Source organism: Spea bombifrons, chromosome 3 (assembly GCF_027358695.1).
Source record: "Spea bombifrons isolate aSpeBom1 chromosome 3, aSpeBom1.2.pri, whole genome shotgun sequence".
Lineage (NCBI taxonomy): Eukaryota > Metazoa > Chordata > Amphibia > Anura > Pelobatidae > Spea > Spea bombifrons.
The window spans coordinates 43,511,841-43,583,929 of record NC_071089.1 but is presented as its reverse complement, the minus strand read 5'-3'; the positions used below and the strand labels follow the sequence as shown (position 1 = coordinate 43,583,929).

General features: G+C 43.5%; 1 long non-coding RNA gene across 1 annotated transcript; it reads right to left on the bottom strand.

The window, feature by feature from the left end:
* Window positions 1-53,880: 53,880 nt before the first annotated feature.
* On the bottom strand, window positions 53,881-54,160 carry LOC128484487 (uncharacterized). Its single transcript, XR_008351159.1, has 2 exons — window positions 54,005-54,160; window positions 53,881-53,958 (listed from the first exon to the last, which is right to left on the bottom strand). It is a non-coding gene; the product is annotated as an uncharacterized LOC128484487 (long non-coding RNA).
* Window positions 54,161-72,089: the final 17,929 nt, after the last annotated feature.

Below are 72,089 nucleotides of genomic sequence, written 5' to 3'. Positions count from 1 at the left end.
TGCACTTAAGTCTTTACCTACAGATGAAGAAGGCATAGATCTGCTCCAAAGGACACAAGGTATGCTCTCTGAGGCTAATCTTAGACTACACAAGATTGCCTCAAATAGTGTTGCCGTCATGAAAGCCTTTCAACTTGACGATCATGCCACAGGGTTCAAAGACCTAAACCTAAACCAGACAAGCTTCCAAAGTGGGAGTCCTGGAAACAATCTCTACATGTCTTAGATGGAATCCATATACCACGCTGCTACACTTCAGCTGCTCTTACTACAAGTAAGAGAAAAGAGCTTCACATCTTCTCAGATGCGTCTACTGAGGCCATAGCAGCTGTTGCCTACCTCAAGGTCCTGAATTCCTGCTGGATCATCCAGAAGAAACCACAGCTGATGTCTTCAGTATTCCAGAACCTGACAAAGATCCAGAGATTTGTCCGGAAGTTAAAACCCTCGTCACCCGAACTAAACAAAGACTCGTCTTGGACTGTCAGTGCTTTGGACATTTTTCCAAGTGGATAAGGCTTGTACAAACCATTGCAAGCTTCTTTCTGCAAGGGACATTGCTGAAGGTGAAAGTTGCAAGACAAGGGACTGTAAAGACTTTCATCAGACCTATCACGGAACTTATTTTGCTTTTGCCCTTTGGAGAATGAACTTGCTTGCGTATGCTGCTGAATCCTACCTGTGACTTCAAGAAGGAAGAGTCTTGAACTTTATTGTTACAACTTGAAGTCTTACATTATAGTTGTTGCATTGTCTGCATGTTCTCCTTTATGTTTTCCAGGTTTTCAAGATATCAAAGCAAATTGCACTGTTGTTTATTTGCAATTGTATAACTACCGTTATGGTGTAAATAGTGACATTTACATTGCCAGACGGGGAGTATGCTGTTACACAGTTAATATTCTCATTATTGTAGATGGGAATTACATAGTTTATTCTTTAATCCATTTACTATGGACTTCTCTATGGTTACTTATTTGCCATCTTCTGGCCCCTTTTGATAATGCACTTATCACACATTTCCTTTGTATGTAAACCACACCCCTGCTCTCTAGTAATGCACTTCCTGTATCATGGCTGCCACATGTAACAGGGACACATGTATTCTGCATGCTAAGCTAGGAAAGCATCATCTTTTGACCGCATAATACTGAAATCCATTCATTCTGCTGTATTCAGTTGTTTGTTGTACAGAATAAACCAGCTCTTGGATGAAAACCGGTATTGGTGAGTTCAGCTATCTGACAAGGATTGTCCGCAGTGGTTATATCTGCTTATTCAGGCCAGGCATAGAGGTCTTACAAGGGATAGATCGCTATCACAACAATCGGAGTCAGAATATAATGTATATTTATTGATGTAAAATAAACTTATTTAAAAAAAAAAAAAGTTTAATATTATGAGCAAGTGCTATAATTTTAGCACTTGCTCATAATATTAAACTTTATTTATTTATTTATTTTTTTATAAGTTTATTATATATCTTCCCCAAGATCCTCACATGGAAAGAGTTAAAATAAAAGCATTTCAAATACCCAAGGGGTATCTACTGAATGGTTTAAGGGGGTAAATTGGAGTGGCCAGTTTCAAAGATAGGGTAAATTCACACCTGAAGTACAATTTCTGTGAAACAAAATAAAACACAAATTTTGACAAAGGCTGGTGGTAAATTCAGTGCATGGAAAGGGTTAAAATACTGCCATTTAAAATATCCTGGAGTGTCTAGTTTTCAAAGATGGCCCAATTAGGACATGAGGGCAGTAGAACCAGATGTCAAAGTTCCAAGTTAAAAAATGCGCACTTCCCAAATGTGGCATTTTATCTCCCAAACAACTCAACAAACCCATTGATGAGGGGTATCACTGTACTCGGGAGATGTTGCTGAACACATATTGGGGTGTTGTTTGACAGTGACATATACCAGAAGCTGTATTAGAGGTGCACTGCAATGATATATTATCATATGACTTCTGCTTTCTATTCTGTATTATGCTAGGTTTCTTGAGTGTTTTCATTTAAGCTGTACAGTATTCAATTATTATCACTTTAAAATCTGTTCGGTAAGTGTTGCGGCAATGTTTAGTGTCAGCACATATACATCTTCTTCACCACCCAGCCTATCGTGTGCTAGGTATATACGTACCAACACATCATGTTCCATCATTTCGTCCAAGCCTCTTATACATTAGATTAGGTTTGGGCGAGCGCGGTTAGGGTCATGACCCGTCACGTCTATGGGTCCGTACGCGCTGAGGAATCATTGTTAATTGGCTGGTAACCAGTCTTCTTGCCCGCAATACATATGTCATACGTACAATATACGCAACACTCTTACTCATTAATTTTGACTACTTAGGTCAGCTAGGCCTGAGGATTGTTACTAGCCTGTTCTGGCACGTCTGGCACGTCTTTTCAGACTCGTGTGTCTTGATTTTGTTATTAAACGATCTATTAAACCCCGGATGTATCATCTCGGCATACCACTCCCTTGCTCGTACACTTCCCCCTTAGGTAGCAGCTCAAATCATTCATTGTTGTTCATTAACACCGTCAGTTGTCAGTCTCGGTGTCACCACTTGTCCTGTTTAGGTGTTCTTTCATGTTTTCATTGCACAGACCCCCCTTGTTTGTCTTTGTAAGCACATGTTCATCTGTTTTCTCCAGATACCATGTCTCACGTATCTGACAATCAAAAACTGAGCTCCATTCCCGCAACCCCTGCCAGAGGTCCGAACAGGGCAGCACTCAGTCCTTAAGGGCCTGGGCTATACCCAAGCTAGTGGCAGAATTGCAGAAGCGTGGGATAGCTTACCCAGCTACAGCTAGGAAGGCTGAAGTATTCAGATTGTTGTTCCCTACTAGTGCACAAGCCGCGTCTTCAGAGCAAGTGTCCCTTCAGTCCGTTAATACATCTCTGATTCAGATCCATAAAGTTCTCAACTCCGTCTCCACATCCTTGCTGCAGCTTCAGCAACGTACAGACTCTTTGGAGAGACTAAATGCCGGCAGTCCACTACAGTCTGTCACGGTTTTCCAAGTTAGTCCCTGCCAGCAGCCTCCGGCTACTCTGCCTTTAGGTACTGGGCCCCTCCCCCTTACGATCACCCCAGCTCATTTTGTGTCCACTAATATTAGGAAAGATGTGTTGGAAGGGAGAGACGTTAACTTGGCTTCCCTTTTGATTGCCACGCATGATGTTGCCGACAATAAGTCTTCTGCTTGTGGGGAGGTATCGGTGGTTCTCAAAGCTAAGGATCATAGGCTGAATAGGAAACTCTCTATTCCGGAGTTCGTTCTGGCTTTCAGTCTGTTTAGAGATATTGTCTGCTCCATACACCCTAATAGAAGAGCAGAGCTTGATCTATATTTGTAAAATGGTGTGGATCTGGGCCACAAGTATGGGGGTTCTCTTCATTGGTTCTCTTCATTTTACGATTATCACCGTTCATTTTCAGCCAAGGTAGCAGCTGCTCTCTCCCAGTTTCGGTTCACTACCAATTGGGCCAATTTAGAAATTGGAGCTGGTTTGTAACCACTATTCATGGGATTCAAGTATTTTCTAACTGTCAGTCTTCGGCTCATACTACCAACTGGTGTCCTAGGGGAGTGGCTTATGTTCCGCCATCTTCTTCTGCAACACCTTAGGTGGATAAATTGGGCAGGCCCATTCGCTATCTAGGGAAGGCCCAGATCTGCAATAACTTTAATCTCACAGCCTGCAATTACGGGCAGTGTCATTTGCTACACGTCTGCTTCAACTGTTATAGGGCACACCCTAAATCAACCTGTATTCTTAAACCAGCACGTAACTGACTAAACCGGATCAATGTCAACCAGTTAGCCAGGTATCTAGAACGTCACCCATCTCAGTAGCTTAAATTATTCCTACTTTCACTGGTTTCACTGCATGCTTTCATACGTGTCTGATCACCTTCCCCAGTTCACTTTCGAAGGGCACAATCTGCTGTCGGCAGGTCACCTCTGAACTGCTTCACTCCGAACTGGAGAAAGGGCTCATCATGGGGCCACTCACCGACCCCCTCTTTCTTACTTGGAGGGTCAACCCATTGGCCCAGGTCAAGGCAAATTTTCTAATAAATTCCAGTTGATTTATGACTTGCCTGCGCCTCATTCTTCCCATGTTTCTAGTCTTAATTCCTTGATTCTATCAGAAGAGTTTTCATTGAAATCTGAATATGACTTTCGCCTAATAGAATCGCCAGAGCATGCACCTCAGGACCTTGGGAAACTCACTTCAGTCTTCCACGACATTAACATCCCTTTAGCCTCCCATAAGGTTGAAGGGCCAGACACGATTATCACTTTCCTGGGGGTCACCCTGAACACATCCCGCATGCAGGCTAGCCTCCCTCAAGACAAGTTAGACCGTAACAGGCAAACTATCCATAACCTAGTTAAGTCATCAGCTTGTTCAAGGACTGAGCTGCAATCCTGGCAGCGACACCATTGAAGTTTAGGATCGTTGATCGCCTTTCTAAACTCTTTTAAAACGGGCGTCCATCGCCCATGTAGATCGCTTTCTAAGCTTGTTTTAATGAAATGACATGTAAGGCCCCTGCAGGGCCGCCGCCGCTCACCGCTACACGCTCCGCTTCATGAATATTTATGAGGCAGACTGCCTCTTGGATTCCGCTGCGTCGCTATGGCGATGGAAGACGCGGTTACACGCCAGACGTCTAGGAACTATTTAAAGCTCCCTTACAGCTATGCCGGTGCTCAGTTGTACTGTGGCTCCCTATGTGGATGTTCCTGCTTCTTGCTACCTCTGAGCCTATCCGTGTTCCTGATTTTTTCCGTGATTTTTGGTACCCCAGCTTGCTAAACGGCTATTGTAACTTCTGGTATCCTGACCCCTGCTTGCTAAACGGCTATCGTGACTTCTGGTATCCTGACCGCGGCTTGCTAAACAGCTATTGTGACTTCTGGTATCCTGACCCCGGCTTGCTAAACGGCTATTGTGACTTCTGGTATCCTGACCCCGGCTTGCTAAACGGCTATCGTTACTTCTGGTGTGCTGACCCCGGCTTGTTCTCGACCACCCGTGAACAACTGAGCCTCACCATGGAATCCGCAGGAATAACCGATGCGCTCTCCACATTTACGGGGTAGATCGCTGCATTAACCCGTTCAGTCCAGGAACTGCAAACCAGCCACCAACATTTGCAGTACCAATTACACGAACTCCAGACTAATCTGCCTTCTCCTGGGGTACCATCTTCTGGAACCGTTACACTACCACCAATGGAAGGGGCTTCTGCTCCTGAACCCAAGGTCCCCCTACCAGAACGGTTCTCTGGGGACAAATCCCGCTACCGTGCCTTCATGACTTCAACCAAGAACCTATGCCACAGACCACGTCTAGGTACGAACTGTTATCTCTCTGCTCACGGGTGAACCCCAGATTTAGGCCCACCATTTATTACATAGCAATAACACCAGTGTGAATTCATGGGCCGAATTTAGTCATGCCATGGACACATTATTTGATGACCCTCTCCGTGCCACCTCAGCTCAGACTGCCATACGCACCCTACGGCTAGGCAGGAGGCCTATATGCTATACGCAGATCGCCATCGATCCAATCCACCTAAATATCGCTGCGGTGAGAAGGTCTGGTTGTCTACCAGTAATATATGCCTGCCAGTGCCATCAAAAAAACTTGGACCTAAATTAATTTGTCCCTACAGCATCACAAAAATCATTAACCCAGTGACGGTCCGGTTCAAATTACCAGTCGAATTCATTCTGTTTTTCACGTTTCCCTGCTAAAACCATGGGTGGTAAACCCCTTCTCGAATCGAGAACCTCCTCCACCTGCTCCAGGTGTCATCAATTGGGTGGAAGAATATGTGGTGCAAAAGATTGTCGATTCCAAAATCCACCGAGGTCACCTAGAATACCTTATCCGATGGAAGGGTTATAGCCCAGAGGAAAGATCATGGGAACCCGCAGATCAAATGCATGCTCCTGTATGTTATCGGACATTCCATAAACTTCATCCTCTCAAACCAATTCTTCAACACCCCCTGAAGTCGCGTGTTACAGGGGGGTCCTGTAAGGCACTTACCTCGGGGACACAGCAGACGTCCTCCTCTCCTCCCCTGCAGGGCCGCCACCACCGCTCACCGCTACACACATGCGGCCGCTTCATGAATATTTATGAGGAGAAGCGCCTCTTGGATTCCGCTGCGTCACTATGGCGACGGAAGACGCTCCAGACGTCTAGGAACGCCCTCCCGGGCTATTTAAAGCTCCCTTACAGCTATGCCGGTGTTCGGTTGTACTGTGGCTCCCTATGTGGATGTTCCTGCTTCTTGCTACCTCTGAGCCTATCCGTTCTCCTGATTTTCTCCGTGATTTTTGGTATCCTGACCCCGGCTTGCTAAACGGCTATTGTGACTTCTGGTATCCTGACCCCAGCTTGCTAAACGGCTATCGTTACTTCTGGTATCCTGACCCCGAGTTGTTCTTGACCACCCGTGCTTACGGTTACACCGCTAGAGTCCCTGTTACCAACTCCAGGCCTCCCAGTGCGTGTTCCGTGTTGAGCAAGTGTGTTCAATTCCTGCAGTTCGGATTCCTTCCAGTAAGACATACTACAAACCTCACATGATGTGTCAGGCACGTCATTGGTCTTTGAGTGACCGTATTTGTGTGACATGTCTGATCTGTCAATGGACGTTAAGGGGTTAATAAATATACGTATTGTATTTGTAGGTTTTTTTTATAATTGGCCCTCCTTACTTTGGTCCCTGCCCCCCCCCATGTGCCCTCCTAAATATGAAAGCTTGAGAGGCCACTGCGTTAATGGTACAGCTTTAAAAACATTTTAATCAATCGTATGCTTCCAATTTGGCATCAGTTTCGGGAAGGCACTTTCCTGTTCCAGCATGACTGTGTCCCTGTGAGCAAAACAAAGTCCATAAATACATATTTGGATGAGTTTGGTGTGGAGGAACTCGAGTGGCCCTCACACAACCCTGACAATTTCTTGCAGTGTCTGAAATAAAATGTATTAAAAATAAAAATTATTCATTGTATTCTTCAATGTATTGTTGCAATTATGCAACCTAAAACTCTGATCATAAAGCTAGTATGATAATAGTTATTTATCAATAATTTGATTTGATGTTAATCATTTTATATAGTTTTATATGTGTTATATATTTAATTACTCCTTTACATACTAAATGGAGTAGAATGTAAAATGAATTAATGAGGTTATAAATAATGTTATAAACGGGTCTGTATTTTATGAATCTTTCTGTAGTTATTGAATAACATTGACTGTATGAATATATATATATATATATATATATATATATACAGTGTTATGCCATCAGTAACCAATAACTATTGAGTGTAAAGTCAGAGTCCACACTCCTTGTTTTCTGCAATCAACAACATTTATTGAGAGGCTAAACAAACTAACAGTACACATACAAATTGCTATAAGTTAGTATATGCTGTTACCAAACTATCTATTCTTTGATTGAATGGAAATAACAAAGAAACAGCAGGATGAGCCTGTAAACGTGTGATACAATTACCACTCCCTTGTGATCATCTCCACACAGATTCAGAGAGAGAGAGTTAGCAGGACTTTATAAACACAATAAGTCCAAGTTCTGCTGGACACTCCCCTGGTAACCTATCTTCTCCCTTAGAGATCAAGGTGATAGAAAAGGGAAAGGACATTGCACTGGGGGAGGGAGTGGAAGGTGACCAAAGGCCTTAACTGATTTGCCATGTGCTCTGCAGAGAAGAGTCTCCATTAATGTTTGAGACCTTAAGGTCTTGTATAGAGAGGCTGTGCCCTTTGGATCTCTGCATCAGAAAACTTATCCATTTCACTTCATTGGCATACAGTTGTCTGTCAGTCATGCCTTCCTTTTTACAAATAACATAATATATAACATGGAATAATTTTATTAAAAGAAAATGATAAAATATTGTTTTTCCTTATTGATTAGCACCTTGTGTAATCAACAAGTGATTTAATCACAATTTAATGGTGTTTGCGATGAACATTATATCATAATAAAATAAATGTGAAAATTGAGTAGGTGACCTCTTCAGAAAGACTGCAGAAATGAACAGATTTAAAATTATGCAACTCAACACTTGACCTATTTTGCTGATTTATTTAAATGGGTTTATGTAAAATAACTGCAAATTATCATATTTTATTTGTGTACTTGAAGGGCGAATGTGAAAGCATCCATAATAAAATTGAAATCAAATGTTATTTTGAGAGGAAATAAGGTTTGATGTGTTCATATTTTCATTACCGTGTTTACATCTTACACTGAATCTGGAAAAAAAAAAGTGTTCCGCCACCAGGTAAAATATAATACTTATTTAGTACTGGACCAGTCTCCTAAATAACATTAAATCACAAATTGCCCAAATTAATTTAAACTAATCATGAAAGTAATTAAGAATCAATTCTGTAAAAATGTATTTATATACCATAACAGTTTTTATTTAGTATTTTTTCAATCATTTTTAAAATACAGTTGTGAAGCATAATACAGTAATTTGTTTGTATTGATCTGTCTCCCTCTTTTTGCTTATATCTACACTAAATGACCAAATGTATGTGAACACCCCTTAGTAACTTTAAATGTTACCCTATCATATGCTACCTTTGCCACATGTCACTTTTGTGAAAAATCTGCCCCACTAGATCAACCCAAGATCAGTAGAAGAATCTAGGAGTAACAACAGCTAAACCATGAAGCAGTAGACCATGCAAACTCACAGAGCAGGGCCACTGAGTGTTGAAGCATGTAGCTCATAAACATTGCCCGTGATTTTCGGCTTGCTTGCAGCTGCTCAAACAATGGTCCTAAAATGATTTGGATACGTTTTTTGGTTCAGTTTTAGCCTATTCATTTCTGGGCAACAATTTTTATTCCTTGACCATTCAGTGTGGTCCAAAATTTGGGGGATTTTTAAATTTGGGAACACAATTTGTTGCCTGGTGACCACATTCACTCACTCTCTCACACTCTCTATCTCATGTTAAATGTCTTCCTACCTTCTCTGCCAACCACTTACGCATCTTCTCCGTCTTCTATGTTTTATCGTCTTCTACCTTTATCCCCATCTATGCAGACATAATCCGACGTGAACATCCATCAAAATGGCGGCACTTGTGGTGACATCCACTCCCCTTTACTCTAATCAGGGGAGATGATGTCACTGAAAGAGGTTTTGCCATAACTTGAACTCGGGGCAATATGGCAACACATCCAGTGACGTCTCCAATATGGTGCCCTTACTTGAACCCAGGGCAGTATGGCTGCACTTGCGCCATATTTACAATATTAGGGCTTTTCGCTTGATATAAAGATTATTATTTACAGTTCCTAGGCTAGCCACAATGAATGGATGATCTCAGTTGAAAAGTTTTTTTCAAAATATTTGTTATCATTATATTTTTTTTTCCAACGCTAAACCAACACTTAGCTTCCCTTCATAGATTGATGCCAGATGAGCCCCATGCAAGCAAACAATAGAGTCACCCTCACAGACCTTTAAAATCCTGGTGCCAAGGCTGCTGCTAACTCTTATAGGGTTAACCCCATATTAACCCTTGCTAGAAAACCGCATATAGGGTTAATGTACGGTTAAGTTTAAGAATAGTAGTAGTGCACTGGTTTGGTTAAAGATCTATTATTAATAAATAATAATATCTATTATTATCTAAAAATAAAGGCGTACTGTATATTTCCAGTGAACAGTGGTTGGCCGACATGATAGTAGCTGCTGTGCAACCCATGAGAGTGCAGGCCACACACTCTTATTTTCATCCCAGTAGCTAAGAGGATCAACGTCAGGTGCAGCAGGAACTTCACAGAGACAAAGTTTGACCATTTCAGCAGCACTACTCTGCTTTCTGCTGCTAGCTCTTTTAGATGGTCCAACTATACTCTAAGGTGCCTCTTCCCAAAACGCAGCTGCTCCATTCAGCTGTGTTGTGCTGCTTGCAGCACTGCTGCTGATGCCGGTGCTAGGAGTAGCAGACAACATCATCTCTCCCTCCTCTGTGTCAGAACCCGACCGGTCGGTCCTCTGCCGCGTCCACACCCGCCCCTTTTTCGCTCCTTCAGGAAGGAGGGGGCCGCGCGCGCACCCGATGACGTCATCTGCCTGGGAACATTTAAAACTCCATCTTCGCTACTGCTCGTTGCTTGATGTATTTTTGGCTGCAGTTTCGTGAGTTCTTATATTATGATTTCTTGGCTTGTTTAACGGATTTTGCTACTTCTCTGGAAACCCTGACCACGGCTTGTTAACGGACTTTGCTACTTTTCTGGTGCCCCTGACCTCGGCTTGTTTCCTGTTTTTCTGGCACAATTGCCTAAACGGTGCTTCCTGAATTTCGGCTGCTTCTAGTCAGTCTGCCTGTTCCTACATACCGGACTCCCCTTATACTCGGACAGCATTCCCTTTTTTACGCTGCCAGTCACGCACCTTTTGAACCAATTGCTCCTGGTAGCTACAAAGAACATTGAATTTAATTGCTAGCTTTCCCTTAATCCTTGGATCACAAAGGCACGCTAGCATCATTTCTGAACTTTCTTCCATGCGTTTGCGAAGGCATACTTTTAGCAGATCCTTCAGCTTCCTGACTATGGCTGCTACGTCAGGATGTAGAGTGCCACCTTGAACAGCCTCACGGTTTTCAAGGAACACATCCATCTTGCTGCTTAGATGGGAGAACACTGGGATTACTTGGGCCAGGCTGGCAGTGTTTAATTTTCTGTGTACATTTTCTGTGGCATCCCTGAATGGTTTAAGGACTGCCACTAACTGGGCGATCACTGTCCAGTCCTCCCTATTCAATGGAGATGTAATCCCAATATTGTGCTCTGAGGCAAGATTATGGATTGCTCTCTGCTGCTCCAAAATCCTCTCCAGCATCTTTAAAGTGACGTTCCACCACCTTCTGACATCTTCTACGAGAAGATCTGCCCTGTCTTGCTCTTCCCTCAAAAGTTGGCTAGCCTTAACACTGTGGTGGAAGTGCCCAGAAATCTTTCTGCAGCATGACAGAACTACTGCTGCTAAATTACTTCCTCCTTCTGACATTGCTGCCTTGACTATAAGATGGATGATGTGGGCTGCACAGCACACACCAACAATATGACCATCTTTTTAACAACAGTGGTTGTTCTTCTTATTGGCACAGTTACAGTTCTGGTGGTGGCACTGTGCCAGTGCAAATAGGAGTACTGGCCATAGAAATAGTAATGGGACTGCTATTTTTTTTTTATTCTACCAGATTTGGTAGGTTTTGCTGTAGGTGGTTATATGGATAGTAGCGGAGAAGATGGAGGCTCAAGGGAAAAGTGTGCACTAGTCATTCATACACTGCTCCCTGAGGAATCTAATTGCTGACCACTCATCTCCTCTATTCTCTCCTCCACTTCCTCTGGCTCATAGTCAAGTTCTTCATTAGCCATATCAAATGGAATTCATGCTAAGCTGGAGCTAAGACTGATATCATGACTACTACTAGTAGTAGTACTAGCAGGAAGCACAGAGCCTAACTCTGCACTTGGCCTCTCAGTCTCACCCTCCTCTGGTACCTTGCTAGATGGAGTTCCACTATGTGTAGCCCTTACTTTAACTGTCTTTATAAAAATATTGTAAGGACTTGGTGGCTTGCTAGAGGTGGTGCTAGGAGGAAATGGTGTGGCAGTACCGGTGGGAACACCAAGCGCAGCAGTAGTGGTGGTAGAGGTGGTGGTCTTGGGAGGCGGATTTTTTACAAAAACCTCCGTGAGAAACAATGAGATCCCTTTGGATTGGGAACACCACTCTCAGCCTTGCTGGTAAATTTGCTCTGTTTGGTACCTTGCATGCTGCTCGTGGATGAAGAAGATGCTGCTGGGGGCAAAAGGCACTTCTTTTTACTCACTTGGCTAGTAGTAGTACTAGTTGTGCTACCCTTTAACTTTAAACGTGCTTCTGGTGCTTTAGGCTTTCCGTAAAAAACCATAGAGCTGGTACTTGATTACATAGATCCTTCAAGCAATGATTCCCCAAATGATAACTGAGAGCTCTACTTGTCCGACTAGACTGATGCAAAGGCTGCATCGTAGAAGAACTGGTGGTGGCGGTGGTGGTAGATGGAGCCTGTCCCTCCCTCATTTTCTTAGTCACAAAAAGAGGATCCATTTCAAATTTAATGTTGTGTGTGTAGTGTTTAAAACTAGGGGGACAGGGAAATAGCTTTATAAAGAAAAATAGGATTTAAAAAAAAAATTGAAACACAAATAAATTTGAGATTTGAGTTTCTCTTCAGTGCTACTACTGAAAAACGATGCACAACTGCACTGTGATGTTGTGTGCAGTCTGCCAAAGTGCTCAAGTTATTTAAAAATTGGTTAACTAAATGGTATTATTAACTCAAGTTTAACTATAATACACTAACTAGTAAAACAGCTAGCAGTATTTTATTTTTATTTTGTTAGAATATTCTTTGTCTTGAATATGTAAACTTCTCCAGTGACCCAACAGCAATAAAGACCACAGCTATAAAGTCTTCTTAAGCAGGTTTATTCTATAACAAAGTATCAATATACATACAGTAGTGGTTGCTGGAAATGGTGGTAACAGCTACTGTAGGCTCAGTATTCTTGGTGAGATGAAGGTGAAAGAGCGTAGCAAGAGACCTTGCCTTGTAACCATGCCTAATTATATCCCTTTACATTTGGTTAGGGTATATGTTAAGGAATCCTGTTGGAGCAGTCATAGGATACACTGACATTCCACAGAAGACCCTCTAAGCTACTTCACCTAATTGATAACATGTGTTCCTAGCACTCAAGTTGCATTCAGGCCTAAAATGTGCAGAACAAAATAAAAGTATAAAAATTATTTCTTACGTATTTGCAATTTACATGGGCCTAAGAGCCTACTACTATGCTAAAGCTATATTTCCTTCCTATTCTAAGTCTACCTCTAGGCAGGGGCAGACGCTCTCAAGCCCACTAAGCTAAAGGGAGGTTATATCAATATATTATATTATTAATTAATATTATTAACCCCTTCAGGACCTGCGTTTGCATACTGCGTCTTCCCTTGAAGACCGCAGTTTTTTAAAAAATATTTTAATTCTGTGCTCGTGATTCGATTCAAAGCGATCACGTGTACGGAATTGAGGGGGAGTGGCTGCTACGGATCGTTGGGGACACCCAGCGGTCAGTAGCAGCCGCCCCTCGTGATCCCAGCGTTCATAGTGACGCTGGATCGCGCATCATCGATGACGTACCTGGTACGTCCCGGTCTGCCGGTGACCTTTGACCAGGAAGTACCAGGTACGTCCCGGTCTTGAAAACACACATCACTTATGTGGCTGCACTCACTAGCCCAACAACTTCACTTCACTGATGAAGTGAGCAAAAAAATTAAATTAAAATTAATAAAATTATTAATTGATAATATTAAAAAGAAAAATGTTCTTTGTCTCTTGTTGTTGCTAACACAGAGCACAATCTAAAGCTCTGCAGCACCAGTACTAGTAAGATTAACTTAACTTTAAAATTAAACTGTATTAACTAAATTATTAACTAAGTAAGTAATTAATTATTAGGGATTTCATATATTAATATAATTAATAATAAAATTAATTATCAACTTCTAGGTTAAGCTTAAGGGTTGTCGTGGACTGGTTAATCTTTATATGGGATAAATTAACTCTTCTACCTGACAGAATGTCTCAAGCAAAATAAGCTAATATAATATAGCTAATTTAGCTAGCTAAAATGAATTATAATAATATTATTATTAAATTTTAATGATTTTACATTACACACTAGTAGTCGTCTATACTAGTAGACTATCTGAGAATATTATTATTATATATTACATTATAGTAGTAGTACTATTAAATTTATAAATTATATTATTTAATTAATAATTCTAACAGTTCAGCTTAGATAACTAAATAATTGACTGACTGACTGTCCTGAAATTACAACATCTAGTTAAAAAAAAATAAAAAATAAATCTAAGGGAAGACAGGGCAGGCAGTAGGCACTGCCAGCCCAGGGCAAGGGCACCCCAGTGCCAGTGAGGCACTGTGAGCAGCAAACTGTCAGCTCAACAGCACTACACAATTGACCCAGAAGCACTGAAAAAAAAAATACTTCAGTAAGAGTACACTGTGAGAAATGGCATGCTGAGGATTACTAGTCTGACACAGAACAGTCTCTCTCTGTAACGCTCGGATGCAGCACAGCAGTGTTGCAAAAGCAATCACAGTGAAAATGAATAGATCACATGCAAGCTCTGCTCTTATAAAGGCGGGTTCTGATTTCAAAAAAAGCAGCACAGACATTGGACGAGCCCTCAGCATGATGTCACAAGAGCGACATCATCACTCTGGCATATAGGGGGCACTCTGCCTCCAGAAAAGCCTTATGCCCCCCTATATGCCACTCTGCCTCTCTGATATGCCTTATACCCTCCAATATGCCACTCTGTCCCGTGATATGCCTTTTAACCCCCTATTTGCCACTCTGCCTCCAGAAATGCCTTATACCCCCTGTATGCCACTCTGCCTCCAGAAATGCCTTATACCCTATATGCCACTCTGGCAATGAGAGAGGGACATGGAAGCGATCTGTAGAGAAGGTAGAATGAGTGTGAGAGAAAGTAAATGAAAGTGTGTGAATGAGAGTATGAGAGAGTATGAAAGAGCATGAGGGTGAGTATCAATGAATTTTGTTTCCAAATGTAAAAGCCCTCAGATTTTCATCTGAACTGAAAGGGCCTGGATCCTCCTTTCTGCCAGCACGATTCTCAAAGACAGCCTCCAATGCTGATGGAACACCAGTCTGACATGACCTTCTGGTGCTCAGTCATAGAAGTCCCGGGTAGCAACAGACCTCCACCAGCTGTTCACACTTGACACCAGGGCCAGACTGGCCCACTGGGAAACCCCACTTAGGGGTTTACTCACTTTTGTTGCCAATGAGTTAATTTTAAGGGAACAGCAAATTTACACTGTTATACCGGCTGTACACTCACTACTTTACATTTTTTCAGTGTTGTCACATTAAGAGATATAATAAAATATTCACAAAAATGTGAGGGATGTACTCACTTTTGTGATATACTGTATATATTTATATATATAATTGCTAACAGCAATCACACTCCTATCATGATAGGAATGTGATTACAGCCTCCCTATGCCATGCTATCCCCACTTACACATCGATGCTATCACACACACACTCATTCACAAACATTTATTCATGCATACTTGCTCATACACCCTCCCCCACCCCCTTACCTGAACTGCAGATCTCTCACTCGCAGACTTCTGCAGGGTCCCAGCTTCTTCCCTCTGCAACTTCTCTTGTCCCGCCCTCAGGGGTAGGAGGAACGGAGCAGAGTCATGTGACACGGTACAAGAGACGCTGCTCCAACGCACAGGTAAGCAGCCTGGCCCCTGCGGATGATTATTTTCGGCCATTTTTGTTTTATTTTGACATTTTGCCGATATATCGGTGCATCGCTACTTACAGCCACACGACGGCTGCTTTAAACTTCGCGGCCGGGCGGCCACTTTAAAGATTTGACGTCGAAGGGGGTGGGCTCATCGGAGGAGAGCAGGAAAAAAAAAATGTAAGTAAAAAAATAGGCATTATAGGAAAGCAGACTCATATTTAAGGAAGGGGGTGGCTATGGGAGAGTCTGTGGCTGGTGTGTGTCTAGGTGTCGGTGTGGCAGAGCCTGTGGCAGAGCCTGTGGCTGGTGTGTGTCTGGGTGTCGGTGTGGCAGAGTCTGTCCTGCTGTGTGTTTGTCCGAGTATCTGTGTGGCAGAGCCTGTCCTGGTGTGTGTGTTTGGGTGTCGGTGAGGCAGAGCCTGTCCTGGTGTGTTTTTGGTCATCTGTTTCCTGGCACTTTACTTACTGTAGGAATAAATTGAACTATTAAATTTTTACTTATCCAGAGATAAAACACTGTCATGAATTTGTAGTCACTTCAGATGACAAAACCTTCTAGGGCCAGAAATCAGTGTGTAACGTTCACCCTTCGCTGTATGGACTTGGTTAAACTTTTTTCCAGCCACTAGTGGCCGCCCTTGCCATTCAGAACCACTCAGACTAATTATCAGGTCCAGCTGCAGTTGCTTACCTGATCAAGTCAGCCTTTATAAACCTGCCCAGCCCTGCAGTCTGGGCCTTGACATTGACATTTGAGGACTACCTGCTTTGTTCCTGCTTTGTTCCTGCTTTGTTCCTGCTTTGTTCCTGCTTTGTTCCTGCTTTGTTCCTGCTTTGTTCCTGCTTTGTTCCTGCTTTGTTCCTGCTTTGTTCCTGCTTTGTTCCTGCTTTGTTCCTGCTTTGTTTCCTGATTTGTTCCTGCTTTGGTTCCTGATCTGTTCCTGCTTTGTCTCCTGCCGTGTTCCTGAGTTGCGGCCAGCGCCCCACTAAGTGGACTCCCAAGTTGAGTACCCTGCAAGTGGGCAACCTGCCGTGTGCCCTGCAAGTGGGCAACCTGCCGTGTTCCTGAGTTGCGGCCAGCGCCCCACTAAGTGGACTCCCAAGTCGAGTACCCTGCAAGTGGGCAACCTGCCGTGTGCCCTGCAAGTGGACAACCTGCCGTGTGCCCTGGAAGAGGGCTTCTAGCCGTGCCGTGTGCCCTAGAAGAGGGCTTCTAGTCGTGTGCCCTGCAAGAGGGCTTCTAGCCGTGCCGTGTGCCCTGGAAGAGGGCTTCTAGTCGTGTGCCCTGCAAGAGGGCTTCTAGTCGTGCCGTGTGCCCAGCAAGTGGGCTTCCTGCCGTGTGTGCCCCATCCCGTGGGCTTCCTGTCGTGTGTGCCCCATCCCGTGGGCTTCCTGCCGTGTGTGCCCCATCCAGTGGGCTTCCTGCCGTGTGTGCCCCATCCCGTGGGCTTCCTGCCGTGTGTGCCCCATCCCGTGGGCTTCCTGCCGTGTGTGCCCCATCCCGTGGGCTTCCTGCCGTGTGTGCCCCATCCCGGGGACTTCCTGCCGTGTGTGCCCCATCCCGGGGACTTCCTGCCGTGTGTGCCCCATCCCGAGGGCTCCCTGCCGTGTGTGCCCCATGCCGAGGGCTCCCTGCCGTGTGTGCCCCATACAGCGGGCTTGCAGCCAAGAGACTTTCCTTGTTGCTATATTGTTGTACCATATGCAATACAACTCTTAATCCTGAACTTCTGTCTGTGGTTTACGCCTGTCTGTAACAACCCCAGGCCATCATGCATCGTGGGGTACAGACAGAGCCCCTCGTATCCCCTGCACCTGGGCTCCTTATCTACCTGTGTCCTCGGTTCGTGACACAGTGAGAGGAAAAGTAAAGATTTTGTGTTATTTACTCTGTTTCAATCTGCATATTTTATTGAAAAGGATCAGTGGCACTAAATTGTGGCTTTAGGGGTATCATGACTTTTTTAGTGTACTCCCAATCCCATCACATAATATTCTATCTCATACATCTGCCAAGCTCTGATGTCAGGGGCGGGCTGGGCAGGGGGGCAATTGCCCCCCAGGCCGCCCGAAATCTAATCTAAACGGCCGCTGGATGCTGATGCCGCCGGCCGGCGCTACGTTAATACTTTTTTAAAAAATTTAATATGGCAAGCCGGATCGGCTATTAAATGGAAAAAAAAAAAGAATTAAAGTAGCGCTGGCCGGCCGCATCAGCACCCAGCGGCCGTATGCGATGGCCGCCAAGTGATGGGAGCAGCGTGAGGGGTGAAAGCTCCGCCCCCTCGCACGGACCTTTCACCCCTCACGCTGCTCCCATCACTATGCGGCCATCAGATTGCTGGAAATCGAAACGGCCGCTGGGTGCTGATGCTGCCGGCCGGAGCTACTTTAATGCTTTTTTTTTTTCATTTAATAGCCGATCCGGCTTGCCATATTAATTTTTTTAAAAAAAAGTATTAAAGTAGCTCCGGCCAGCGGCATCAGCACCCAACGGCCGTTTACATCAGTTTTCCAGCAATCTGATGGCCGCATAGTGATTGGAGCAGTGTGAGGGGTGAAAGCTCCGCCCCCCCCTCGTACTCAGACTGCTGGAGCACCGGATGTCGAGTCACTGACATCCTGTATACATAGAAAACAGTCTGTTGCTAACAGGGGATGGAGGTCTAGACGAACCCCCCCAAATGTGGAAGTAGAAGGTTAGTAAACCAATTTATTTTTGTACAAGCTATTTAATATTTTTTTTGTATTCATTAAAAACAAAAAAATAGGTATGTGTGTGTGTATGTAAGTGTGTCCCCAGTGTCACTTCTGTCCCCAGGCAGCCCCCCCATGTCATTACTGTCCCCATTCAGCTCCCCAGTGTCGCATCTGTCCCCAATCAGACCCTCCCAGTGTCACCTCTGTCCCCTTTCGACCCCCCCATGTCATTGCTGTCCCCATTCAGCTCCCCAGTGTCACCTCTGTTCCCAATCAGCCCATCCCAGTGTCATCTCTGTCCCCAATCAGACCCTCCCAGTGTCACCTCTGTCCCTCTTCAGCCCCTGTGTCATTGCTGTCCCCATTCAGCTCTTCAGTGTCAGCTCTGTCCCCAATCAGCCCACTTTAAGGTATGATCCTGGTAGGGTACTCATATTAGCCTTTACAATTTTCCTGCTGCTGTGTACTATACTTCCTATAATCCAGTATCATGGGGGGCATTTAACTGGCTGAGTATCAGGGGGACATTAGGTTTTGCTTTTTTTTACCATCCTTTGTTGCTATTAAATTTACTTATGTTGAACCACATTTGAATCATATTTGTATTTTTATAATGAATACGCGTTCAGGAAAAGATGGGCATGTATGGTGGGCTGATTCGTGGCACAACGGGCCACTTCACTTGACTTGCCCCCCAGGCCTTAGGCTGCCAGCCCTCCCCTGTCTGATGTCATCTTTATTCAGCACACATGGATGCAGAGGATTTAAGATTCTGTCCATTCCCAGGTGCTTATTTGGGCTTTTAACACTTTTGGTTCCTGGGATTTAAATAATAATGTGGTATTTTGTTTTCATAAAGGAACAATTTAATATAGTTTTAAAAAGAATGATTTATAGCTATTTGGATGGTAAATAGTGCGGGTCAGATAGGCATGTGTAAGGGGTGTGGCGTGTGGGTACAAGAGCTCTACCACGCGATACAATACATGGGTCTGGTGTCCAAATATTTCCAGAGCTGCTTTTCATTACCAGTCCGGCCCTGCTTGACACCAAGGAGTCTGGAACACAAGGGACAAGTTCAGGGATGCATCGGTAAGTCGAGGGGGCATATAAGGAGTATAAGGCATATCAGGGGGGCAGATTGGCAAGTAAGGTGAATAAGGCATATCTAGGGGGCAGAGTGGCATATCAGGAAGGCAGTGTGGCATTTAAGGGGTACAAGGCATATCAGGGGGATGTAATAAAATGTATAGGGCCAATACAAACTTCAAATAATTGGAACACATATAAATGTATGTGCGTCAAAAATAGGCAGAGTCACTTAGATGCAAACAAAGGTGAAACATTTAATACGAACAAAAATAGACGAAGAATATAAAAAGTAGATAACAAAAATACGAAACAAGTCTTACAAAACCTTGGAGAGGAATTTAGTTCATGACATCTGTCCTATGCATTCCTGAGGATGGAGGGAGGGAGTGTTGGGACGTGAAGAGTCCGTGGATGGCAAGTACATCTTCTCTCGACCTCTCTTCCCATGCCTCCCCATGTCTTACAAAAGCCTAGCTTATATGTGGATTGGATAGTGATGTCAGTGTATTGGTCTTCACCTAATTGGGTAAACATGCTCACTAAGATCTTTACCCTATTTTAGGTGGTCACTGTACGTATATTGTAATGCCCTTTTAGAGTTACAACTATACCATGCATTAGCAAGTTACTATCCTATCTATAGAATGCCTGTTCAGCAAATCCTTCATTCTATATTTAAGGTCAAGGAAACCTTGAAGCTTATTATTGAAACCTATTAATATATCTTAATAATCCTTTCTTTATGAACAATGATTACATATCTTTGACTATTTCCTATACCAATAATTATGTATGGTCCATTTCTTAATTGAGGTTAGAAAATGTATTAGAATCTTTTACAGGGGATAGAGTGGCATATAAGGGGGTAATAGGCAAGTCAGGGAGGCAGAGTGGCATATAGGGGGTATTAGGCATATGTGGCACAGCAAGCCGTGGGGCAGATGTGCATAACTGGGGGGAAGGTTCGCAAATAAAAAAAAAAAAAAATTTAACCCCTTAAGGACAATAGGGGTTATTACTCGTAGTATATTGTGGGACAATGGCTATTTTAACATTTTTCAGTGTTGCTGTTTAGCTGTGATTTTCTTCTTTCTCATTTTGTGCTCCCACACATATTATATATTGTTTTTTTTTCAGGACAAACATGGCTTTCTTTAGATACCATTAATTTTATCATATCATCTAATTTACTATAAAAAAATGATAACATATGGGGATTTTTTGTTAAAAAATTACTTTTTCTCACTTTTTAAACAAAAAACTTTTACTCATCTGCAAAAACGAATGAAAAAACCTGCTAAATAGATTCTACTATTTGTCCTGAGTTTAGAAATACCCAATGTTTTTATGTTTTTTTGCTTTTTTTTTTACAGGTAGCGTTTTGCTATTTCAAAACCTTTTTTTCCAAATCTGGTAATTCTTACCCCCCCATGTGCCATTTCGGGTATCTTTGAAGCCGGCCAATGCAATTTACCCCATCAAATCATATATTTTTAAAAACTAGACACCCCAAGGTATTTGAAATGCTGGTATTTTAACCCTTTCCATGCACTAATTTTACCACCAGCCTTTGTGAAACTTTATGGTAGTACATTTTTTTTGTATTTTTTTCACACATGTTGTACTTCAGGTATAAATTTATCGCTCCTGGTATATGTCCGTGTCAAACAACACCCCAATATGTGTTCAGTAACATCTCCTGAGCTCAGTGATACCCCCCATGCATGGGTTTGTAGGGTTATTTGGGAGGTAAAAGGCCGCCTTTGTGAGGTGTGTATTTTTTTGCCATTTAGACATCTGATCCTACTGCCCCCATGTCCCATATTTGGGACATCTTTGAACCCGGTCAATTCAATTTACCCAATCCACTCATGCATTTTTTAATACGAGACACCCTATGGGCATTTGTAATGCCAATATTTTAACTCTTTCCATGCTGGAATTTTTGTAAATTAATTATTAATTAATTATTAATTTATTTATTTTTTTGGTGACAGTGGGGATTTTTACATGTTACCATATTATTTTTATTATTTTTTTTGAAACATTTTTTAACAATTTTTTTTTAAAAAAATTATTTTTTTATTTTTACTAATCACTCATTAGTGAGCTGGGCTCCATTGACCTTGCATGGTTGGATGCAGTACCGGCATTCAACCTGCAGGAGGAGCTCGAGAGTTCTCAAGAGTGTCTGGATAGACCCTCTGAACTCATATCTATTGTTGATGCCATCCTGTGAATGACGGCTTTGCTCCAATTGCCAGTCTTCAGCTCACACCACCAACTGGTGTCCTACAGCTGCTCTGGCAGCTTCTACCAGCTTGGATAGGGGAGGGGCGCAGCTTCACCCATCCTCTTCAGCGACACCACAGATGGATAAGTTGGGCAGGCCCATTCGTTATTTAGGGAAGGCTCAGATTTGCAATAATTTTAACCTTGCAGTATGCAATTATGCGCAGTGTCGGTTGCTTCACGTGTGTTAAAACTGCATGTGCTATTAAGCAGCAGCACAGGTGACTGAGCTGGCTTAATGTGGACCAATTAACTACATATCTGCAGGGTCACCCATCTCAGCAGCTACGGGCTTTTTTAATCACGTGTTTCACTTCAGGTTTTCATACGGGTCTTATCGCCCTTCCCCAGTCCTCGTTTGAAGGGCATAATCTCCTCTCAGCATGTCATGTCAGAGTTGCTTCACACAGAATTAGATAAAGGGTTCATTATAGGGCCTTTCAAGGAGCCTCCCTTTCATGTTTGGAGAATTAACCCCATTGGCCTTGTTCAAGGTAAATTCTCCAATAAATGCTGCTTGATTTATGACTTGTCGGCGCCTCATTCTTCCTATGTCCCCAGTATTAATTCATTGATTCCTTTCGAGGAGTTTTCTTTAAAATACTCATCGGTTGACATGGCCATTCAAAGTATTTTGCATGCAGGTAGGGGTGCTTGGCTGTCTAAAGCAGACATCTGCGATGCGTTCAAACTTCTCCCTATTTTACCCACGCTATGGCAGTGGCATGGAATCAAGTGGGTGGGGCAATATTTTTTTGCAATCAAACTTACATTTAGGCTTTTCGATTCCTTCACACAATCTCCTAATTGGATTCTGACAAATCAGGTTCACTGTCATAAGGTCACCCACTATCTGGATGACTTTCTTTTGATCAAGCCTGCTGAGCATCCGCCCCAGGACGTCCACAGACTCAGGTCCGTGTTTCAGGATATTAATATCCCGTTAGCCTCTCATAAGGTGGAGGGAACAGATAGGATAATTACGTTCCTAGGGATTACGTTGGACACATCCCGCATGTTAGCTAGTCTCCCGCTTGACAAATTGGACTGTATTAGGCAGACGATCCATGGCCTAGTCTTCTCAGCTGCCTGTTCCAGGAAAGAATTCCAATCATTGCTGGGCAAGCTTAATTTTGCCATGATAATTATTCCTCAAGGCAGGTCCTTCCTCTCCAGGCTTTTGTCTTTAGCGCACGTTGATAGCTCTATCATTACTTTAGATGTAGCAGCACAGGCAGCTCTTGTTATGTGGGATGTATTTTTACGTAACTGGAACGGTGTGTCTTTGTTCATCCTTCAGCCGTCCCATGATTCGCCTCATGTCCTTTCTGATGCCGCAGCCTCACGTGGCTTTCCGGCTATCTTTGGTAATCATTGGATGGCAGGCCCTTGGATTTCAGAGATTCTTCAGATACATGCTTTCTCTGACACTTCGGCTCTGTTCGAAGTATACCCTATAGTCGGCGCTGCTTTAGTATGGGGTCATTTATGGTCAGGTAGAGCGGTCATTTTTCATACAGGCAATCAGGCCACGGTGCTTATCCTCAATAAAGGTTGGTCATGTCTTTTTTGCATAGGCTTGTGTGGTTATCTCTGCATCATAATTTTCATTTCCTGGGCTAATTTCTGTATGTTCTTTTCACAGAATCCAGCAGCAGACCCCTTACCCAAGCCTGCACCGCACTTCTCCCAGCTCACTATGGATTGAAAGTGCATATGGACAATGCCTTTGCCCTTATCGACAGCTCCCTGTCCCATAATACTAGAAAGGCTTATACCATGGCCTGGAATACATTTGCTAGATTCCAGGATTTATATCCCAGCCATATAGACGGGGAGATGATGGCACCATTAACATTGAGGGAGATAGATGGGGGAATCTTAGCATTGGAGGGAAGATGAGGTGTTCAGTTTTGGAGAGGTTGAGTTTCAAGAAACATTCAGACATCCAGGTCGAGACAGATGCATGGCAGTTAGTTACACGATCTAAGACAGAAGGAGAGAGATCAGGGGAGGATAGATAGATCTGGGTGTCATCAGCGTACAGGTGGTTTTGAAAGCCAAAGGATGAGATCAGTTTGCCAAGGGAGGAAGTGTAGAGAGAGAACAGAAGGGGCCTTGGGGTACCCCAACTGAGAGAGGGAGGGGAAGTGTTACTGGAGACAGAGACACTGAAGGTACGATCAGAGAGGTAGGAAGTGAGCCACGAGAGAGCAATATCATGGAGGCCAAGATCATAAAGCATTTGAAGGAGAAGAGGGTGGTCCACAGTGTCAAAAGCAGCAGAAAGGTCCACTAGGATTAGCATGGAATAGTGGCCCTTGGATTGAGCAGTGAGTAAGTCATTAGTAACTTTAGCTCATTGAATAAACTAAGACTAAACTCTGAATTTCTGTTCAAAGAACAGGTACAACTGCTAGTAGAATGTATATTATATAAAATAGATTTGATTATAAAATAGATTATATCACATATTTTGCAGTAAATAATGCTAAGAATTGTATGAAATGTTTCACAGCTAACATCAGCATTGAAATTGTAAAGAAAATCATAAAATCATAGATTTCGATGGTAGAATAGAGCCAATCAGTCCATGTAGCCTTCTATTTTTTCCTGATTTATGGACTTAAACCTTAATGAGTCCTTCGTCCTGTCTTGGAGTCAGAATAACATTATGCCCATACCATATATGCTTACATTTCCTCACTGCATTAGCTTCTACTGCTTCCTCTACCACAAGTAATAAGTATTACTGTTGCTCACTAAATAAATACATATAATACCCACTAGCTTTATTATATAACATATACTTAGAGATAATAAAAAGCCATTTTATTGTTCAAAATTACATGCAGTATGGGAGCATGTGCAATGTGGAAATACAGAAATGTCAGAACTCCAAATATCTGGGAACACATTGACCTTAGAAACATAATTGTTCCAGTATCGGATTCAAGCTTAGCTATTGGAATAATTGTTTTGTTTAAGCTGAAAAGAGGAAGAAAAAAGGTTCATGATTTATTGATCTGTTGTTCTTTCTAGTTTGAAGTTGATCGTGTGACACCAACTGTATAAGCAGAGATTGATTTTATTGCTTAATGCGAGGAAAGAAAAAGGAATAAAATCACTTTGGAAGCCCAACATGATTTCTTGTAATTGCCTGTTTTTAAGTGTTGTTAGTGCAATATTTTTATTTTTACAATGTGTAAGTTGCTACTAAAATACTAAAACCTAAATCAACAAAATGTATATTCACAGTTCTTACATGTGTAACCAAAGTATGATAGCCTATTTTATTTGTATTTACAAATATAAAACTGATTTCACTGTAAAAATAGAGATATGTTTGATGGCAGGATTTAGATACGGTATATCACAAAAGTGAGTACACCCCTCACATTTTTGTAAATATTTTATTATATCTTTTCATGTGACAACAGTGAAGAAATGACACTTTGCTACAATGTAAAGTAGTGAGTGTACACCCTGTATAACAGTGTAAATTTTGCTGCCCCCTCAAAATAACTCAACACACAGCTATTAATGTCTAAACCTTGGCAACAAAAGATAGTACACCCCAAATTGGGCCCAAAGTGTCAATATTTTGTATGGTCACCATTATTTTCCAGCACTGCCTTAACCCTCTTGGGCACGGAGTTCACCAGAGCTTCACAGGTTGCCACTGGAGTCCTTTTCCACTCCTCCATGACGACATCACGGAGCTGGTGGATGTTAGAGACCTTGCACTCCCCCACCTTCTGTTTGAGGATGCCCCACAAATGCTCAATAGGGTTCAGGTCTGGAGACATGCTTGGCCAGTCCATCACCTTTACTCTCAGCTTCTTTAATGAAGAAAACAAAAGACTGGAGTTCAACGTGTAAATTCAAATAAATGATAATAATACTCCCCAATGTTAGCAGCTGCCGACAACACTCTTTCTTGAAGTGTTTTAAACAGACATTTTTAAGCTTCTTTAGCAAGGCAGTGGTCGTCTTGGAGGTGTGTTTGGGGTCGTTATCATGTTGGAAAACTGCCCTGTGGCCCAGTCTCCGATGGGGGGGATCATGCTCTGCTTCAGTATGTCACAGTATATGTTGGCATTCATGGTTCCCTCATTTACTTGGGCCCCACTCCATGCTCGCTAGCATGCAATCACTCCCTCCACACCACAAAAAAAGGTATAGATCAAATAAACTACACATAAAACAGCACTTGCATGTATAGATCAACTGAATATACAAACCTTCTATTTGTATCAACACATTAACACACAAACCCAGCTTTGCATTTATAGATCAATTGAAATTCACATGTGAACTCAGCACTGAAGGCATAGAATCAGACATACAAATCCTGTATTTGCAGGTATACAATAATAATGTATGGAAACATAAAACATAGTATAGATCAACAGAACACACAAGCCCAGCATTGCAGGTATAGATCAATTGGAATTCACATAAAAACTCAGGCATAGATCGCAGGTTGCACAACCCAAAGCCAGCCCTGGCATCCACACTGCCCACATAGAACCAGGCCAGCACCCAGGTAACATACATAGGACTTGCCATCTTTGTCCCCAAACAGCCCAGCATGAGTCAACTTTGTCCCCAAACAGCCCGTCCTATGCCATCTTTGTCCCATAAACACCCTGCCTGAGCCATCTTGGTCCCCAATGCGCAAACATCCTGCTTGTGCCATCTTTGCCTTTCCACAAATCAATTATAAATCTATGATACACACAAACACTTTTACAGTCACTCACTAATTCACACTTTCATTCACATAATTCATTCGCACAATCATTTATTCTCACACTCATTCACACAAATCATTTACACATATCGATTAATGCATTCTCACCAATTCATTAATTATCTCCCTCATTCAGACAATTCATGCACATATTAATTCATACTCTCCCCCATGCAGACAATTCATTTGTCAGCATTCCAGTGGAACTCACCTTGGTTCCTACAGTTCATGGCTTCCTCCTGCTTCATGCCTGCCTGCATTTTTGTTCCTGTATACTGCTCCTTATACATCCCTTTAGGGGGCATGGCCTAAGCAAGCTTTAAAAGGCTGCACTGAATGTTACTCAGTCCTCAGTCATTTTGATCCTTAGTGAGCGCCTGACTGGATTGTTTTTACGGACTTTGCCTTATTATCTTCTGCCTGCATGATAAAGATCCTTGGATTGTCATCCTTGTATAAACCTGCAGATCCTGCATAGTAGACTTCTCATCTGAACCTGACATTATCCATGCATTCATTTATGCTCTCACTCATTCAGACATTTCATCCACACATTAATTCACACTCACGCTAATTCAGACAATTCATCCACGGACTAATACATTCTCTCACTCATTCTCACTCTTTATTTTTTTCAATATTATTACTACCCTTATCTACCCCTCTCATCCTTTCTCACTATATACCCCCTCTCCCCCTCTTTCTCACTATCTCCCCCTCTCCCTCCTTTCTCACTATATACCCCCTCTCCTCCCCTTCTCATTATCTACCCTCTCCCCCTTTGTAGTTCACTTACCTTCCAGCAGTCCTGTAGTGGGAGCTAATGCCCTATTGAGGTCACATGGCCTTATAGGGAGGGTATTTAAGGTTACCTGTGAAAAACATTTGTATGTCTCACCTTGATAAGGGCATTTGTTAATGCCAAAACCGGTCGGTGTTTTCAGAAATAAAGAAAAAACAGCTTTGACAGATTATCCTGGCTGATGTTTCTACCTTTTCTTCATTCATGATTGATGGTGATACATTTGTATCCAGTGAGTACCTGCTCCTCTGTTTCCCCTGTCTCTCTCATCGAGAGCTTTTTTGCAATAACGGAAATGAGACAGAGATGCTAGACTTAGTTTAGAGACTTTCATTTTGAGAATGCATTCATCTTTTAGACAAGTGTAAGATTCCATAGAGGTGTACTTTAAAAAAATGCTAAAGCAGCAAGGATATCAGTGCAAAAATTCAAAGGAGTAGCACCTGTTTGAAATGTATAAATAAGTATGAATACTTGTTATTAGGTAAACCTACTTGCCTATAAAATTGCCATTTACTGTGAAGGAAAGTACTGTGTTCTGCAATAAAAGAAGTTACTAGATACCAAAAACAAGATAAGAAGACCAGTAGATATCAACATAGATATCTATGTTGGAAAAAAAATTGGAAAAAAAACCTGTCAGCTTAAGTAAATGGGGCACCAAAGTAGTAATGAAAATAGTGGAAAAATAAAGTAGAATGTGAAGAGGGTGATAGGAGGGGAATACAGAGTATGTGAAAAAGCTCTGCCAGCAACAGTTACAAATAAGCAAACTAACCGATTGGGTAAAAATGTCCACTACAAATGAGTTGATGTCATGTTGGGTCCTAGCAAGCTCATTCTGAAAGCAAACAGCATTCAGAAGCTTGTGCTTAAGAAGCTTAGTACGAGCAGCTAAAGAAAATACAAATATACTGTCATTTTTCAGAAGTACAAGAGTATTAGGTTTTAGAACTTACATGTATCTTTGACATTCTTAAAAGGAAAAGGTTTCAGATGTTATAATGGGCAACAAGGAGTAGAGCATTACTAACCATGTGGGGTTCAGCAATTGGTGAGCAGCAAGCATCATCATCATTGTAAGTGTCCAGCAGGCTTTGTCTATCTTCACCATCATAACAGACATAATACATTCATACGAAAACAGAAAAGCAATGGCAGAAAATATTGATGGGGAATGTTGGAGAATATGAAGGTTTTAGTTTGGGAACTTCATAAAACAAATTCATCATTGTTAAGAAAAAGGAGAAAGTATAGATAAATACAGTAGGGTACCAGTGATAGATTACATCAGGGACATTTTTTTAAATTTCAGTGGTGATTAAATCAGGGGTTTATTAAACTTAAACTTTGGAATTATGAAAACAAAGTGGTAGAATAAAAAATCAATATAAAAGGGGTGAATGTGAAGGTGGGGACTGAGTATACTCACTGCTGCAGAAACTGCAGGATAAATGATTTCAATTCATCACTGCACAAGAAACTTTCCTGAGAAGAGGCAGATATAAAAATATGATGTAAAATCATTAAGCAACACCATAAACATACCAACTGTACAGACAGACAAACCCACCCTCCATGGAGGCAGTTGTAGGGCGCTGTAAGTGTGTGAGTATCCCATGAAGAAAGAGATGAGACTGTGTTAAAAAGCTGGATTTAAAAACAAAGAAAATATATAAAGAACATGAAGTATTTAAAGACATATAACATATGCACCCTAAGAACAAAATAAAACAGAAATCTACATAGCTCCTAAATTGCATAATCAAGGCTAATATATACAGAAGACTCACCAGTTGAATTAGTCCTGGAAAGTGTTTGCGCACGGCTCTGTCATCCAGGATGAGTGAGCGCAACAGAATAGAAAAAAAAACATACAACGTTAGTTCCATCAAACTGCAATCCCCAGTGACTAAGAACCCTCTTCTCCACCACATGAATGTAAAAACGTGGTCGTGGAGGTGGGAATGCTGCCTTTGTTTTAGCTGCCAGACTTATACAAGGATTACCATGCAGGAGAGAAGAGCAGGGGAACAGATTTATATTATTAACCGAGAATAAAATCTTCTTCAAATGCAGCATGATTTAAGCCATAAAACATAATAATATTTAAAATGTTTCATTTTAAAAATGTTTTAAAATTTCACCCAATCAATTATAGAGTGGATCATAATGTCTTACCACAGTGGCAGGATATTATGTGTTTTACATGATATTGTCATGTAAAACATGTTTATATGTATATTATATTCAATATATTTATTGATTATATTATATTTATTTATTGTATTTATTATATTTATTGGATTCTAATATTATTATTATTCTTCTTCTTTATTTCTAAAGCGTCGACAGATTCCGCAGCACTGAACAAGGTGAAAAGGTTACAGATAATGACAGGTCCAATACAACAATTGACATACAGATACAAGAGGAATGAGGGGCCCTGTTCCCACAGGAACTTACAATCTAGGTGGATAAAGGGGTAAGAAACAAGAGGTGAGGACTGCATGGTAGTCAATTACGTTAACGTGGGGTGAGATAAGGGTTGTAAGTGGGTGAGAGGGAAGTTTTGAGTAGTAGGCTTCCTTGAAGAGAAAAGTTTTTAGTGAGCGTTTGAAGGAGGGTAGAGTTGGTGAGAGTTGGACAGCACGGGGAAGAGAGTTCCAGAGGGTTGGTGCTGCGCAAGAGAAGTCCTGTAGGCGGCCGTGGGAGGAGGTGATAAGTGAAGATGCGAGGAGCAGGTCATTGTTGGATCTTAGAGGGCGGACTGGAGTATATTTTCTGATGAGGGAGGATAGGTAAGGGGGCAGTGTTAGTGAGAGCTTTGTAGGATAGAGTGAGTAATTTGAATTTAATTCTGCTATGGATGGGGAGCCAGTGGAGGGACTCGTAGAGAGGTGTGCCAGATGCAGAGCGTCGGGTGAGATAGATAAGTCTGGCAGAGGCTTTGAGGACAGACTGGAGGGGGGATAGTCGGGAGAGAGGGAGGCCAGTAAGTTGGTTGTTACAGTAGCCTAGACGGGAGATTACAAGGGAGTGGATTAGTTGTTTAGTGGTGCTGGCAGTCAGGAATGGACGAATTTTGGAAATGTTGCGCAGTTGGTTGTGGCAGGATTTAGAGAGTAATTTGATGTGAGGGATAAAAGATAAGTTTGAGTCAAGAGTCACTCCGAGGCAGGGGACTTGTGGTGAAGGAGAGATAGTGGTACCGTCTACAGTGATGGAAAGGTCAAAAGGGGGAATAGAGTTAGAGGGAGGGATTAGATTTTGAGGTGGTGAGAGGCCATCCAGGAAGAGATGCCAGATAGGCAGCTGCTGATCTGAGAGATGAGAGATGCAGAGAGATTGGGGGTGGAGAGATAGATTTGTGTGTCATCTGCATAGAGGTGGTATTTGAAGCCAAAGCTGTCGATAAGTTTTCCAAGTGAGAAAGTGAAGATGGAGAATAGTAGAGGATCCAGGGCAGAACCCTGAGGCACTCCTACAGACAGAGGCATTGAGGAGGAGGAGTCACCAGCAAAAGACACAGAGAAGTATCTGTTGGAAAGATACGAGTTAATCCAGGAGAGAGCAGTGTCTCGGAGACCTAGAGAGCTGAGAGTCTGTAGGAGGAGGGGGTGTTCGACTGTGTCGAAAGCAGCAGAGAGGTCGAGTGAGATTAGGATAGAGTAGTGGCCGTTTTTTCTAGCAGAAGAAGGAGAAGGTCGTTTGTGACCTTGGTGAGAGCAGTTTCAGTCAAGTGCTGTGGGCGGAAACCAGATTGCAGGGGTCGAGCAGGGAGTTAGAGGACAGAAAGTGGGTAAATTAGTTTTTCTAAGCGTTTAGATGTTATAAGAAGGAGTGATATGGGGTGGTAGTTAGCAGGGGAATTTGGATCAAGGCAGGACTTCTTGAGGATGGGAGTGACCTGTGCATGTTTGAATGGGGATACCAGGAGCAGGAGTAAGGCTAGAGGAGAGTGATGGAAGTAGGTATGATGGGATCGGGTCTAGAAGGCATGTAGTGAGGTGTGAGGAAGGCAGTAGAGCGTGAACTTTGTCCACTGTGGAGCGGAGAGAGGGAGAGGGGTTGATAGCAGAAGGAGGAGGAACATGGAGACCATGCACTGGGATGTTGTTGCGGATGGATTGTGTTTTAGTTTGGCAATAGTTTGCAAGATCCTGGGCGCTAAAGGCACATGAGGGAGGTGGTGTGGGGTGAGGAGAGAGTGGAAGGTGGAGAAAAGTTGTTTGGGGTTGGAGGAAAGAGATGAAATGAGGGAAGACTTGTAGTGGATGTAGTTAGCTTCAGAGCGAGATTTCCTCCAGACACGCTCAGCAGTGAGGGAGCATTTTTGTAAATAGAACGTCTGCCTTGAGTGCCAGGGCTGAAGCTGACGATGTGGAGGTTTGCGAAGTTGAGGGGGAGCAAGTGTGCAGTTGATAGAGTGTTGTTGTAGTGTGCTGTGGCAAGGTCAGGGCAGGTTATCATAGAAGTCTCGAAAATGCCAAGTTGAATTAGACTAGAAAATTGGAGGTCAACATCGCGCAGATTTCTACAGGTGCAGAGGCGTGGAGGAGGGGAAGTAGGTTTGGGTGTTAGTGTGAGATTGTAGGTGAGGAGGTGGTGATCGGAAATGGGGAAGAGGCGAAAGGTGAACTCTGATATGGAGCAGAGATTAGAAAATACCAGGTCGATACAGTGTCCATCGCGGTGAGTAGGGGTTAGAGAAGATTGTAGAAGACCAAATGAGGATGTGAGAGAAACAAATTTAGTGGTAGCAGGGGAGAGTGGGTTATCGATGGGGATATTGAAATCGCCGAGGATTGCGGTTGGGATGTTTGGAGAGAGAAAGTGGGACAGCCAGGTGGCAAAGTTGTCCAGGAACTGTGAGGTAGATCCAGGAGGGCGATATATGACTGCCACTCTGAGAGAGAGGGGAAAACCGGCATATGGAGTGAACTTCAAAGGAGGAGAATGACAGAGAGGGGAGGCAGGTGTTGATAGGAACAGGAGGGGGAGAGCAGGATTCCAACACCACCTCCATGTGTCTCGCCTGGCCTAGGAGTGTGGCTAAAGTGGAGACCACCATATGTGAGAGCAACAATGGAAGCAGTGTCAGAGGAGGAAAGCCAGGTTTCAGTAATAGCTAGGAGGTTGAAAGAGTTTGTGACAAATAGGTCGTGCACGGCTGTGAGTTTGTTACAGACCGAGCGAGCGTTCCAGAGGGAACAGAAAAAGAATGGCGATGAGAGCTGTGGTTTAATGGTAGTGAGATACGTGGTAGTGCGGGACCTGTAGTGTTTTCTGTGGGAAGGTGAGCAAGAAAGGGTGGGGATTGTTAGGGGACTGGGGTTTGGATTGATGTCGCTGCCAGCAAGCAGTAGTAGGAGTGATAGTGAGAGAATGTGGGAGTAGGACTTAAATGAGCGGGTGGTTTTGGTAGAAGTAGGAGTAAAAAGGGAAAGGTTTCTAAGGAAACATAGGAGATCATGCGAAGCGAGCATAGGTGATGGGAGGAGGGTGGCTGAGATAAGTATGGTGTGGGGATCATTATGGGGCTCGGTGCAATAGGATATGGTGATTAGTTTTAGCAGAGAGGTGATGAGAAGGAGCATGATAGACAGTGTGAGCATATTGTATCAGTGTGATTAGTGAGGGTTACCTGTTAGAAACTGGAAAGGAACTGCAATTACTAACTCCAGGTGTTAACTCCTGCTTGCCACTTAGAAACAGGGCCACTGGAAAATAGGGCCCAAGAGCCAAGGCTCAGAGAGCCAGGCTGTAGATGTTTATAGCTGAGTGGCCCAGATGGAACTGAATGTAATCAATTGGTACTGCACCTGGAGACAGACAGTCTATCAGCTGGAGTTTAACACTTACAAATTAGATCTAAAAGGGGTGGGGAGATAGTATCTACAAAGGATGGACTAGAGCAGAAAACAGATAACCCTACACATGGTGCCAATAAAAAATAAACAGTATACAGGATACTGCAGTCAGATTCATACCAGAGAAATAGGAATTGAATAACGGGATATTACAGTCGGATTCATACCAGAAAAATAGGAATTGAATAACTGGATATTACAGTCGGATTCATACCAGAGAAATAGGAATTGAATAACGGGATATTACAGTCGGAGTTATACCAGTGAAAGAGGAATTGAATAACGGGATATTACAGTCTGATTCATACCAGAGAAATAGGAATTGAATAACGGGAAATTACAGTTGGATTCATACCAGAGAAATATGAATTAAATAACTGGATATTACAGTCGGATTCATACCAGAGAAATAGGAATTGATTAACGGGATATTACAGTCGGATTCATACCAGAGAAATAGGAATTGAATAACGAGATATTACAGTCGGATTCATACCAGAGAAATAGGAATTGAATAACGGGATATTACAGTCGGATTCATACCTGTAGAGAGATGAGATGTTAGCAGGGCATTCCAGGTGGGAGTATTATGAAATAACTCCAGGTGTTAACTCCTGTTGCCACTTAGAAACACGGCCACTTGAACATGGGGCCCAAGAGCCAAGGCTCAGAGAGCCAGGCTGTAGATGTTTATAGCTGAGTGGCCCTATTTTTGTATCGTCTGTATGTATAAATCTTTGTCCATATTCATTTTGATCTACTCCAATCTGGATAAATCAATGAATTTGATCCTATATATATATATATGAACCATGAGACAATGAATTATGTATAATTATTTTATTGATTTGTACACTATATACATGTGGCTGTGTGTATAAAGTTGTCTATTCAAGATCTATTTCCATTTTAACTTATTCCACTTGGTATATTTATAACCAAGTCAGTTTTATTTATTCATTTTGGCTGATATATTCACATTTTATTGAATCTATCTATTAAATCAAAATACCGTATTTGCTCGATTATAAGACGACCCTGATTATAAAACGACCCCCCAAAATCTAAATATTAACTTAGGAAAAAAACAAAAAGCCTGAATATAAGACTACCCTATAGGAAAAAAAGTTTTACTAGTAAATATTAATTCATGTAAACAATATTTTCATATTTAATACAAGCTATGATTGAGAAAAATATATATTTTTTTATTTCTTTTTATTTGCCAACCTGCCCCCCCCAGTTATGCACATCTGCCCCCAGGGTTGCCACTCTGCCCCCAGAAATGCCTTATACCCCCTATTTGCCACTCTGCCCCATGATGTGCCTTTTAACCCTCTATATGCCACTCTGCCTCCAGAAATGTCTTATACCCTCCTATTTGCCACTATGCCCCATGATATGCCTTTTAATCCCCTATATGCCAGAGTGGCATATAGGGGGTTAAAAGGCATATCATGAGGCAGAGTGGCATATAGGGGGTTAAAAGGCATTTCTGGAGGTGTATATATATATATATATATATATATATATATAAACTGCTAACAGCAATCACACTCCTATCAAGCCAAGGCAGCCAGTACATACTGGAACCTGATGATGATAGGAGTGTGAGTACAGCCTCCCTATGCCATGCTACCACCACCCTTACACATCCATACTAACACACACTCATTCACAAACCTTTAAATACTCATTCATTCCATTAATCACACACACACACACACACACGCACGCTCAAACCCCCCACCCCCTTACCTGAACTGCAGATCTCTCACTCAAAGACTTCTGCAGGGGCCCGGCTGTGAGTGCAACTTCTCTGGCCCCGCCCCCAGAGGAAGGAGGGGGAGGCAGAGTTATGTGACACTCTTCTAGCTTCCTATTCTCCTGCTGCTCGCGACCAAAGCCCGGTAAGTAGCATGGCCCCAGCGGACATTTTGAGGTCTTATTAGAAGACGACCTCGATTATAAGACGAGGGGTATTTTTCAGACCATTTGCTCTGAAAAAAACCTCGTCTTATAATCGAGCAAATACGGTAAATATCTATTTATTAAATTAAATACTCTATTTCTATTGTTACGATCGCCGGCTCCCAGCTCATATGACGTTGGATGGTGTATGGAATGACACGTTGATCCCTTTACCGCAACTGTGGTGATGGCCCTTAATTTTCTGGCGCACCTGTTTTCGGAAGGTAAGTCATACTGGTCTATCAATGTGGCACGCTTGGCCATTTCCGCTGCTCACGTTCCAGTTGTGAAAGATCCGACTGTCTATGGTCTCCTGCATGGAATTCAGGACCCCCCACGTTTTGGTGGTGTAGCTTTAAAATTGCAAATATGAAGCCTCTTGTCTTGCCATAAAATTAGGGATAAATCAAGCCCCTATAAATGATCAAGAGTCGGGTTACTCCTCCTCTTTCTTTGCCGTAACAAATAGGATCCACTAGCACACCTCCTAGATAGCAGAGGACCGGCCTGAAAAGGAGAACAGACACATGAAAGTACCAGGCAACCGGAAATTTAAATTAATTCTGCAATCCCTAATTTTACAGCAAGGCTTCGTATTTTGCATTTTTAACACCCAGCCACAAGTCTAAGAGAAGGTGAGACTGGGGACAAAAATAAAAAGTCTAGAACATGGACTCCCGAGTCCAGTCCGCGCCGACATGATGTCAGCCACGGAACCGCCCGCGGAAAATGCTGCTGAAGCAGCCGCACCCCTAAGCGAGTGGGCTCCAAAAGAGTCTGGAACACCAGCCAACTGGAGGACCCATCAAACCGACCTAGCCAAGGTGGGACCCGAGACAGGCCGAAACGGGCGAACATAAGAGATGAACAGAGGCCCAGAAACAGAGGATCAGTAAGGCTTAGAAGCGAGAATGTAAGCTTGAATGCAACGTGCCACACACAACCTAGGCCTATCTGGGAAATAGGGATAAGAAACGGAGAGCGAGTGAGACTTAGTCCGGCACAATACACGAATGGAGATACCCGCTGGGGAAAAAGAGAAAGAAGGGCCTGGTAGTAGAGAGGGCCCGGGAAAACCGCCTGAATGGATGAGGACAGAGGCCAATAACCCGTGCAAGGTTCCTTAGAGAAGCGAAGCGATGATTGTGCAGTAGACGAATCTCCTTTTTTATGGACTGGACCTTGGCTGACGGTAGTTTGAGTACCGCTGCCACAGAATCCACCGTAAACCCCAGGAATTGAATAGCCTGAGTCGGAGAGAAAGCGGACTTCTTCACATTGATCACAAACCCCAGATCCTGAAGAAGACGGACCGTGGTCGAGGTGTCGCGGAAAAGGGTGTCTTTGTCTCTTGCCATCAGGAGGATGTTGTCTAAATAGATGATGGCGCGGATGCCCCGCGTACGAAGGAGTTCCATAACCGGCTTTAGTAGCTTCTTGAAGCACCAGGGAGCCGAGCTTAGGCCGAATGGGAGACACGTGAAGTGCCAAAGGTGGTTTCACCAGTGGAACTGCAGTAAACCCCTGTCGTCCGGATGCATGGAAACGGTAAGGTAGGTGTCCTTAAGGTCGAGCCTCGTGAACCAAACGTTTGTTCTCAAGAGGTCGAGAAGGAGATGGATACCCTCCATCTTGAAGTGCCTGTACACTACAAAAGTAGTTGAGGGCCCGAAGAGTTATGATGGGACGAAACTCCCCCAACTTCTTGCGCACCAGAAAAACGTTGCTCAAGAAACGAGGAGGGCCTGACGCCTGTTCTATGGCCCCCTTGTTTCGGAGCGAGCAGAGCTTCAGGGCCCAACTCCACTAGCTTAGCGTCGTGTTTGAAGAGGGACGCTTTACGGCGTTCAGCAGACAGGGCACAGTTGGCATTCCCCAATAGGCAGAGGGCCCATTCGTGGACCAAATGGGCATCCAATTGGGATCCATCAACAATGGCCTCGTCTGCCATTTGAAAGAGGTGGGTAAGTGGACCTGAGACGTCCAAGAGCTTGTCTTGGGTGGAACGCACCCCTTCCTGGGGTCCTTCCCGTGTCTCGTTAGGAAGGTGACAAACGATTGGTCGAATTCAGGTGTGTTGGTCACCTTAGCGGGAACAGTAGGACTCGCTCTGTCCCCCTTGCTTGCTATGTTTCAGCTGTTACTCTGCTTAGCTTCCATTCTCCAAGGCTGCAGCATCCTGCACATGATTCTAGTGCTATGTCTCATGCCTGCTTCAGGGTGCCTGCAGGATATCACTATGTATTGCAGGGGTGTCCAAGTTTTTTCTACAGTGGGCCACTTAATCAGAATTCTATACGTGCGAGGGCCGCACTCATTTTTCACTGTGAGAAAATATGGCCTTTAATAAGATATGCAGATTAAAATAAAGTAAATGACACAAAACCTTTACTTTTCCTCTCACTGATTTCTGGGCCTAGAAAGTTTTGTGACTACAAATTCAGGATTCTGGATAAATAAAAATGAAATAGTTCTATTTATTTTAGGGATGCACTAAAATGAAAATTCTGGACCAAAACCGAAAATTCAGGGTTCACTTAAACGAAACAGAAAATGACCCCCCCCTCACCTTTAAAAACAATAAAAAAAATCCCACACTTTAAATAAAAGTAAGTTACACACCAAAATTGTACAAAAAAATTATATATTATGATTGTTAACAGCAATACCCAGATTACAGCATGTACTGGTTGGCTGGGCATGATAGGAGTGCTGTCAACAGTCATATATAAATTAATAGTTATTGTATTTTTTGTCCAATTTCAGTGCGTTAACACACCACAATTGGACAAAAAAAATCGCTGATGATTGCTAACAGCAAACACACTCTTTTTATACCTAGGCAACCAGTAAATGCTGGAACCTAGACATGATGGGACTGTGACTGCTGTTAGCAGATTGCTGTTAGCTGTTAGCAATCACACTCCTATCATCCCAAGTCAGCCAGTACATGCTGGTAAAGGGTGGCTGTAAGTGCAGACCCCATACTGCTGGCAGCATCAAACACAAGGGGGGCAGCTAGCCAGGTTTCAGCATGTACTGGCTGACTTGGCATGATAGGAGTGTTATTGCTAACAGCAAACACACTCTTTTTATACCCAGACAACCAGTAAATGCTGGAACCTAGGCATGATGGGACTGTGATTGCTGTTAGCAATCACACTCCTATCATCCCAAGTCAGCCAGTACATGCTGGTACAGGGTGGCTGTAAGTGCAGACCCCATACTGTGGCAGCATCAATACACAAGGGGGCAGCTAGCCAGGTTTCAGCATGTACTGGCTGACTTGGCATGATAGGAGTGTGATTGCTAACAGCAATCACAGTCCCATCATACCTAGGTTCCAGCACTTACACATCCATGCTATCACACACACAAATTCATTCATTCACAGATTCATTCCCTCAATCACGCATACTCATTCAAACACCCTCCCCCACCCCCTTACCTGCACTACAGCTCTCGATGCCGCTCACAGACTGCAGCAGGGGGCGTGGCCTCCCGCTTCCTCTGTGCAGGACAATAGACCCTCCCACAAGTAAGCAGCAGGGCTCTTGTGATCCTGGCTGCCGATCTCACGTGGGCCGCACCTCGAGGTCCCGCGGGCTGCATGTTGGACGCCCCTGATGTATTGCTTTGTTCTGGACAACATCTGCTGCTATGTCACTTATTAACTCTTAATAGGGACCACATGGGGTGGGCGGCAGCAAGTGTAACAAGGCTGTGAGATACAAAATTGAAATACAAGACACACAGAAGAAAGCCCTGCGCTCAAACTCCCATCTTGGGCGGAAGCAATGGCTATAGTATTCATCAGCTCAAAATACATAGAACAATCACCAAAAAATAGCCACCCAAGATGGGAGTTTAAGCACAGGGCTTTCTTCTGTGTGTCTTGAAATCCAAGAAATCACTAAATTGACCAGAGTCTGACAGGGCGAGGCCATTGGAGGACTGCTTATAATTCTTGTGGGTCCATGGAAAACCCTTTGATTGATGGAATTAACATTTTTCCAATTTACAATAGAGGCCATTCTCTCTCAGTCTTTTTAAAACTTGGGTGACATCATGATAGTAGTGAATGTATGAGTATGTCATCCAGACACACCACTAGGCATTGTTGTAAAAATGTCGTAGGACATTTTTTATAAATTCCTGGAAGATAGTGGAAGCATTACAAAGACCAAGGGACGCGGATAGTCCACCCAAGGTCTGTCTCAGACAGGACCTTAGGTAAAGTCATTTTTGGGGGAAAAGTTGGACAACAGAACAGCAACAAGTGACCACTCTGACCACAGTAGAGACAAAGTCCCTCCTCCTAAAAGGCCTCTCCACCTTAGAGAGACAAACAGCTCCAGCTGCATAGGTTTGACCGAGTCCGTAGACACAACGCCCGAAGGCGTGGGGGGAGAGGGACGCATGGGAGGGAGAGAAAACATGGGCGCCAGTCTAATAGGAGGCCTCTTCATGCGCTCCTGGAATGAAGGTCTTTGTGAGCCTGGCGTCTATGTGCATTAGGAAATACACCAGAACTTTTAAATTGTCAGGGTGTTCTCAGGCCCTAATCTGGTCTTTTATGGCATGAGCAAGACCATGACAGAAAGCGGCTTGGAGAGCCTTCTTATTCCAACCAAACTCAGCTGCCAGGGTACAAAATTCAATCACATATTGGGCCACAGTCCTGGTACCCTGTTTAATGGAGATTAACTGTTTGGCAGCAGAGGGGACAGGAACATCAAAAACTTGGCTAACTGAGGAATAGTCGTGGATAATTGGTCTGCTGGCCTCCCTAAGTGAATTCGCAGAGGCCAGAGCTTTATCTTTTATTAGGGATATCAAAAATCCTACTTCGTCTCCCTCAGTAGGAAAGGCCTGGGGTACAAGTTCAAAATAAATGCCCACCTGTTTAAAGAAATCTCGGCACTGAATCCCCTCTAAAACACAGAACTGCTCATTCCTCTGGAAACAGGCAGTTTGGATACAGCGACCAGCAGAGAGGCAGGGGGCTCGTCTGGCATCAATGAAAGAAGTGCAGAATGCAGATGCACTTCATTCATCGATGCCAGGCGAACCCCCTGCCCGCAACGAATAAAGACGCACACACGGACCTTGACAAGTGCATAGTTGAGATTGTTCCCAGGAAGACCGTACCCCATACTCAATAATGACACACACACTTTATTTGGGTGCAAATATATTTTCCACAACTTTATTAAATTATACAATATTTAAAGGCCATTGTCAAAACAAGCCACCCCGGTTAGAACATAAATAACAGTTTTCCTTTTTATTAACACTGACAATGACCTCCCATAACAAATACATTAACCATATAGCAATGGCACCAACACATACCAGGTGCCTCCACATTAACACATTAACACATTGACCACAATAGGGGTATACCAAGACACCCCTACCAGACCGTTTAACCAAATTATAAACCATGTAGGGGCATACCGAGACACCCCTACACCCCCAATTTAACCAAACCACCAATGCAGGGGCATACCGAGACACCCCTCCACCACCAACTTAACCAAACCACCAATGCAGGGGCATACCGAGACACCCCTACACCACCCCAGGTTCTGAGCCACAGGCCAGCTCGAAACCTACCAAAATAACTTGAACCAAGTCAAATTATTAAACCAAACCATAAAAAACCACCGTACTAAACAATAATCCCCAACTATCCCCGCCGCTGTGACCAAATGGGGTAGTCACCCCCACAACCCACCATTAAAGGGAGGGAAGGTGGGACAACCAGGATTTAGAAAAGCAGTTAAGTGACCGTTTACAAAATGGTTGCCACTTATATACCTTGATAATAACCCCACCCATAACACCTTTGAACCAATTAAATTAAATCACTCCTTATGCACACCACCTAGCTCTGTCAAGGCCCGCTCCACCTAAGCCGCGCCGTTCCATGGGCTTCATTAAATCATGGTGCGATCCGAGGTGCTCCGAAGTGTACATTGCTCTAAACTGAAATCCCCATTCCTCCCAGGCCAAATTGCTTAGAGCAGTTGTCTGAGACTTAGACAAAGGCTCTGAGCAACTTGTCCTGAGAGAAACGGGGATTGTTTATTTAACATCCATAGAAGTTTAATAAAAGAACAGGGATTTTAATTATATTTTAGACCACTTTTACATACTTGCCTAACATTTGCTACTTATTTACAATGGCATACTTTCCAACAACCCACATTTTATGGGACAGGACTGTCCCGAAAAAGTAGGAGCTGTTGGCAGGTATGCGCATGGAAGAATGTGGGACAATAAATAAAAATAGCTTAGGGTTAATGTACGGTTATGTTTAACAGTAGTAGTAGTGAACTGGTTTGGTTAAAGATGTATTATTTCTAAATAATAATCTAATTTTAAATCTAATGGGTGTTAATAAAAATAAGAGGTACATTTCTTATATTTATTTTATTATATTATAAAAGTTGTTTATCTATTTTTTTTTTTACCAACACTTGCATACTTACCCACAAGGGCATACTTACTTACTCCAAAGTTGACGGGATGCAAACAACGGGACTATAGGGAAATTTGGAACTGTTGGAAGGTATTTGTTAGAAGAAAGAGGGCAAAAAACTCCAAATATCATCTTAGGGTTATAGGGTGAAGTGTGAGTTATACCGTTAATTGTAGGCTAGTGAGTGTAGAAGTAAAGGCCAGGGCAAATAACAGAAAAATGTGAAATGTGCATATGTGTGTTATGTTTTGTTGGTTGTGAATCAGATGGAAAAAAATGAAAGGAATGAAAAAGCATGATTTGCTGAGAAAAGAGATGATTGAAAAATGGAAAAGGTGAATGAGTGGGCAATTGGTGACCCACTCTCACCTGTTTCACCCCAGGGTAAAGCATCCAAACACTGTCAGTCTATGATGTTTGGCAGCGGACTTCCAGAGTTCAAACACTAGCCCCTAGCGTAAGCTGGCTACTCCTGCGGAGGTAGCAGGCATTGCCACACCGCAAACAGAGGCAGTCAGGGGGAGGAACTACCCTTACCATTAGGGAAAATTAACTTTCCAAGCTAAGAGTTGGGTACCCCAGCTTGGGCAGATTGAATTTAAGAAAGGCAATGACTAGCCAGGAAGCGAACTGGCAGGGAAGAGACGCTGGCACCACCACAACCAGCAGCATTGGAAATAGAAAAGGTGAATTAGTGGGCAATCGACGACCTGCTCACCTGTTTCACCCAGAGCAAAGCATCCAAACACTGTCAGTCCTTGATGTTTGGGAGCGGACTTTCAGAGCTCAGACACTATAGGCCCTAGCGTAAGTTGGCTACAACGGCGGAGGTAGCAGGCGTTGCCACACGGCAAACAAGGGCAACCATGGGGGAGAAACTACGTTGACCATTTGGGAAAATTAACTTTCCAAGCTAAGAGTTGGGTACCCCAGCTTGGGCAGATTGAATTTAAGAAAGGCAATCTTCTCCATCAGATGAGGTGCCATGCGTATATTTCCAGTCATAGAAAACACGCGCTCCCTTTGAACAGTGGTTGGCGGACACGATAGTAGCTGTTGTGCAACCCATGAGAGTGCAGGCCACACACTCTTATTTTCATCCCAGTAGCTAAGAGGATCAACATTAGGCGCAGAAGGAACTTCACTGAGGTAAAGTTTGACTATTTCAGCAGCACTACTCTCCCTTCTGCTGCTAGCTCTGTCAGATGGTCCAACTATACTCCCAAGTCTCTCTTCCCAAAACGCAGCTGCTCTACTCAGCTGTGTTGTGCTGCTTGCAGCACTGCTGCTGATGCTGCTGCTAGGAGTAGCAGACAACATCATCTCTTCCTCCTCCTGCACCTCCCCCTCCTCGGACAGCATTCCCCTTTTACGCTGCCAGTCACGCACCTTTTTAACCAATTGCTACCGGTAGCTACTGAGCATATTGAATTTGATTGCTAGCTTTCGCTTAATCCTTTGATCACAAAAGGCACGCTAGCATCATTTTGGGACTTTCTTCCATGCGTTTGCGAAGGCGTACTTTTAGCAGATTCTTCAGCTTCCTGACTATGGCTGCTACGTCAGCATGTAGAGTGCCACCTTGAACAGCTTCACGGTTTTCAAGGAACACATCCATCTTTCTGCCTAGATGGGAGAACACTGGGATTACCTTGGCCAGACTGGCAGTGTTTGAACTTAAATTTTCTGTGGCATCCCTGAATGGTTTAAAGACTGCCACTAGCTGGGCGGTCACTGCCCAATCCTCCCTATTCAATGGAGATGTAATCCCAATATTGTGCTTTGAGGCAAGATTATGGATTGCCCTCTGCTGCTCCAAAATCCTCTCCAGCATCTCTAAAGTGGAGTTCCACCACGTATTAACATCTTGTCGTAGACAGTGTACAGGAAGACTCTGCCCTCAAAAGTTGGCTAGCCTTAACACTGTGGTGGAAGTGCCCAGCGATCTTTCTGCAGCGTGACAGAACTACTGCTGCTACATTACATCCTTCTGACATTGCTGCCTTGACTGAAAGATAGATGATGTGGGCTGCACAGCGCATACCAACAATATGACCATCACGCAGCCCTTTCACCATGTTTCCACCTCCGTCAGTTACCACAAAACCAACTTCAACATTGGTGCCCGCCTCTGCTCCCACCCAAAGGCAAAACATTTTCCTTATTGCATGCAGAATATTTTCGGAAGTGTGCTTTTCATCCATCACTTCTGCATGGAGAAGGAATGATCGGTAGCCTGCTGCAGCAGCTTCCTTAGACACACCGGGTTGCCACCAGTGTGCTGTCAAGGAAAGAAAGGCATGCTGCCCGCTAGATGCACTCCACAAATCTGTTGTGGAATCAGGGCCAGCCCGACAATGGAGCCGAGTGGGGCAACCGCCCCAAGTGGTGGTTTTATCTTACCAAGTTGTCAGTACCTGCTCGGCGCCCCTCTCTCTCTCCTCTGTGAGCCCTCTAGCTCAGTCTCGGTGCCAGCTTGTAATGTTGAGCGCCGGAAGATGACGTCTTTTCTGGCACTCAGCATTACAAGCCGGCACCAAGACCGAGCAGGGAGACTCACCACAGGACTGCTGAAAGGTAAGAACGGGGGGGGGGAAGGGTAGATAATGGGGGGCGGCAGGAAGAGGAAGGGTAGATAATGGGGGGGGGTGACAGGGAGAGGAAGGGTAGATAATGGGGGGGTGGCATTTTAAACTTCGCCCCAGGCGGCATTTTGTCTTGGGCCGGCCCTGTGTGGAATTTACACACTGACCAACAGCCTTGGAAAAAGCTCCTCTTTTGCTGCTGAAACACAGGACCGATACAGTGAGGGGACAATATTTCTACTGAAAGTGGAACATGAGGGAACTGTGTATTGTGGAGCCACAGCCACTTTGTCCAATGTTACAGCATGTTTTATGGGTTTAAAATGTTTCACACAGAGGCTTTTTGTTTCTTTGGATGCTTAGAATTAAAACTTGTCACTGAAATTAAATAATCAACTATATATTAATCATATCTATATATACTGTGATGACAGGTCCTGTATACTGTCTGGGTACAAGCAACCCAAACTTAGGCGCGCATGTACATGTGTGGGAAAAAAAATAAACAATGATAGTGCAATAATGTATGATGAAAAGTACTATATGTACGTGTAAAATGTGCACTCACAAAATTTACAGAAGGTCAAGGCTCTTCAGAATAAAATTCTTTCTTTATTTCTTCATTATACTAAAAATTGATAAAAAAAGAGAACGGCCAATAGTGCAATATATTCCTGTAGCTGTTAAAGGAGAATAAAAATGCACTTACAAGATGGCAGAAATTTTCATGCGCTTCAACTAAAAGTCCGAAGTTTTGCAATGAAGTCCACAGTAGTAAATAGTCCTCGTAGGTAGTCCTCAACGCGTTTCGCCTGTTGGCTTCCTCAGGAGAACAATTTGATAGTGTTCGTGGGTGTAAAGCGTCTATTTATGTGTTTTATGTCCGTGTTCCGTGTTCCGTTTATTCGTCGTCTTTACTTCCGGGTATGACGTCAGCGCGTTGTTTCCGTCGTTGCCTAGTAACCGTGACGCTTCGACAGTCCATCCCTCCTGTGTCTACGGCGTCTCTCTGCGTCTCCTAGCAATTGGAACGCTGCGTGTATCAGCCCGTTTGAGATACACGAATCCTCTCTCCATTCAGCTTTCAACATCATCAGCTCTTTGTGGTAATTCTCGAGCGAAACATCTTAGATGTCGCTCGTTTTTCATAGTGTGTAATGTGGGAGAGAGGGGATATATTAGGATCTTATAGTGTGGTATATATATGACGTTAAATACAAATGGAGGACGGAACCACGGAGATCAGAGAGTAAAAGAGATAGTATATGGATTTTAGTCCATCGAGAGACTTATAAAATTAGTCCATAGAGAGACTTATAAAATGAAATAAATAGGGATAATCATAGGATAAATGTAAAGAGACATATGTGTGATGTTGGTATATCAAGTAAACCTTAAATGGCCTGATTAGTATAAAATGATTTGTGTGAAAAATATAAATAAAAATAAATAAAAAATAAAAATGAATAAAAGTAGTAATAAAATCAACAGTGTATGTTTGATATAGAGGTGTATGTCAAATATAAAAATAAATAATTAATAAAATTAGTAATTAATAAAAATGAGACTAAGTTCATAAAAATATGGCCGGGATTTAAATAGCAATAAGAATATATAAAGAGTTAATTAAATGAATTTAAATTAATTTGACCCTATATCTATCTGTCTACTTTCCTTATAAATTAAATTACTATATTTGAATCAATTATGTTAAAATAGGAAATATAATTAATCAATAAAAGCAAGTATATCTAGATCAGTATTTAGACCACCCTTTTTATATGTCTGAAATTTAAAAATCCATTCTGTCTCCTTTTTAGACAGTACTGTGTTTATATCACCTCCTCTCCAGTGTGTTTTTACCAAATCTATTCCTAGAATTTTAAAGTCTGATAATGAGAACATTGTGCATGTGTTACAGTGTCTAGGTACACTGTGTTTAGTGTTTAAATTTCGTATTCCCCCTAGATGTTCCAGTATTCTTACTTTAAATTCTCTTGTCGTGCGTCCGATGTACTGTTGACCGCACTTACATTCCAATAGATATATCACGTTTTTAGTGTTACAATGAATGAAATGTTTTATTGGGTATTCTTTCCCTGTATTATTGCATTTGAACACTGTGATTTTCTTTTGTTGAGTATTGCACGTCCTACACACTTAAAACGGAACACGGAACACGGACATAAAACACATAAATAGACGCTTTACACCCACATAAACGGAACACGGAACACGGACATAAAACACATAAATAGACGCTTTACACCCACGAACACTATCAAATTGTTCTCCTGAGGAAGCCAACAGGCGAAACGCGTTGAGGACTACCTACGAGGACTATTTACTACTGTGGACTTCATTGCAAAACTTCGGACTTTTAGTTGAAGCGCATGAAAATTTCTGCCATCTTGTAAGTGCATTTTTATTCTCCTTTAACAGCTACAGGAATATATTGCACTATTGGCCGTTCTCTTTTTTTTATCAATTTTTAGTATAATGAAGAAATAAAGAAAGAATTTTATTCTGAAGAGCCTTGACCTTCTGTAAATTTTGTGAGTGCACATTTTACACGTACATATAGTACTTTTCATCATACATTATTGCACTATCATTGTTTATTTTTTTTCCCACACATGTACATGCGCGCCTAAGTTTGGGTTGCTTGTTGTTGAACACTAAGAGGAGTGTTATTGCGGGCTGCGGCAGTACAGTGAGGAAGTACCAATTTATTATTTCATTTTTCACGTTCACCTTCTGGTGTTTATTTCTTTACCTTTTGGCGATATACTGTCTGGGTACACCCACCAAATCGTTGGTTCCTTTGTGAGTCTTTGGCAATTAACCCTCTCAGCGCTAGACAGAACTAGCTGTCACAACCCTTGGTTGCAACAATCCATTTGTTTTAACTATTGTTTTGTGGTTCCCTTGTTTTACGTTTTGTATCCCCAGTGTATTGCATGCCTTTTTGCCTGACCAGGTCCTGGCCATAATCTTCTGGAACTGTTTTTTAGCTAGGACCCGAGCAATTGCCCGCAGACTTTAACCCTTCATAACCCAGACACCATTGACCCCACCAGAGGTCACTTTTTCGTAGAGTTAGCCCACAGGTGGTGGGGTGCAGTTTGGAGAGGGAGCCTCCCATGGATCCCCAGTCGCTGAGACTTCCAGGAGAGCGGGGTGCAGCTGGTGCAGTTATGGAACACAAGCCCGGCTATATCGCGGTCTGTCCCGGGGAAATTTTAAACTGCTACTGCTCGGGGTCCCCACGGCAGACCATGCCGCTTTTTGGACAGAATATTCTAGGGACCTAGAGCTATCCATCGGTATCCTGGGATCGCCCCGAACAGCAGTTTGGGGTTGAGACTGTCCTCAAGCCCACTAAGGCCAATAAGCTGTAGGCTGCCTGGCATGGTCTCTGTCAGGTAGTGAAACAACTGTGTGACACTACCTACCTGGTAGCTAAATGCTCTGATAGGAGAATCCAACAAGCTTTTCATGTCAACATGCTGAATGCTTACCAGGAACGGTCAGAGGAAATAGTCGCTATCTGTGCCCCTGCAGCAGAAGATTCAGAGAATTGTCTGCTACCGGAATTACCCCAGCAGGGCGAAGGGCAGGCGGCCATAGTAGTTATTAGGCTTGTTGACCAGTTAGGGGTGACCCAGAAAGAACATGTCCGACAGGTGCTTTCCAAGTGCCGACAGATTTTCCCCAACCGCCCTTGGGTACACTACTGTGGCAGTGCACCAGGTGGAGACCACGACGCAGTCTTCCATGCGACAAGCTGCTTACCAGGTACCCGAGGACATAAGGGAAGGTCCGAGATATGGGAGATGCTCAATCTGGGAGTTATCGAGCCCTCTGACACCCCATGGGTAGTGTTAGTGCCGAAGTGGGAAGGTACGATTACAAAAAGTTAAACGACAAGAACATGACTGACGCTTACCTCTGCCCCGAGTAAATGAGCTATTAGACCGCATTGCTCTGGGAAATTTTCTCACTACCCTCGACCTGTGTAAGGGCTACTGGCAGATCCCGCTGGCCCCGGAAGCAATTCCGAAGTCGGCATTCATCATCCTCTTCCTTTTATACCAGTTTAAGGTTATGCCGTTCGGGATGAAGAATGCACCGGCGACCTTCTGATCGGCTCCTTGATGGCCTCCAGGATTTTGCCTGTGCATACCTGGATGACATTGCGATATATGGCAACACCTGGGACGAACATCTTATTCACTTGGGAGTTGTGTTAGACCGTATCAGGCCTGCGAGTCTAACCCTGAAGACCGATAAGTGCACTATAGGGGTTTTGGAAGTGCCTTATCTAGGCCAACGACCTGAACCTGCGACGGTAGAGGCTGTCACCAACTGGCCCACCCCTAACACCAAGACACAGGTATTAGCCTTTCTGGGTACAGCTGGTTATTACTGATGATTTGTTCCTGTCTACAGCCCCATTGCTAAACCCCTGACTGACCTGACCAAAAAGAAATTACCCCAACAAATCCTGTGGTCTCCAGAGTGCAAAGCCGCCTTCCAACGGTTAAAGAATGCCTTAGTCTCTGCACCAGTACTAGCCGCTCCTGACCCATCCAAACAATTGGGAGTAGTTTTGAGCCAAGTGGGAACCGACGGCGGTGAGCACCCCGTAGCCTACATCAGCCGAAAGCTGCTACCCAGGGAAGTCGGGTACGTAGCTGTGGAAAAAGAATGCCTAGCGCTGGTGTGGGCTCTAATGAAACGTCAACCAAACCTATATGGACAATTGGTGGAGTCTAGTCCTGCAACCATACAATTTCATGGTCCAGTATTGGCCAGGCAAACAGAGCGGGAACGCGGACGGGCTTTCTCGACGAATGGATTTAATAGTTACCTAACTTTCCCAGACAGTCCCAGACTGACCCGCTGAGGATCTAGCCGGGTCTGCTGGACTATGGGTTTGGGGGGGGTTGTCACAGCCATTGGTTGCAACGATCCGTTTGTTTGTTTGTCATATGCCCTTTTCCCTGACCAGGTCCTGGCCATAATCTTCTGGAACTGTTTCTCGGCTAGGACCCGAGCAATTGGCCGCAGACTTTAATCCCCCATAACCCGGACACCGTTGACCCCACCAGAGTGCTCTTTAGTGGAGTTAGCCCACAGGTGGTGGGGTTCAGACCAGGGGTGGTTTGGAGAGGGAGCCTTCTATGGATCCCCAGCCGCTGAGACTTCCAGGAGAGCGGTGTGCTGTCGATGCGGTTATGGAACACGCGGTTATGGAACACGCGCCCAGCTAAATCGCAGTCCGTCCCGGGGAAAAATGTAAACTGCTACCGCTCGGGGTCCCCACAGCGGATCATACCACTTTTTGGACAGAATATTCTAGGGACCCAGAGCTATACATCGGTATCCTGGGATCACCACTGCTCCCTCTGGATCACCCCGAAAACAGAGGTTTGGGGTTACACAGACATTGAGGAGCTTGGTGTCCTAAGTATGGCGCTGGGCTGTCTGGGCAGGACATTGAAATGTTAATGTGATTATGTCCCTTTCATTGTTTGTTTGGCTACGGTGCTACCACATAGAGGATACAGAGCCGGTTCCTGATCCCTTTCCTCGCAGTCTTGTCTGGCACTGGAAGCGGCTAACCCTTGCGGCTCCGGGAGGAAGCAAAGAACAGTTGACGGGTGTACCCAGTCAGGGGACAAGGCGTCCCGTCACACTAGCGTTAGGTGGATGAAGCAGGACTTTGCTGGAATGAAGCCTTACCGGCACTGTAGCTATCACGTCTAACCCGTGAGCCAAAAAACAGGTAGTTCCTATTAGCAAAGGCCAAACACTTATACACGTCTCTCTCTCTCTGCTTGTGTCTAACAGCAGCAGGGAGGAGATGCGTCTCCATGGTAACCTGTGAGCATCTCTCCCTCCCTGCTAGCCTCTGCCGACAGTGTCAGAGAGCAGGGGAGGAAGAGACGACGTGTTGCTGTGTTCTCCTGACGCTGGAACGAGGAGGAGGGTGAGTAGATTTATGACAGCAGCTGACAAAAATCTAGCTGATGCAGCACTGCCACTGTCCTGAGAAGTGATTATAGCAACCCACCCCAATTATCAGACAGAACCAATGTTGAGTAGGAAACACTTTATTATGAGAGAAGGAGAAAATCCCATCATCACAAAAAATACCCTGCCCAGACAGCCCGGCGCCACAATCAGGCCACCAAGCACAGCAATGCCTGTATAATCCTAAATCATTGATGTCAGGGTGATCCCAAGGGAGTGGTGGTAATCCCTAGTATCGATGGGTAGCCCGGGATCCCTAGATGATTAGGCTCAAAAAGCGACTTGATACGAAGACCAGATCCCAAGTGGTAGCAGTTTGAAGATTCCCCATGACAGTACGCAAAGCAACCGGGTGGAGGCTCAATACCTGCGGCTGCTAAACCTCAGTCAACAAAAGTCCAGCGGGCTCTAGAGAATTCCAGGGAATTATGGCTAAGACCTTGTCAGGTACAGGGCAAGGGAAATAAAAATCCAATGGGTCCGGGTGACATAAGGGTGTGATTATACTCATGGGAGCAACCAAAACAAGTAAACACTCTGCAGCCCTAGTTCCGTGACAACATATACAATACAAGTGAAACAACTTAGATGTTACAAGGAGTGCTGGGGTGTAATTGCAAATTGATGCATACAAACATGATACAAATATATATATTCTACTTTATTATTTATTCAATATTTCTAGGAAACGTTCAGTTTCAGATGCATATCAAAAAACAGAAATCAAAAGTGAAAATTTAATTGTGTCCTATGTATCACAAAACATCTACAATTTAATATACAATGATCCTTGTTTCATCTACTGTCACAATTAAAATTCAGTTCAAGAATTTGTAGTTTAAATATATATATATATATATATATATATATTTTTTTTTTTTTTTTTATTTATTTTTTTTTTTTACTCTACTGTTTAAAGACAGAAATAGTTTAAGTTAGCAACATTTCAGATACTCAATACAAAAATATTTGACACAGAACATTAAAGGTTCAAAATAAAAGAGCAGCAATATAAAAAATAATTTACTTCAAATTTACTGAAAATGGATATAATGATTACCACCACCTGATACTAGGCACAAAAGAAAATAAGTAGTGCATGAAAAATAGTATCCATTTAAAGAGAGTGGCGCATGAATAATTGGAGAATTAAATGGCCCAAGCAATGAGGACAATATCCAAAAATGGAGCAACCTTCATTAACGTTTAGTAACAAAAATTATGTTAACCCCTAATTCAAGTGTTAAGATGATTTTAGTTAATAAATCACACATGAAAAAAACGGCTGAAATCAAGTTTCCATACAGAAATGCAGGCACTTGAATAACGTAATGTTTTAAGCAGTTCACATTATGCATTTCATTCTTTTTTTAACCTAATTTCAGATTGGCAGATTCAGAGAACACTGCATGTACTGAATAGAAATGACATAGAACATTGAAATGTTACCCCCATGCATAAGAGGACAGCTATTATAACTGAATACAATTATTCTATAATTTGGCTTGCTTTCACAATTGAGTATGTTTACTCATATAAAACCAAAGGTCTATAGAGAATAGCATTAGGATCACACTCTTTTTCTGAAGTGTTCTTTTGTATAAGTAGTAAATCTTCCTTTTGTGTTTGTGCATTTTTTTCTGATCTGTTCTGTAAAAATGTCTCTTAAATGAATAATTTTCCTACATGAATAGTATATGTGCAAATGGATAATTACAAGATGATGGGTCACCCCTGAACATCCACAGCCCAAAACCAATAATTGGGTACATCCTATTAGGTTGTATTCTGACACAGAAAATAATTGTAAATAGTGATGTATATGTTTTTCATTTTTAGTTTAACTGGTCATAAAGTGATTGATTTCTACATGTGCAAATGGACCAAAAATGATTCGGACAAATTTTTGGGTTTGTTTTTCCCCATTCATTTTCGTGCAATGAATAATATTTCCTGCCCATTCGGTTCAGATGAAAATTGGGGGAACAAAATTCTTTGCCCAGTGCCTAACTATCTGACTCTCACTCACTCTCTGACACACTCACTCACTCTCTCTAACTCTTCTTGTTCACTCTCTCACACACACTTCCCTACCTTCTCTGCTGACTACTGCTTCTTCTTGTTCTTCATCTTCTCTCTTTCATCACATTGCTTCTCTCTTTTATCTTTGTCTGTATCTGTGCAGATAAAAGCTAGCGTGAACTTCTGCTAAAATGGTGTTGTTTCTGGTCATATCCTCTCCCCTAATCCCCCAAATTTTGGAATAGGACCTTACCGAAAGTGCCGGGATTTTGGCAAAATCTCACCTTAAGGCAAGAGCAAAATGATGGTGCTTTCGGTGACGTCCTCTCCAGGATCCAGGGAGAGGATGTTGTGACAGAGACCTTTACTCCGACTGAGTATCTCCACCAGAGAGTTGCCACTAACTTAACCTTTACATTTAGTCTACGGCAGAAGGATTTTTTTTCCCCATTGAAAGCACAATTTGAAATTGCTGACATAAGGGTTTTTTGCTTTATTTTGGATCAACAGTGGTAAACAAGGAATATGAAACGGGTTGAGCTTGATGGACGCAGGTCTTTTCTCAACCTAACTACTATAAACTATTTTGACTAGTGCACTAAAAATTACTATGACAATTCAAGTCAAGAGAGCCCCTGAAACAACAAGGCATCCTCTCCATGTAGCCTTGATGTCAGAAAAGCATACCAACGCTTTGTACGCGTCACATGGCTGCCAAGGAACTTGACAGACATCTTGTTTCCGTCATACTACTTCTACCTATTTCCCTGTTGCATAACAAACCAGCAGGCTATACCACATTTGTGCTGCATCGTCTGGAGTCAACAGAGAGTCCCCCACAATGTATTGTCTTAATACAATGTTAATAATGTCACATCACATCAATGGCAGGTTTCAGCCTCTGCCTCCAGCCTGGTAAGTTTATTTCTAATGCACCTGTGTCACAGTCTATCTCTTATCATGCTATTGCTTCTATTTGTCCTGTACACAGTCAGTTTTTGGGATTGAACTGGATTCTTCTTAGCTGAGAATTTGGACAATGGTGCTGATCAAATATAGGATCAGCACCCGGGGCAAAAGTAAAAAAAACAGCTAAGTAGATTCTACTATTTGTCCTGAGTTTAGAAAAACCCAATGTTTTTATGTTTTTTTGCTGTTTTTTGTAAGTTATAGAGCAATAAGTACAAGTAGCATTTTATGATTTCCAAACCTTTTTTTCCATATCTGGTCATTTTGCCTCCATCTCCTCTTTGGAACATCTTTGAAGCCAGTTAACTAAATTTATCCCCATCAAATTATATATTTTTGAAAACTAGACATCCCAAGGTATTTCAAATGCTGGTATTTGAACCCCTTTCATTCATGAGATTCTACCACCTGCCTTTGCCAAAGTTAGTGGTAGTATTTTTTTTTCACACAAATTGTACTTCAGGAATGAATTCATAGCGCCTGTTATGCGTCACTATCAAACAATATGTGTTCAGCAACATCTCTCGAGTGCAGTGATACCCCACATGCATGGGTTTGTCAGATATTTTGGGATTTAAAATGCCACGCTTGGGAAGTGCGCTTTTCTCTCCATTTTGGTTAGTCTGTGCCCTATACCCTATCTTTGAGCTCGGCCACTCCAATTTGCTTTTATTTTTACTCTTTCTATGTCGAGATTCTTGAGAAGATAAACGCTAATTTTAGCACTTGATCAAAATAATAAACCTTATTTTTTATTTTAGTTATTTTATTCTTTTTTGGACTTTTATTTTTGTACAATTTGCTGGTACTGGATGGTCCCTCTGGTGACATCACTGCATAATTATTTTTAAATGTTAGCACATTTATTTTTTTTAGCTATTTTTTTTCCATATTTTTTAAATTATTTTTTTGAATATTTTACTAATCACATTGTGATTAGAAAGCTGGGCTCCATTGACTTGCATGGTTGAATGCAGTACCTGTATTCAACCTGCAAGTGTAGCCAGATTCTCAGCAGGGTCTGGAGAAACTCTCCTGAGGATTGTTTTCAACTTCATTGTTTTTTTTAAAGGGCGCCACCATCTTGCGAGTTGCAGAATCACTCGCAGTGGTGGTTGTGACCTCTCTCCGGAGCGGTCACGACGTGCCCTGCGATGAAGGCATTTCAGCGACACCACTGAAGTTTAAACTCTTTTAAACCCTCTGTCGAACTTTTGCAACCTTGTTATTTTTTTTCCAGGACACGCCGCCACTCCTGGGGTGAGTGTTCGATGTTGCTGAATGCCTTGTAATCGAGGCACTTGAGCAACACCATTGAAGTTTAGGAGGTGATCGTTGTTCGCAGATCACTTTCTAAGCTTGTTTAATGAAATGACGTGTCAGGGACGTCATAGTTCATTTAGTGACCATTTTTTCGTGACGTGCCAGACCCGTCAATGGACGTTAAGGGGTTAAGGTCTATAGAGATTCTGCTCTCACGCCATTCTGCCGTCAGCAAGGACAGTATCCAGTCTCCACCTGATGACACCAGACCAGGGAAGTAACATCCTCATTACACAAAGGATATTGCTGTATAAGTACCAGGGCCCCACCATGCACCAACACCATTTACTGGAGCTCCTGGGTGGGAAATTATTTAGCTTTGGGTGAGCTATTGGGTTTTTCAGTATACATAAGTCATCCAGAAGTCAGGATTCCAGACCAGTGAGATAGACCTTATGGTTCCAGATTTCAGCCTTTCCGTGGTAGAGGCAGACCTTCCTCCTCTAAACAGGAGGACGGGGGTTACAAGAAAGCATGACGCCAGAAGCATTGCGGTAGGGGGCAAGCTGAAGACATTTTTACATCAATGGGCTCTAATATGTTTGGACCCTGGGAATCATCCATCGCACGGTGGTGGCTTTCCTGGAGTCTCCAATTGGGAACTCTTCTTCAGAAAATCAGGAAGTGGGCCGAGTTCTATCTCTCTCACTTTTCAGCCGTGTTCATTCATGAAAAGGAGAACTTCACCGCGGATTTCCTCAGCAGAACATCGGTTCTTCAAGGAGAATGTAGTCTGAACAATGCATCATTTCTGCAGATCACGAGAGACTGGGGAACTCCACAGCTTGACCTCATGGCTACGGCAGCCAACAGTAAACTGCCTCTGTTTTATCCCCTGTTGTCGGCAGGTCACCCCTTAGCTTTGGATGCCTTTTCTTAGACTTGAGCTGGGTTACATCTTTCCCCCTTTTCCTCTCATCACCAGGGTTCTCAGGAAGATCAAGAGAGAGAGATGTCGGGTGATCCTGGTAGCTCCTGACTGGCCGGAAAGGATTGGTACCCAGAGAAGTTGGAGAACAAGCCGGACCTGCTCCATCAAGGGCCTGTACTCCACCCAAATCCATCTTACTTCAGATTGTCAGCATGGCTCCTGAGAAGGAGAGATTAATTCAGGCTGTTCTCTCTGAAGAGGTGGCTGAAACACTGATGAAGAGCTGGAAGTAGGTTACCAATCTCCGGTATGATAAGGTCCGAAAGTCGTTCTCCTCCTGGTGTTCTAGCAGACAGCTTCAGGGAATAATGTCTCTATCTGCAACATCCTAGATTTCCTCCAAGCAGGTTTTCTTAAAGGTCTGTCTCCAGCCACCCTGAAGGTCTTAGCTCTCTATCGAATGAACAGTTAGATGTGCATCCTTGGGTCTCTCATTTCATGAAAGCCATCTCTAGACTTCATCCATTCAAGAGGCCTCTAGTACGCTCCTGGGACTTGAATTTGGTCCTATGTAGCCTAACTTCGCCTCCTTTTGGGCCCATCAAAGACATCCTGATCAAATTTCTCACCTGGAAGGCGGTCATGTTAATAGCTTTAACATCAGCTAAAGAACAACCAAGATCCAGTCTCTCTCCATATTGAATCCTTATCTTCAGTTTTTTGAGGATAGGGTAGTTTTGCGTACTCTTCCAGAGTTTCTTCCTAAAGTCGTGTCACCTTTTCATTTTCAACAAGATATTGCCCTACCTGTTATACGGGGCCCAGGGTAGCACAGGTTGCTGAACCCACGTTGCAGAGATGGAGTAGCAGACTAACAAGACAAATATATTGTAGGGGACAGCTCTCACCTGGGGCGGCAATGACAGTATTCACACATGTTTCAAAAGTCAAGCGAGTTTATTTAGATTATGTAGGCACAGAGCCCCTTGCAAATAAAACAAACTCTAAGCCTGTCCGGCTCTAACTAAACATCCGGATACCTCTTTACAAGCCTACGGTCTGGCACAAAGCAAAGTAACAGGTTGTCCATGGGTAAAGCCTCATACCTGGTGGGCTGCAGCGCTGGCTGTAGCTGCTCCCTGCCTCAGTCCCTCCTCCACCCTGCAAACCCAACAGCCCTCTCTTTTAAGGCTTCCTCCCCAGTAATGAGCATAGGAAGCCTCACCTGAGGGATCCTGGGTTTGCTACCGTGCCTGGCTGAGGAAACCAGGTGAGATATATACCCCATCCACCACTTTCCCATACACTTTACCACAATATGTAGAGAACTACGAAACAGCAGGGTAACTCCAAAGTCCGGGCAGGCAGGACAGATGCAAAACGAGGTATATATCCGAGGTCGGGGCAGGCAGCACAGGATCAAGGTAAAAAACAAGCCAGGGTTCGGTACACGATAGACACAGGTAGAATAGTAGCATAAGCAAAACAAACCCAGAGCAAATCACTATGTGACTCTTTGAACGGGCACTGAACTAGTGGGACAGAAGGTTTAAATAGGAACAAGGAGAGGAAAGCTAACACTGGACCAATAGGATGTGAATGACTTAATTGGGCTGACGTGCAATGTCAGTGTGCAACACCCGCGAGCGTTGTGAGCGTGCCACGTCGACACACACGGTAGCGGACGAGCGCCGCGGACGTGCCGTGGCAACTCGCAAGAAGCTCCCTCTGCTTTCAAGGGCTCATTCCACTCGGGCGGTCACGACAGCTTGTGCTGAGGCTGCTGGAGTTCCAATCGAGTACATTTATAAAGCTGCTGTTTGGAAAAGTGTTCATAAGTTTGTTAAGCATTTTCATCTGCAAAGTTTGGTAGAAGAGTCTTGGAGTACATTGTTTTATTCCCTCCCTAATGTCTTTTTTATATCTCCTATGCTTCCAGGAGTGACAGGAGAAACATTAAATTCTTACCTTTCCTTGTCCCTTCCCGGTAGCAATTTGTTACCCTCCCTAATAAAGGTTTTTGTTTTTTTCCAAGTTTTGGTCTTTTGTATTCACTGTGGGTTTTGGGTGTTTTATTCTTTCCTGCCTTATTCCGATAGACGGAGCCATCTCCTATGCTATCAGGAAGTGACAAGGAAAATAAATTCTCAGGTAAGAATGTAATGTATCTCTAAAATATAATTCTGTCATGGTTCTTAAGTATTCCACATTCATAGGGTTATACTGTTTAATTTCCATTCTCTGTTATTTTCCTGTTTTTTTGTTGTTGACTTGTTGACCAAGGCAATGCGTCATAGTCTGACCAAGGAATGTTATGAATTTGTATTTTTATGGATGTTGTGACAGTGTGAACCCCAGGGAAATGATTAGCATGGCATCTGAGTACAGCTGCTATGCAGATTATACATATGGGTCCCTGGGGTGGAGCAATTGGAGAGCAGGGTGGGCCAATGCTCCATTCCCCCATTCTGTGGAAACTCCATGCCGGGTTTTTCAGCAGGCAAGAAATCTGCAGGATCCGGTCCGGGATTTCTATGAGGCCGGCATCAGGCACAGGTGCTGGACATTAAAAACCCCTGGAGCCTAATACTCAGGGAGACTGTTGGGGGAAGAGGAAGTTCCCTGTGCTCCCAGGGCAAGGAGAGGCCCTGAACAAGATCATCCCTGAGCCAAGTGAGGCAATACCTGCCTGGACATTGTGTGTGCTGTCTGGGGGAGGTTTTCCAGAGCCTGGTGTAGCTGGGTCTGGCTGGGAGGTCGAGTTAGTGAGTGATTAGGCTGGTCAGTTTAGACCAGCATAGTTAAGTTAGAGAGGGCTCCAATTGGGAGCTAGGTTTTTGTTTTATGATTTGGTTTTGGGGTTTGAGCGATTAAAAATAAAGCGCTATTTTGTTCAAAGCTGCTGTTCCTGACTCTGATTGCCCTAGAGGACTGTGCTTAGGACCCCTAAAACGTGACATGTGTGGCCCTCATGCTACAGGGTTTGTCACAATGTTAAATATTAGATCTCTAAAACCCAATAACAGGTCAATTCTTGCATATGATAAATCAGCTTGGGAGAAATGTGTATAATCTCTTTCATTTTGGTTAAAGATATGCCAGATATCATATAACCTGCATTTTTTGAGTATTCCCATTATCTTTTTCGCATGATTGATGACTTTCTTATCATTATTGGTAGATTTCCTAGTTTGTTTGATATTTCATCTAAATTGGGATCTAAAATAATATTAAAATCTCCTGCAATCATGATTTGGCCTTGTGCTATTTTATCTAGACCTTCTAGTACATTTGTTATAAAAGGAACTGGGTTGATATTTTGGAGCATATATATTTTCAATTTTGCACATTAGGAACTGAAACATAGCATTTCAATATTCTATATGGTATAACTTGGTGAAATTATTTTTTTTCTAATCAGAATTGCCACCCCCCTTTTTTCCTCATCCTGCTTCTAGTATGATATCTATATTCTTCCCCAAATATGTTAGGTTTTTTTCTTTATCCAGTGTTTTTTTTTCTATTTGTTTTATCATCAAAGATCTTTTATAAGGGCAATTTAATCCCCTCGTGTTTAAAGAGACACATTTTTCCATGTAAGTATTTGTTATATACAGGAAGAAAATACAAAATTTGATTAGACAGTCAAAATAAAAACCTTCTTGATCCAAAAGAAGGCAAAAAAACCCTAATTAAGCTACTTCGAATTCTGCCATCAGGGGAAAAAATTCCTTCTTGACTCCAAGAGGCAATCGGATTTCTCCTTGGATCAAGAAGCTCTAAAATATTAATATTATTCTATTTATATCCCTGTATATCGTGCCTTTCTAAGAAAATATCGAGGCCCCTTTTGAAGGTATCTAATGTATTGGATAACACTACCTCCATTGGAAGTGAATTCCATACCCTAATTGTCCTCACTGTGAAGAATCTCTTCCTTTGTCGTCTATGAAACCTGCGCTCTTCCAGTCTCAGAGGGTGACCTCTTGTTCTTTGTATATTTCTGTTAATGAGCAGGTCACCGAAGAGCTCTTTATATTGGCCCTGCATATATTTATATAATGTTATCATATCCCCTCTGAGACGCCGTTTTTCCAGTGTATAATTTTAACTTTTTTAGTCTCTCTTCATAACTAGTATCTCCCAATCCCCTTATTAATTTCGTAGCCCTCCTTTGCACTTTTTCTAATTCCATAATGTCTGGACGGGTGCCCAGAATTGTACCGCATATTCAAGGTGAGTTCTTACCAACGACCTGTACAGAGGCAAGATGATATCCTCCTCCCTTGAATCAATACCTCTTTTTATGCATGCCAAAACCTTATTGGCCCTCGCAGCTGCTTGCTGGCATTGCGCACTGTTGTCAAGTCTGTTGTCAACCGTTATTCCTAAATCCTTCTCATTGATAGCAAGCAAGGGACAGAGCAAGGAGCAGGGGACCAAGCAAGAAACATAACCAGACAAGAAATACATAATAAAGGGCACAACAGGGAACAAGACAAGGAATACTCAAGATCCGACACAAACAGGACAGGACACCCCTCTGCCGGGGTTACAAGACAGGACACCCCTCTGCCGGGGTTACAAGACAGGACACCCCTATACCGGGTTACAAGACAGGACACCCCTCTACCGGGGATTCAAGACAAGAAACCCCTCTACGGGGGTTAAAAGACAAGACACCCCTCTACCGGGGTTACAAGACAAGGCACCCCCCTACCGGGAATACAGGACAGGACAACAAGGCACAGAGCTGACAAGACTTACCAGGCAACACATGACAACAATATACAGAAACCACAGGACCAAACCGGACTAGCCTAGGACTACAAGATAACAATTGGAGATTCAGTCACATCTTACGGCCATAGTATACTTAGCCCACCACTACGCCAAAGTACTCCAATGACGGTGGGTCCTAACGCTAAATTCCTGCCTACAGAGGTACTAATCAAACCAAACATGAAATCCAAACACATAGCACTGAGACATACTTTAGACTGCAGACTGCGACAAACAGAACACACGGGTGGGGCACAACTTATAAAGGAAACAGAGCTGAAGCAAAGAGCAAGACTGGAATCAAGGAATCAGAGGTTCAGAACAGAACATACAGAAATCCAGAAATTGACCACAGCAAGACAGGGAAACAAAAGACATGCAGCTCCGCGGCATGGGTAGAGCGTGACAGTATCCCCCTCCGAATGAGCGGCCTCCGGACGCGAACAGGAACATTAACAGAAGGAAGGCCCGCTCTCTAACGGGAGAACTGAGGAAACAAGTCAACCCAGGAACCAGCATACTCAGGAGTCTGGAATCTCTTAGAAGGAGTCCTTCGATGACCAGCACTACCGCTTAGCCGACCAACTTCCTCCAGAACAGGAATCAGCATTTCTGACCAGGAATGAGGAAGCTGTCTCTAGCGGACATTCTGCGATGAGTGAAGGTAGTCTCCACCACTTGGCTGGTTGCGGTAATCTATAGCGATGGAACTGTGTCTTTGCCTGGGGAACTTCTCGTAGCCACCTTAAAGAGCGACCGCTGGCGATCAGCACTACTGACTGGCTGGTGTCACCACGTACGGATTCCCTGGTCAAGGTGCAGGTCCTGCCCCTGTCCTCCATAACAGGGGCAGGAGAACAGGAGCACAGTGGACTAGCTGCAAGTGCTGCAGACTCCACTCTGCGCACTCCCGGCCGTTTGCCTGCGGCCAACCCCTCGGCCGGGGCTCAGGGCAAGACACCCCTCTACAGGGGATTCAGGACAAGACACCCCTCTACCGGGGTTACAAGACAAGACACCCCTCTACCGGGGTTACAAGACAAGACACCCCCCTACCGCAATACAGGACAGGACAGGACAACAAGGCACAGAGCTGACAAGACTTACCAAGCAACACATGACAAGAATACACAGAAACCACAGGACCAAACAGGACTAGCCTAGGACTAGAAGATAACAATTGGAGATTCCGTCACATCTTATGGCCATAGTATGCTTAGCCCACCACTACGCCAAAGTACTTCAATGACGGTGGGTCCTAACGCTAAATTCCTGCCTACAGAGGTAGTAAACAAACCAAACATGAAATCCAAACACATAGCACTGAGACATACCTTTAGACTGCAGACTGAGACAAACTGAGACTTAACTTATAATGTTATGATTCCTGGTAATTGCATTTTTTTGGGGGGGCTCATTATACATTATAATTTATATCCTAATAGTATATTACTTCTTAGTGAAGCTGGCGATCAGCACTACCGCTTTGCTGGCTGGTGTCACAACGTACGGATTCCCTGGTCAAGGTAGTAAACAAACCAAACATGAAATCCAAACACATAGCACTGAGACATACCTTTAGACAGCAGACTGAGACAAACTGAGACTTAACTTATAATGTTATGATTCCTGGTAATTGCATTTTTTTTGGTGGGGGGGCTCATTATACATTATAATTTATATCCTAATAGTATATTACTTCTTAGTGACATAAAAATTCAAATGTATTAAATCTTAAATACTAAGTTCACATCAATAATATATATATTGATAAATCATCCCTGACATGTACTTATATTGTAATGATTCTTTATAATTGCATAATTGTGGGGGGAGGGTAAGTCATTGCATTAACATATATATATTCGATTTGTATTCTAATATACTGTTAATCTTTAACTTGGAAGATCCCATTTACTAAATCTTCAATTCTAAATCCACCTAATCATGTCATTAGATCATCCCAGCTCTATATTGATATTATAGTAAATCTTAGCAGTTATATATTTATGTTTGTTAGTAAGGGAAAAAAAGAGAGAAAACAAACTAAATCTCTTTAATTCATGTTGGTTTTGTCAACCAGTTTCTTGCTGCTTTAATTGAGTCAATACTTTTTTCATCTTTCTTGATTAATAATTTAGTTGGGAAACCCTAGATATAGTTGATATTATTTTCTCTCAGTTTTGTTGTGATTAATCCACATGATTTTCTTTTCAGTTGTGTTGCTGTGGCCAAGTCTGGAAAAAATTGAAGCTTCATATTATGTTCTCTTCAAGCTGTATTAGCTGTAGTCATAATTTTATGTTTTATATAATAATGTACAAAGCCCACAATAGTATCTCTTGGTTTGTCTTGTGGCACTGTGTTGGGTTTCTACATTCTATGTGCCCTTTCTATGATGTTTTGTGTAGCAATCTCAGGTAGGTTCATTTTTTTGAAGATTTCCAATATTTTTGTAATTCATTGTTTTTTATAGATTCTGGTATACCTCTAATTTTTTCAGTTTTTTCGTCGACTTCTATTCTCTGCCTCTTCTTGCTTTTCATGTGTGAGGGCAAGTTTGTATTCCCGACCTTTTATTGTCTTTTTGGCTTCTGCTAATTCAAACTCGGTATTATCTTGTTTTTGTTTCTAATCTTTTTACAATCTTTTTTAGATCTTTTTTGTGAATTAACCATTGTTTGTATATCCTGTTGATCTTTAGTCAGTTCTAGTAAAATGTTATCTGTTGAATGATCTGTAGTCCTGGATTCATCATGTAGCGTTGTATTGTATTGTAATCTGTTCACCATGTAGTTCACTTTTTGATTTGTGGTAGGGGAGAATATAGAGGCCATTTTCTGATCCCCAAGCTCCTGTTTTCCTTTATTTGCAATAATTGTCTTAGAGTTACCAGATTTTGACATAATTGATTTGTTCATTCTTTTCACTTTGTATATCTTTATTTACTTTTCCCTCTGCATATTATATTCTGTCCAGACAGGGCCGGCCTTAGGGGTGTGCGACCTGTGCGACCGCACAGGGCGCCATGGTTGCAGGGGCGCCTGACTGGGACTTAGATTAAAGCATCGTTTTTTTTTTTTTAAACTTTATTTAACATCAAGTGTTTGATCGCCGATGCATGTCCACAGAGGTTGTTTTACCTCCCCTGCCTGTGTGGCTCCTCCGCGTCTTTCGCGGAGGTAACACAGGCAAGAAGTTATGTTTTGTTGTTGCCATCGCGACGACGCTAATTGCGCCGGTCGCGATGACGTCATCTTACCTGCTCTCCCGCCATTGGCTCTATTTAAACCTTCCTGGTTCCTTGTTTCCTTGCCCGTTCAACGAGTCCATGTTAGTGTTCTCTGGGTGCTCTTGCTTATTGATTGATCTCCACGTGTACCAGACCTTGGCTTTTGTTCTTCTGACCTTGATCCTGCGCTGCCCGTCCCGACCTCGGCTTTGTTGTTTGACCTTGATCCTGTGCTGCCTGCCCCGACCCCGGCTATTGTATTGACCACGCTCCTGTGCTGCCTGTCTCGATCCCGGCTTGTTTATCGGATATTCTCGCCATTCCTGCATCATGGGTCCATCACTTGTGGTGCCTGATCCGGCGTAACAACTAGCATTGTTGGTGCTTTATAGATGGTACCTTGAGGTCCAGGTATCTGGTTGACAGCCATACCATTTTCCCAGGTCAGGTAGTAGGGTTTGGAGATCGCTTTTTATTGTCTTATTGTCCTTGACATTGAACAGTTTGTTCTAGTGCAGAATGAACTGAAGCCCAAGTGGAACAGATCATCTCAAGTCTTTCCTCCAAGGACGGAACAGGTGAGGTAGGTAGAGTCCCAGGGAAAGACTGTGGGTGGAGCCCATAGAGGCAATAGAAGGGTGACACCCCAGCAGACTCCTGCATGGCGTTGTTTCAAGCAAACCCTGCAAATGGCAAAAGGTCAACCCAATTATACTGATGGTTATTGACGAAAAGTGGTAGGTATTACTCAAGGTGTTGATTGGCTCTTTGGCTCTAATATCCCATTGGTTTGAGGATGGTAGGCAGATGAGAAGGCTAGGGTTATACCCAGAGTTCAAGTGAATTCATGCCAAATGATTTCAGTAAGCAACTCATGGAGACAAACCACCTCACAAATGAAGACATCAGCCAAAGTGGGTAGTTTTTTCAAGGGTATTAAGTGAGCCATCTTGGAGAAGCCTACAAGTTTTACTGTATACCCCTTAGAGTTAGGCAAATCGACAATGAAGTCCATGGGATGGCGGGATGAGGGAGAGGTTGGAGTAAGCCAGCTGGTCTTCTCCTGGAGGGCTTGTTAGCTGCACACTTGGCACAAGACAGGACAAATGGCATGGTGTCCCTTCCCCAGTTTGGCCACTAAAACATCTGAGAAGATCTTTGGTGCATGCCGCTCTGGAATGCCCTGCCGTTCTGGAACCATGAATCATAAGTAGCACCGGGACTCACAGACTAAGGTAAGGATGCTGGAGCCTGGGTTTGAGACTGAGGGATATGATCCAGAAGGGGAGTGCTACACTGCTGCAATTACCTTATTAGCAGAAATGGTATAATATGAATATGGGACAGTGCGTCTGCCATTGTATTCCTAGAACCAGGACGTTAGGTCAAAACAAATTAGAAACAGGAAAGGTGCCCATCTGGCCTTACAGGGATTAAGGCATTTGGTCGACTCAATGTACTTAAGATTCTTATGATCCATCAGGATCAGTGTAGGAACAAAAGCCCATTTTAGCAGACAGTCTTGTAGGGCAACGATCTTGGAGTAATTGCAGATAAAATGTCTGTAATAGTTAGCAAAACCCAAGAACTGTTGAAGAGCTTTAGACCTACAGGCTGAGGCTAATCCTTGAAAGACCACCTTGCATACCTCAAAGGCATACTTCTTAAGCTTGGCATGTAGGTCATGTTGTCGGAGACATGCTAGGATGCAACGGACTTGTCTACGGTGAGTGGGAAAATCTGCCAAATAGATGAGGATGTCGTCCAGGTAAACTACAACACACAACTGGAGGAAGTCCCTGAGAGTCCAGGAACAAGCCAAGGTCAGGTCAAACATAGGTACACGAAATCCGGGAACAAGCCAAGGTCGGGTCAAACAGAGGTACACGAAATCCAGGAACAAGCCAAGGTCAGAAGCCAGGAGGTCAAATGGTAAAAAGGGGCTGTAGGTTTAAGGGAACAATTAGTAGGAGTACACAAGGTAAACCACACAGCATGTAACAAGCAAGCACTAATGGCATAGTGTTTGGGGCTTTTATAGGGGATACAGGAACTACTCCTCCCCTATTCCCTTAAGCCCCTCCCCCTACTGTATGGCCATATGGGCAGTGGGGATGCAAGTAAAAATCTGGATATATGTTCCATATGGCTAACATGCCTTGATGAGTTAAGTATATTACATATCCAAATATAATTAATATGAGTATATTAAAATGAATTAAAAATATTAAATTAATAGATATAAATGAATTGAAATGAATATTAAATTGTGGTAATTATTTAAATCATATAAATTATTAAAATATACAAATAAAATTAGGATTATGTTGGCTGACATGCCTTAATGAATTAAGTGTAGTTAATAGGAGTATGTTAAAAATATTAAATTAATAGATAGAAATGAGTTGAAATAAATATTAAATTATGGTTATCATGATTATAAATATAAATTATACATATAGTGTCAAAAATTGTGACTATATATGAATGAAATAAAAGTGATATAATTAATATATGTGTGGTGTGTTTATTGTGTGTGTGAATGCTGGAAATGTTATTGTACTGTAAATAGATTAGAATAAATAAATATCCTAAAAAACAGTGTGTCCATACTGACTGTCCTCCAAAATAATTGTGTGTAGTGTGTTGTGTATATAAATACTAAAAATGTTCGAGTTGTATACTGTGAATGGATTAAATGAATATCCTAAAACACTGTGTCAATAATGACTGTCCTCAGTGACATGACGTCCATGGAAACGAGAGCCAAAGGAAGCTTGCGCCCTTGTGCGTATGCTAATAAATTAAGCAGCCGAATTGTGTTGTCCCTGGCCTCCCTCCCCGGGACAAAGCCCACCTGATCTTTGTGTATCAACAAGGGGATATAAGTTTGCAGGCGCATGGCCATGACCTTAGCTAACAATTTGATGTCCGTGTTGATCAACGAAATAGGACGGTACCTCAGGCATTGCTCTGGATCTTTACCCGGTTTGGGGATGACAGAGATGTACGCCAAATTAGTTTGTGGGTCCAAAGCAGCATTGGATGCCAAGGAGTTAAACAGGTTCGCCAATTGGGGGCCCAATAGGGAAGCAAAGCGTTTATAATAGCATACGGTGAAACCATCAGGGCCCGGGGATTTGCCATTAGGAGTCAACTTTAAGGCTGCCGCTACCTCCTCCTCTGATAGCGGGGCATTAAGAGATTCCGTGGCCGCCGCCGGGAGGCGGTACGGCAAATTCTTGGCTAGGTACGCATCTATGGAGTCAAGATAAGTGGGATCCGAACTCGCCAACGAAGGTAAACTATAGAGGGACTTATAATAAGAATGGAAACACTCAGCTATCTTAGTCGATTCAAAGTGAGTGGCCCCGTTATGGTCCTTAATTTTAGAAATAGTGGAAGCTCTTTTAGCCCTAAGTGCCCGCGCCAAAAGTTTTCCGGGTTTGTCACCCAGTTCATAAAAAGCGACCTGGTCCACAGAAAATTACTTTTTGTTGTGGTATCCAAAAGGGAGGCGAGTTGCTCCCGAAGGGCTTGCAATTGCAGGAGCGCATTGGGGTCCAAAGTGGACTTGTGGGATTGTTCCAAACTATAAATCTGAGTTGTCAAAGAGAGGGCGCGCGCCCTTTTCAAGCGTTTAAGGTGGGAACCGATTGTGATTAGATGTCCCCTAATGACCACCTTGTGCGCTTCCCAGACCACCGGGAAGGACAAGGAGTCTGAGGAGTTCTCCAAAAAGTAATTACGGATATGTGAAGAGCGGTCCGACAAGAAGGTAGGGTCATTAAGAATATTCTCGTTAAGCCTCCAAGACCACGGCCGCGAAGGGGAGGAGGTAAGTTTCAAGGTAAAATGTACGGGGGCATGATCACTTAGCGATTGGATACCTATTGAGGACGTGTGGAGCTGAAGCAAATGTTGGTGAGAGAGGAACAGAGCATCAATTCTAGTGTACCTATCATGCGGGTGAGAGTAGAAAGTATAGTCACGGGATGTGGGGTGTTGGGACCGCCAGACATCTACCAGTTGGTTGAGATGCAACCACTTCTTAACTTTCCGAATTTTGGAGAAAGGTATGTGAGAATTACGTGCTGAGGAGTCCCTAACCGGATCAAGCATCATGTTGAGGTCCCCCCCAAAGATAGTAATGCCGTCACGGAAATCACTCAATTTCGACAACATGGAACTGAGGAAGGAAGGCTGGTTTACATTAGGAGTATATACGTTACCAAGTGTGACCTTATGGCTGCCTATCCAACCCTTCAAAAAAATTGCTCTGCCCTCTGAGTCCCTCCAGATGTCCAGAAGTCGAAAAGGTAAGGATTTATGAAGGAGAATGGCGACTCCCTTGGTTTTAGAAACAGCGGAACTAGAAAGATACGTAAGCGTGAAGTGCTTGTCTGTGAGTTTGAATTCTTTGGTCAATTTAAAATGCGTTTCTTGTAAAAACGCTATATGTGTTTTAGAAGACTTCAGTACGTGTAATAATTTGGACCGTTGTTGAGGTTTGTTTAAGCCCCTGACGTTCAGGGAAGTGACACGAATCAGATCAGGCGCCATTTAGTGGACATCTGGGGAAACCCACAGCGGAATGGACAATCTCGGAGCATCTGAGTACAAAACAAAGTAACAAAACCAAAGAACCATGAATAGAGTCTTAAACATAGAAACAAAACAAAAGTAAAGACTCTGGATGCTATGGCATCGAATATTGAGCCAAAGACCTCAGGAGAGGTCGAAAACTGCTGCAGCACTCCATTAGGAGCGGAGCAGAAAGGCTCTGGGGGAACAACAATCCAAACATTCTATGCAGGAATGTATATATTGTAGACAATAAACCTGGAGAGCGAGCGAGGAAGGTCTCCACACCCTACCCAGGCATAATAAAGCAGGGACAGCGCCCCACACCGCACAAAACAGACCCCATACGGCTTGCAGAGAGCAAAACAGAAAAAATGAAAAGAATAAACCATACAATAAAAACAGAACATACAGAGATCTGCGCCATCTAGACGGGAAGCGGCCGTAGGACTATGAAGCAGCAGGTAATTAGACGATAAATGGACAATATGTAAAAATAATTCCAGGCACGGGATAGAAATGTCTGATGTCAGAAACTCCGCGAAGCGGCAAAACTATCAACAAGCCCCAGCCCCATCGTGATGCGCCTCTGATGAAAGCAGGTCGAACTGTCCAGCCATGGCGAAAAGTCTGATAACAAAAATAAAATCGTAGGACGGAAACGAACAAAAGCAAATCAAAACGTCACAGGTAAGGATACGTACGGAGGCAAAACAAAAACGAGCGCGGCGAAATCAAAAGGCTGACGGTCTGCTCCCGAGGGCCGGACAGGTTCAGGTGCGAGTGTCATCCACCGGACGATGTCTCTTCCTCCGTTGCGTCTGCGATGACCAGTCACCCGAGGATTCAGCCACGGAAGGAGGCACCAGGAAAGATGGTTCCCAATCATCTACCTCGCAGGAAGGGAGGCCCAAGGCATCCACAAAGGGCTGCACATCTCCGGGGTGTCGGATCACAAAAGAGTCCGAGCCACGTCGCACTATGAGCGCGAACGGAAAGCCCCACTGATATGGGATGTTGGCGTCGCGGAGTGCCTGTGTAATCGGCCGTAAAAAGCGCCGAGCCCGCAAGGTCGCGGGGGAGAGATCCTGGTATATAGCGAGGGTATGGGTTTCCCACCGGAGCGCTGAAGCATCCCTGGCGCGCCTGATGATCTCCTCCTTCAAGGGATAATTCCGCAGACAGCACACAACATCCCGTGGCGGAGCGGTACCCGACGGCTTCTGACGTAAGGCCCTATGGGCCCTGTCAAATTCGACAGCAGAGTCCACCGGCCGCTGTAGGAGTTTGTTAAAAATCTCTCGCAGAACCGGCACAAGATCCGCATGGGAAACGGACTCTGGAAGGCGTCGGATCCGTAAGTTGTTTCGTCTGCCCCTATTATCGAGATCCTCCAGTTTTCATGAGAGATGGGTGATAATAGTCGAGTGATCACGCAGTTGAACCGTGAGAGCATCCACAGATTGGCAGATTTTCGATTGCTCGTCCTCCAGGGCAGCCACGCGGTCGCCAATATGGCGGATGTCCACCTGAATAGCCGAGAGGGTCGAACGAATGCCGTGGGTAGCACGCTCGATAATAGCAGAGATGTCTTCCTTCGTAGGTAAGGACTCCAATTTCTTCTGCCACACGAGACTCAATGGAGCCGGGTCAGGCTCAGCCGAGACCAAAGGGAGTTCTCCCGTCACATCACTACTCGGGCTGGCAGGAGCGGAGGCAGGCCTAGTAAAGGAGTCGCGGGAGTCCTGGTCCGAAGATGGTTGAAAGAACGCGCGGACCGAGGTGAGAGTCTTTTCTTTCGAACCCGCAGCTTTAGGGGTAGCAGGAACCTTATTGTGTTTGCCCATTTTGGCGGTTTGTAGCAGTACCGAAGCTTGTTTTCGGGCAGGGTGCTCAGGAGCTCAACGCTCACACGTCCATGCTGGTTGGAGTCCGGCCACGCCCCCCCTAGTAAAATTAATATAACCATTTCTATCAGTTGGTTTAAAATACATGTTTGTGTAAATGTCTTCCCCACATGTATATAAGGTAAGGTCTAAAAAATTAATTTCTTTCTCATGTATACAGGAGGTAAATTGCAGGTTATAGTCATTGTGATTAACATATGCTATAAAAGAATTTAAATGATCCATAGAACCTTTCCAAATTATAAAAACATCATCTATATATCTTCGCCAGAGGACCAGATTTGCATTAAAAGGATTGTTAGACCAGATGTGTTCTTGCTCCCAGTCTGCTACATAAAGATTGGCGTAACTGGGCGCAAATCTGGTCCCCATGGCGGTGCCGCACAATTGCAGAAAATAATTTGAGTCCAATATGTGTCCAGGTATCGACATACCCTAGGGAATTCTGCATACTGCTGCTCCTCCTTCCATTTCTATGGCAACGGAGGCACACCTTTAATACCAGGAAGTATAAAAACCCTCTGCACCACGCCTTCAGTGCTAGGTTATTTTGAGCCTTTGTGTAGAAGATACCCCAGTGTTGTTACTCCTGTTTTTGCTCCTGTTATCGTTTACGCTCCCGGTCCCTGATATTTCCATACAGCTTCCTAATTACCAATATATATATATATATATATATTGTAGTAAAGTACCTTTTAGGACACTTCTAGAGCAGCAGAGACAGCAGGAGGCCCAATATGTCTCCAGGCTTTTATTGCACCAACTCAGTCAAACAAACATACAAAGAAAAACCTACTCCTATTTAGGAGGCTTACTAAATAGTAGTCTTCCCTGACTAACACAGAACTGGACAGCTAAGCTGGTTTCCGGTATAAAATAAAACAGAATATACCATATTTGCTCTATTATAATACAAGGTTTTTTTCAGAGCAAATGCTTTGAAAAATACCTCTCGTCTTATAATCAGGGTCGTCTTATAATCAGACCTCAAATAATGTCACGTACCTATACCCCGAAACTTGAAAAAGCTGCAACTTCACCCTGAGTGATACCAAATGGGAAGGCCCAAAGGGAACACCAAGGGCAGAAGAGATATTGAGCAGCCAGAAGGCAGGATATAGGCAATAAATATAGGCAGTCTCTGAGGAGTAGATGGCTGTAGCGTAGACAGTGGGGGTGGCACCGGAACTGCAAAACGGAGTGTAGAAATCAAGGATTCGGTACACAGGAGTTAATCAGACAAGCCAGGATTTGGTACACGGAGGAGTTAATCAGACAAGCCAGGATTCGGCACACGGAGGAGTAAATCAGACAAGCCAGGATTCGGTACACGGAGTAGTAATCAGAGTAGTAGCAATTAGCAGCACGTCAGACAGAAAGACCACACAAGGGTAAAGTGCAGCAGACCAGCAGGCCTTTTAAATTTGGTGCCACACCAAGCCACGCCCCCGGAAGTGCACTGGAGATTGCCCAAGCAGGAATGCCCCCAGTCATCTCCCAGCCTGGCCACGCCCCCTCCTATGACTCACACGCATGTTGCTAGGAGACGTGTGGCGAGAAGCAGCTACACTAGGTCTGCTGCTTTGCCGCAAACGCGAGGAATGGCGTCCGGACAAGGCTTCTCCGGAGAGGTAAGTTGTGACAACTAAGATCCAGATCCCCCGCAGCGCTGCAGGGGACCTGTATCGTCCTGTCTTATGCCCCCCATTTAGCACCCCCCAAAAAATTACCAGTGCTTCTGACTCCCCGGTCATGTAGCCGGGGCAGCGTGTAGCCGGAAGGAGGTGCGGTTAGTAGCATGGGTTGCCCCCGGCTGTCAGAGATCAGAGTTCCCCACACCGGTGTCAGAGATCAGAGTTCCGTGCACACGCTGCCCTGACAAGTCAGAAGCACCGGGGAGTCGGAAGCACCGGTAAGTTTGGGGGGCAGGGGAGTGTTAAATGGGGGGCATAAGGCATTTCTGTAGGCAAAGTGCTCTATGAAATGCCTTTTAACCCCCTTAATGCCACTCTGCCTCCAGAAATGCCTTTTAACCCTCTATATGCCACTCTGCCTCCTGAAATGCCTTAAACCTCCCTATATGCCACTCTGCCCCATAATATGGCTTTTAACCCCCTAAATGCCAAAGTGGCATATAGAGGTATAAGGCATTTCTGGAGGCAGAGTGGCACTAGGGGGTCAAAAGGCATATCATGGAGCACAGTGGCATATAGAGGGATAAAAGGCATATCATGGGGCACAGTGGCATATAGAGGGTTGAAAGGCATATCATGGGGCACAGTGACATTTAGAGGATTAAAAGGCATAT